The following is a 66,182-nucleotide window of genomic DNA, read 5'->3' on the forward strand; positions in this document are numbered from 1 at the left end:
AAGTAAAAGAAAAAAATGGCATAAACCTCCGTGCACGGAGGTTTATAAACTTTGTGCACAAAAGTTTTTGCAAATTATTTTGATATTCTTTTATTTTTTTATTTTTTTTAGCATATGTTTTTGTGTTCATTTTCAGGCTCATTGCGGGATATCAGACGAAGTCGAAATATTACATTCTTAATATCATTTTGAAGTAATTGCGGCATAGTGTTCCATACTTTATAAAAAACTCTAACTTCTAATCTTTTGAGCTAAATCCTACAAAATGGATAGATAAAAAAAGAGTTTGATCATATACATATATATTTAATTTTTTTCTTCGTATGATATTAATTTGTTTCGATTTAAATTTCTTTTTCATTTTATGATAAAACATAAATTTTTAAAATTTTAATTAAATTAAATTTATTTTAAATTTAAATTATTTCAATTTAAATTAAAAAAATTATTATAACTTTTTCGATTTTTTTATTTTTGTCTGCAATTCTTTTTTTTATTCTTTAATTTGTTAAATCATTTAATTTTCCTCATTTCACAGACACATAACTCGTGATTATTGAATCAAAATACATTGAGAGTTTTATTACTTTGTCAATTATTTAGCATATATATCACACTGTAGCAACTTTTCTTTCCTTTTTTTTTAATCGTGAGAGCAAAAACGACGTCATATCTTCAATCATTTTCTGTTTACTTTTTTCCCATTTTCACACGCTACAGTCATGCCTCTCTGCTTCTCCATTTCTGCATACAATCACCCATCATTTTTCACTGGGTTCTTTCTATTTCGTTGACCAAAAAATAATATCAGTCAAAATGTTTACCAACCATTTGAAAAATAATTTACTAAGGTAGTTCACTAAAATTCCCCTTAAAGTGGCTATTGCTCTCTCTCACTTCATGCGTGCTTTATCTCTCCACACCAAACGAAACCTTACCAGATTCCCTTACTCTTTCTCAAAAATTTGAGTTCTTGAAACCTTCGAAGAGGAGAGATCTTGAGAAGGCAACTACGGTATGAGGTGAGAAGGCAATCCAATCATAGACAGGTAAACAATTTCTTCTACTAGAGTTGTATAACAGTGCCTTCATATTGATTTCTCAATAATTCATACCCTTGTTCTTCAATCATTTACTATCCAATCAGTGCGCTTGTCTTTCATTTATCCTTATTTTTTTCTTTTTGGTTACATTTAATATCTGTTTTTATTTATGTTTGTGAAAGTAGCTACTTTATTGGGTAATTGCAATTGGGTTTTGAAAGTTCATGCTTTTTAAAGCTAAATTAGTTACGTTTCGAGTTTATTGCATGAATTTTATGGAAATGGCAATTGGGAATTTACATTTACATTTTTATGTTTACATTTTGGTTTTGTTTAATTAGAATGTTAATGAGGTAAAAATAAATCAAGGAGAAGCTTCCGAAATCAACACCACTTTGGATCCGAATTTTGTCGAGGTAATTACTTCAACTCTTCCGCTTTATATGTCAATGCAGTTTTTTTTCATGTTTACAATGCTGTGCAAAAGAGAAAAGTGTTGTGGTTATGCATGGTAAAGATTTTTAATGTGCAAGACAGTCTATGCTTGATTCTAAATGTTTTAATATCTTGCACCTTTACATGTGATGCTGATTCTGATCAATATTTTTGAATTGACTTTCTTTCTTTGGAAGAAAATGAAGTGTTCTGTACTAAGTTCAATCGTGAGACCTCTCAAACCTTAAGAAGATGTACACGGACGGTGTAAAATGAAATTTCACTTGAAAGGGCAAGAGGGAAGAAAACATCAATTTCAAATTCATTACTTCTTTTGTGTTCAAATAGTAGTAATTTGTTGTTTCTTCTATGTTCTGATGTTTGGGGTTTGCCACATATGGTCCCAGAAGAAGCAGATGATTTGTGGATGACTTATAATCTGATCGCTGAAGGTAATACCGTCTTAGCTGTCCAGGTACCTTTTAGTTTCAATTTCAGATTTTTCCTTCTAATTCTTGTATGCATTGGTTTATTCCATGTTTTTGCTATTTCTAGAATATATAGCTTTGCATGAATCATAGTACACTTTTTATGTTGTATTTCGAAATTAGATAAGAATGCCCTATTAGTACTGATTGTTATTACATGTGGGAAATTTCTGGCTAAACTTCAACTTCATCTTGTAAAGGAAGCATCCAATCGTAGGACCTTAATATATTATCTTCGTAATTCGTTGTAGGAAGTTTTGAGAAAATTTGCTTCCGGAGGAAGAGATGCAGAAACTAAAATTTGAAATCAAAGTAGAGGTCAAATATTTTTCACAAATAAAAAAATTCAATTCAAAATCTTGAATTATTAATAAAAACACTAAACCTTTGCAGATAGCAATCTTCAATAATCACTCAATATACCTTCTAATCCACGAGTCTATTCGACTAAAAAAGAATAAAGATTGAACACAACAAATGAGATCACCAATGCAAAATTTAGGACTACGTAATTTATACTAATTCTTAGCTTTTTGCATCTTGTGTGTGTATCATGTTAAGCAACTTTATATTCATTTTATCATAAAACGGCATGCCCGATCATCCTCAGGAGCGTGAATATATTTATTTTATCTTCGTATATAGCAGCAAAATACTACAGCATTGAGAATCATATTTATTTTCACTTTTATTTTAGGTCCCTACTATAGTATAAGAGCCTTAATCTCCGGGTGAAGATCTTTTGACTATTTTTTTTTGTTTTCAATTTTCAGATGTTGAAAGAGCATCTATAGCCTCTACAACCTTCTATTCAGGTTAGAAGAACATTTAGGAGGACTTGAGCAGTTGAAACAATATAATGTGTTAAAACAATATGATGTTTTATTTATTTTTCTTGTCTATAAAACTAAACATTGATGCAAATATTTTTCATGAGTGGAAAATTTTATTTTGATCGTATTAATGGAAATGGCAAAATGCAGCTAATATGGCACTAAATTTTCTTCGTTTAACTTTAAAATTTTGTTTAAATATTTAATTTTCTTATCTTATAATAGGATTATCAATATGTGTTGATCGTTGTTTTTATTTCTTTTATTTCTTTTTATTTCAATTTTTAAGTTCCACAATATAATGGATAACATTGGAGCAGCATGGGAAGGTGCTAATGATGCTTGCATTTCCATTTCTACAAAATGACCGAGACCAATTGTTTTTCCAACCATTGACAATGTTGAATTTATGCCCTAAGTTTGCTAAATATAATCTAGGATGGAAACATACTAAATCTTGTAAAAATTTTGCTCAAGTTTGAAGACTTTTAATAAATGATATTGTAGCAATTTTTGGCATGGAAATAAGGTCTTGAGAAGGATAGCGGATTTCTTTCCAGATCATCGCAATAATATATTTATCTTGTTGAATATCTCTATTTTATAATGTTCCGAAAATTTAAATATTGGTTGATACAGTTAGGACAGAAGTTCTCACAACCACCAATTAAATATGTGAACTATTTGAAAACAAGATCTATGCTGAGCATCATTGACCTACAGAATTATGAGAAGAATTCTAAGAAAGGATTGTATTATACATATCATCTATAGAATATGTCAATCTTTAATTTTTGCTTTATCTATCTGTCTATGGTTTTATATCTTACTATTTTGATCCAGTTGAATTTCTCTACATCAGTTTGCTTTCTTATTACAAATTCAATTATTTAGAGATAGATGGTTGAAAATCCTTTCAAACAATTATTAGTTCAAAATGTAATTAATGAGAATTCAACATATTTAATACACTAATATTACCTTGAAAATAACACAGCCCGTGCATTGCACGGGCATGTGACTAGTGCTATTATAAAGTGCTTTAAAAAATTACATATCATTTTTTTATTGTCATGGTTTTAGTATTTATAGTATTCTTTTCATGCAATCTATTTTAATTTGATAGTATTCTTTTGTCATACTTTTAGCTTAAGTAGCATCTTTTAATTGTCATGTTACATCTTTTATAACATTCTTTTTCATTATAATTTTTAATAATTATAGCATTTTTTAATATAATGTATTATTTTTAATAGCATTTTTTTATTGTAATGTCTACATATTACATAGTATTCCTAATTCCTTAATTATCAAATGTAAATATTCAATATCATTATTTTTTTGGACAAAAAATATGAACAACAATAACAAGACCAATAATACATTCAAAACATTCTACAATATTGAAATTCATTGAGAAATCTAATTATATTTCATCTTCATATCAAACACTGGCGGCAATATATGCTTGAAAAGACAATAAACAAAATCAAATTAGAATAATCTCATTCTATTTCTCCCTTGAACTCTTGCAACAAGTCTGGAGAAGACATCCGTCAATCCAATAAAGCATTTAAATCTAAAAATTAACAAGTGATACAACTTATTAGATTGTAAAATAATTTAAAGTAAAAACATTCAAAATTCTAATTAGTGCTCGAAGATGTTAGCGTATAAAATTTGACCTTTTAGTCTATGCTATTTACTCGATGACAACTTTGTCAATTGGCCATGCAACTGTGGTACCAACACATTCTTCAATATAAGTCATATCAGAAGTAGGCCTCCACAAGAATGCATTAGGTTTCAAAGCTATATCAACCTAAACTCTCACAGCTTTAGGTCCTAAAGGAATGTGATGAACCAATATTTTTGGATCATTTGAAGACCAACGTCCTTTTGTTACCTCTTCTCCTGTTCCGATCCAATCTAGTAACGCACACTTATTGTTGAGTGTATTAGTGTTTACACTCTTTAATAGCACAAATTTAGGAACCAGGTTATAGTCAATTTTAAAAATAACACAAATTTAGGAGCCAGGACAACTTATGTTGTTCCACCAACAAAGGAACTGAGAGCTGCTTCAAGCTTTGAATCGAACCAAAGGGTTAGAGCAGCAACAATCACTCCCGAAATTTTTTGGAATTGTTACGCCGGTCTTTCTTGAAGTTAATAGCACCAATGAAAGTTTTGAAACCTCTATCTATCCCCAAGAATTCCCTGGAGCAAAATTTACTTGTCATTTTTAAATGCTGTCCAAATTTCTCTATTTAAGTATTGTCCTGTCTAATTCATTCAATGCGTGGTATACAAATTTATCAAGCCATGTATAAGGATCCTTCATTTCTCCAACATAATAACAGATAAAACAATTATGGTGAGTTAAATGTGTACTTTTAAATACGATTGTTCAAAACATATCCAAGATGAGCAGAAATGAATCTACTTGATTTTGGGCAAATTTACAAAATGTTTTTAGTGCTTAAAAATTTACTTAAATCTCTGTATGTAATGAGAAAGGAACGAAATTTGTAAATCTAGAAAGATAAGTTCATACACCACAACATATTATAACGGATGATTCTGGTTTGACATACCCTCTACCAAAAAATTACATAGAAACTTTCGCTCAGATTCATGAACCGAAAAAGCAAAAAAATATATATATACCTTTTTAAGGTAGTGAAGAAGAAGCAATCTCCACCGATCTCCTGATTCACAGCTTATATGCTTCAAAATCCCTTCCACAACTAAAAAAATAAAAACTACAGACCAAAGAGAATGATAGAATCAACAGCATGGTGTGAAAATTTGATATGAATTCATTGTTATTTGGGGGATTTTCTGAACCATAATTAATCGGAACCTACCAAAACAGAGAAATGGAGAAAGCAAGGAAGATGGAGAATTGGAAGGAAATAAAATTTTAGGGTAGAAAAGTCGGGATTTTTATTTTGGCAAGATATGGAGGGAAGGATTTTAGGCTTTTTTAATTTGGTGGCCTGTTAAAAATGCTATTATATTATATTTAGATAAAGTTCATTTTTAATTTACAACATTATAAAAAAAAATGCTATGTTTAAATGTTATAAAATGTATAAATTATTGTAGTGTTCTATAATAAAGATGACACGTGGGAAAGTACTGAAAGAAGAATGAATTTCTTAATAGCATCATTTGAAGGTGATGTTAGAAATTGATAAGAAGGAATAAGTAATGATATAAAAACATTAATAAATAGAAATGTACAAACAGAAATAATAAAATCAGATAGACAAGGTCTATAAAAGTTCATAGAATATATTTCAGATAAATTTTTAGGAGAAAATTGGATAAGAAATGCCGAAGGAGAAGCAATAACAGAAAAAGACAATGCTAGGATTAAATTAATAAATTTAACAATATGGGATATGTGTAAAATTAAAGAATATACTTGTGAATTCAGAAATTATTATTACACTCAATTTTATAGTAATGAAAATCAAAAAGTATACCAAGATATGTATTATAATAAGTTGTCAGGTTTATGGGGAATATATTTTAAAATAGAATTTGAAAAATATGTCAGAGATAATATTGGAATACCTAGAACTTTAGGTTCAAGAATAAAATTTTTATTTGAAAGATTTGTGTATATATGTCAACAAAGATAATTATTGAAAAAATCAGGAAGATTAAATAGAATATGTTGTGAAGATATGGAAAACCCTATATAATGGGAATGTAATCCTAAAACAAGGGTTAACAAAAAAATATAAAAATAAAAAGTTTAAAAATTTTAATAAAAAAATATATAAAATCTAGAAGAAGATATTATAAAAGAAAAAATATCTCATATGTTCAACAGAAAAATAAAAGTTATAAAAAAAATAAAAGTCAATGTAAACGTTGGAATTGTGGGGAAATAGAACTTATAAGCTCTGATTATGATAAAAAAAAAGTTAAAATATTACCAAAAGAATATTTGAAAATAAAAGATGAATAAAGTGAAATATCAGATATTGAACAATATTATAATCACGAAGTATATATAAATGAAACAGATGAATCGAAATCTGAATAACGAAATACAGAAAATAAAAAATAATAATATAAATATACAAAAATATGAAGGAATAGAAGGTTATGGATTAAAAGTTACATTTGATAATGATAAATCTAAGAAAATACAAAAATCATCTTTAGATTTAAAAATAGAAAAATGACATAATTTGAAAAAGAGAAAGGATAGCAATAAATGAATATCATAAGATTGAGAAAACTATAGATGTAAAAACAACATATGGAAATCATAAATTAAATCTTTTAACAAAAAATACAGTTGAAGAACTATTAACAAATGTCAGTGAAAAAATTCAATATGTTTATCTAGCAGGAATATAAATAATATTTAAATAATTATTCAGAGAAGGGATAGACTCACCCTTAATTATAACCTTACATGATGGAAGAATAATAAATCTAAAAGATAGTCATTTAGGAACATTAGAAGGAAATTTAGCATATCAAAAAATAATGTTTACATGCTACCCAAAATATTGTGTGTCATTGAAAGATAGAAACTTTAATAAAGTTTTAGGATAGCATTTTAAGCTATACAGAGATGATATCATGCAATCAGATGATCAAATTATAACTATAGAATATAGAGCTTTATATACATTTGCCAATTCTAATTATGAAAATATTTATTCCAATAAACTATATATTGAAGTACATAAAGAATGTAAGGATATTAGTAAAATAATAGAACCAAATAAACAAATAAGTTTAATTCCGAAAGAATATGAATTTAGTATTACAAGAAATAAACCTGAAATAACAGAATTAAATGAATGAGAATATTCTAATAATATAACATTTAAGGATGGAAAATTAATTAAAAGATCAAAAAGTTTTAGAATACCTAATAAAAACCAATTAGAAGAATTTAATATTTACATGCTACCCAAAATATTGTCTGTCATTGAAAGATAGAAACTTTAATAAAGTTTTAGGATAGCATTTTAAGCTATACAGAGATGATATCATGCAATCAGATGATCAAATTATAACTATAGAATATAGAGCTTTATATACATTTGCCAATTCTAATTATGAAAATATTTATTCCAATAAACTATATATTGAAGTACATAAAGAATGTAAGGATATTAGTAAAATAATAGAACCAAATAAACAAATAAGTTTAATTCCGAAAGAATATGAATTTAGTATTACAAGAAATAAACCTGAAATAACAGAATTAAATGAATGAGAATATTCTAATAATATAACATTTAAGGATGGAAAATTAATTAAAAGATCAAAAAGTTTTAGAATACCTAATAAAAACCAATTAGAAGAATTTAGTAATATAAAAGAAATAAAATTTTATAGAAATGCTAAAAATATGAAAATAGAAGAAGAATAGTATAATGGAAGAAAATATATAAATTGACCAAATATACTAATAGATATAGGAGCTAGTGAATGTCATATAACTTCAATAAAAAATAAAGATGTAATAACTCATAAAACTAATCCATATAGATATGTAAATTTTGATGGAAAAATACATATTTCAGAATTAGAAGTTAAAGTAAAAATAAAAATATGAGGAATAAACATTTTAGTGCCATGTTATATAGATAAAAGTATGGATAAAAACCCTCATATGCTTTTAGGAATGAGTTTTCTGAATGATTTAGAAGATTTTAGTATAAAAAAAGAAGAATTATACATAGTCCATAATGGACAAACTATAAAAAGAATTAAATGAATAATCAGATAAGTTTTTCATTCGTTGTATATATACAAGTTACTATTGTAGAAACAAACACAACAACTTGTGCTTTAATAAATGCAGGAAGTGATATAACAATATTTAAATTTTTTTGATAAAATCATCGAATAGTAATAGTAATATAAAAATAACTGAAATCACAGGAGAAATCACTCGAATAATTAATAGTGCTGATAAAGTTAATATAATTCTTAGAAATAAACAAATTACAGTAAATAAAATATATAAATATGATAAATTAGAATGTGATATATTATTAAGAAATGATTTTATATAACAATTTCAATATTATAAACAAAATAATTATATGATAATATTACAAACACCTTGCTCACACTTATTAAAAATTCCAAAAGAATTTAGACCTTATAGAGTTCAGCCAGCCCAGTGTGATGATAAATGAGAGAAAAACCAATCATATTTAATGAAATAAAAATAAAAGAATATTTTATAAAAAAGTTCTAAAAACGGGAATTAAAAAAAGTTTATAGAGAAAATTCATTATTATTTTGGAAACTACATCACCCTAAAGCCAAGATAGAATTAACAGAAAATGTTATAATAAGAGTTAGACCTATGATGTATACTATAGAAGATACACAAAACTTTACAAATGATGTTTAAAACTTTACAAACATTCAGAATAAGTTAGAGGAAAAGCTAGGATTGTTATAAATTATAAAGAATTAAATAAATATACTAAATTTGATGGATATTTTTTACCAAATGAAGAAACTTTAATAAACCTTGCAAAAGAAAAATAATATTATTCTAAATTTGATTGCAAATCAGGATTTTGGCAAGTAAAAATGGAAGAAAGTAGTATACAATATAATGCATTTAGTACACCTCAAGGAAAATATGAATGCTTAATAATACTATTTGGATTAAAAAATGCACCAAAAATATATCAAAGAAAAATGGATAATATATTTGAAAAGTTTAATGAATTTCTAATTGTTTATATAGATGACATATTAATATGTTTCAATAGTAAAGAAGAACATATAAATCATTTATTCTAATTTATAAATGAATGTAAAAAAAAGAATGAATTGTACTTTCTAAAAAGAAATTTATAATAGAAAATTAGAAATAGACTTTCTTGAATTATCAATAGATAAAAGGAACATATATTGCAGAATCATATATCTAAAAAAATAGAAAGCTTTTCAGATAAATTAGAATCCAAAAAATGAATGTAAAAATCCTTAAGATGTTTAAATTATATAGAAGGGTTTATTGAAAATCTTTCTAAAAAAAGCCATAAAATACGAATTTATTTTGAAAAACAAATACTAAAGGATTGAATGAAGAACATACAAAAATAGTTAAATCATTAAAAGAAGAATGTAAAAATTTACCAAAATTAAGATTACCATATAAAAAAGATAATTTAATTTTTAACACTGATGCCTCAGATAAATATTGGGCAGCAATATTAAAAACATATTTAAATAAGATTTGTAGATATTCAAGTAGAACTTTTAATCAAGCAGAAATAAATTATACTACTCATGAAAAAGAATTACTAGTAATTATTAGACGAATAAAAAAGTTCTCATTATTTTTGTTATTTAAAAAATTCTTTGCTGAAACCGATAATTTTCAAGTTGCAGGATTGGTCAAGAATAAACTACCATCAGAACTTCAATACAGAAGACTCCATAGATGGTAAACTTATTTAGCATTTCATAATTTTGATATAGTTCATATTAAAAGAGTTAAAAAGATTTTTGTAGATTTTCTTAGTAGAAATATAGAATTTGCTGATGGATAGAGCCAAGGTCATGGATTTATACCAATCTATCTTACATATACAAAAATTGATAGATTTTCTTAAGAATCTAAAGACATAAATACCGGAACAATACAGATCTCCGAGTCTGTGAAACAATACTTCTTTCTCATGACATCGAATGGTCAAATGATTAAGATAAGCCCACTTGTAATATTTTTCCCGTCAATCTCTAACTTCATAGCCTTAGTCATCCAATTTGTACAAAAGAGTTCTTCTTAAAGGGATACTAACCTCTAATTTATTATTCATTTTCACACATGCAAAGTTTGACCTAGCGACGAAGGATGTAGAGATAAAAGATTTGTAGCCACGGAGTCAAAAAGTACGTAAGCATGTACATTAGACAATAACAGAATACATGTTTTTATAATTATAATGTTAGATTAGCAACCAAAGGACAGAGATACAACAATGTGTGGTCTTAGGTAAAAAGAAAATAAGCAGGTACGTTAAAAATTTAAAATAATAATAATAATAATAATAAAATATCTCCTATCACGTTCGGATCCTGCTCTACCTAGTGCTGATTCAGTGCAAAAACTCGACCTTTCCTTTCTTGTTCTTGTCTTGATTATCATCCTTCTTCTTTTGAAGCTCTGTACAATTGACAGCAATGTGTCCCGGCTTACCACACCTAAGACACATGTTCTTCCCGAGTAAGCATTCACCCTTGTGGAGTTTATTACATTTAGGACAAGGTGTAATATTCCCACTCGTCCCACCAATAGGAACTCCGGTGCTTGGCCTTTTATTATGCTAGTTATGTCTGTTCTTGCTATGATCAATCCACTTAATGACTCCTTACTTTGTTGGGTCTACTGTTCGAATGTGGTCCTCTGCTATGAAATAGCATGAGCCCTCTCCAACATTTCACGATATGAGATGAAAAGATAGGACATAATGATCATGCCAATCTGAGGGCGTAGTCCATTTTCTAACCTCCTAATCTTCTTAACTTCAATATCCACCAAATGTGGGGCATATTTTGAGAGCTGCTTAAACTGCCTCTCATAATCAGTAAGCGATAGATCTCCCTGCTTGAGCTGCAGAAACTTTGATTCTTTGAAGTCTTTCAAAGCCTGTGGAAAATATTTTGCCATCACTTCATCCTTAAATTGCTCCCAAGTCAAGTTACGTTGCTGCTATTACGTTCTAGTACGTGAGACAGATTCCCACTAGTGACTAACTGCTCCAACAAACATGAATTCTGCGCATAGCACTTTCCGTGCATCCGTACAAGCGATGTGTTGAAAGATGCACTTCATACGTCTAATCCACTCCTCAACAGCTAATGGGTCAGAACTACATCAAAAGTCGGAGGCTTGTACCTACGAAATGAGATGGCTCCCGGGACAATTGGAGGTGCGTTTTGTTGTGACGGTATATTTTGTGGCGGTGATGCTTGGCTCTGTCTACTCAATTCTTGTACCGGTTGTAGTAAATCGTGCATCAAGTTTGTGTGACTAGGTGGTGTCATTTCCTAAAATTTAATATAAAGTTACTGGTCACATTCTAGTACTAAGTCTAACAAGTTATACTTATTTTATCTTAATACATATAATAATTTTAGTGGGGAAACAAACATGTATGTCTAAAAAACAAATTTAAAGATATGAAATTTTAAATATTTAAATTATGCAAAAATGTCTAAGCATATTCATCTTCTTACCCCTTTACATACCTTAGGGTCATCGGAGGGTGGCCGATTGGCGGTCGTTGAGTGTCAAAGATCATTCACATATTTAATAAATTTAAATTGACCTTATCGTTAAATTCATAAACCTTTAAAAAAATATTAACCTTTAGCAAATATTACGCAAGGAAATGGGTAAACAAATAAACATTTTATTATACATAACATTTAAAACATGTAAAATCCAATGTTTATATATATATATATATATATAAGGGCATATCTAAAAGTTATATATGTGCATATATACATACACACACAAAACTAAAGGACTATTTTACAATTTCGCAATTTAAAGGTTCCATATAACGGAGGCTGGAAAAATTTCACATACTTTACTCATTTCATTTTTATTTATTTATTTATTAAACTATTCAGATTTTTTTAATTATTCACGCGAATTAAAACCACATACGATTTTTTTTAAAATGTCAATTATATTTTAAACCACATACGATTTATAAATTTAAATTTCCAACTGGTACAATTTTAGGAAGTCAAATAAAGTTGGATTGTTAGCAAGTAAATTTGTAAATTTCATACCATTAGAATATTTCCCCTTAAAATAATCAATTACTTAATTATTATGAAAAGCTCTACAGATAGGATAAAAATACTATGCACAAAATGTTAACTGACCATATGTATGTATGTATGTATGTATTTTATCTCTTACTCTTATTAAAATAATGATAGTAAATTACATTTTATTTATTCTTATGCAGTGAGTAGAAATGTGACATCAACTTCACCAATTTAATACCATTATTGTGGGTTTCATTAATTAGACATGCATGGAAATGCTATTCAACCACCAATGTCTAAATCTCCAATTTTACATGTGGGGCACCCAAGACAAACAAATGGAAAGTGATGTGACAATTGTTTTGACCATGTGTCATAAATTCTCGAAAAATTGCATATATTGCTGGCTAATGATACTACAGAAAGGTACAAAAATCTTTGACATGAATATGATAGTAAAATCATAATCAATGCTTTCAAACAGGAAATTTGATAAAATGAATAACATTTAAGTCAAATTTTATTTAAAATGCAACCCGCAAATATTCCTATGCAAATAAACACGCACAAGAATTTAATAATAAATAAATGTCTGTTGCAATAAATTTAAAAGAAATAAAATTACGCATTGAAATTCTAGATTTTTGTCCAGTGGAATGAGGCACAACCCACTCAATTGAACCACCACGCTCTGACACGACCCAATCTAACTTGTGAGGAGTAGGGAAAAGAGTGAGTACATGGAAATAATCAGTAGAATATAAAATTAATGGTGTGATCCTGTATAAAATTTTTAAAACATGTATCAGAAAATCATACCGTCTCATATCTTTAAATCCGGTAAGAGCTCATATCATATCATATTATTGTGCCGAAATGGCCATATCATTTATATCATATCATTTCATACATAACTTTAACTCTCATGAGTATAAAATTCATCAACATGAAAAAAAAAAGGGTACTTAAATGGGGTAGTAAAATATTGCATTTCAATATCCTACCTTGTTAACTTGCTTTAATTTCGGAAGACAAAACAAAAGAATTCACGTTCCAACAATTCCTTTCTCTGCCCTTGCTTACGTGCTGTGCATGTATATGTATATATTTTATTTTTTGTGTCCTTTCTGTCATGTGAAATAGATTTCATATAGATAGGTAATTGGTGTATCGTGAGGAAACGTGTGAGTGAAATGAAATTACGGTTAAGTATTGGGAAATGAAATTTTGATTAAGTTTTGTCATTCAAAAAATCAAAATCAGCACATTTCCCTACACGTGTGTTATTCCCATTTAATTCAAAGTTCTAGTTAAAGAAAAAAACCAAATTTTAAATTCATTAAATAATCAATTAAAAATATAATTTAAAGCTATATCTTTCAACCTCAATAATTTAGGTTCCACTAATCCAAATTAACTTTTTCTCAAGCCTAATATGCATATTTAATTACGACTTATCCAATGAGCCCAATATCCATATACTTATTATCGCTCCATCAATATCTACATTTTAAGCCAAATAAATTTGAAATTTACCTTATATATACTTTGGTCCCTAAACTTTCAAAACATTAATATATAGTATACAAAAAATTAAATTCTATTCTATGAAATTTTGGGACATTACATTCAATGGCTACGATTGAATCCATTACATGGTGCAATCGAACCACTCAAATTCACAGAAGTCAAAGGCAATTGAAGAAATTGATACGATCACAGATGAATATACTATGTGATCGCATCGATTTAAAAGCAACAAATATGTCATCTTTCCTGATTAGATTCAAAGTCCTTTTTGTAGCCAAATTGGATGCATTTTTTAACCTAATTTTCGATCATTGCGAATACAAAACAAGGGCACAACATTGGAAGACCTCTCTAGTTGGTAAATATATTCATATCACAAAATTTGTCAAGATAAAGGAGCAAATTCACCATATTTTGGAGAGAATATTGTTGACCTAAAAAAATGCTCCAATAGAATCCTGGCCACGTTCCTTTCATGTAAGCGTCTCTTGTATACTAAACATTCCATTAGAAAGCAAAGACTATCGGTCGAGAATTAATTTCGATGATCGTTTGCACTCCGGTGATCAAATTAACAGTCAGAAGAAAGAAAAATGAGTGCAAAAGACGGGAAAGTTGTTTGACTAGAGTTGGAATAAATGTAGCATAAGTGTGAAGTGAACCTATATATATAGAAAAATGGAAATGGGCCGAGTGGGTATAGTGAGATAGACTGATGTGATCCGGGCTACGCCAAGAGCTACCAAATATTTGATGTTTGTTGGCAAAAATTTAAGGACCCATTTGAGATTAATTGAAGTCGTCAAAGCCGGCTGTTTATATGTTAGAGCCATGGAATTCAAGTTTAGTTCGAGCCGAGTCCGGGACTTCAACAAAATTAATAAAGCCAACCAATATGATAATTGAGCTATGGGTTTCATAAGGTTGACGTTCACAAGTCAGTTGAATAGAATTATGTGTTGGGAATGAAGAACTAAGCAAGCTGGAGGAAATTTATGGAAGCAAGCTGGAGCAATGCAGAATTTAATTATCCACACTTTTATGCATGCAAAATGATGGCTGAATTTATAAAATATATAAACATATGGGCAGCTGAAGTTAGATGATTAAGAGGTTGGAAATTGGAATAAATTCGCATAAGGCAAAAGGGGGTAGAATTCCCTGTCTTCATGCAACTTGTTCGGCTTAAGGAAAATCGAAGAAGCTCTTGGCGTAGCCCGAATCACATTATCCCCTCTCTCTTCAAAAGGATTCGACCTCGAATCCAAGTCTTCAACGTCCAAATTAGAGCCTTTATTTTCGATCATGGTAAGCATATGAAATGGTCCATCGCCTCTAGGATGAAACTTGGACCGCTTTTGAATCCTTATCCGCCTTTTGCATAAATAAATCCAATCACCCTCGCAATGATCAAAATGACCGCGCCATGATTGCTTACTTCGCCCCGTTTGAGATGCTCCAATAAGAACTTCACTTGATAGATCACCTTGCACCCTCGATGTCCTCCTTTGCCTAGGTAGTAGCAACAATAACACTCCGAATGGATGCATTTTCCCCGGCATATCACTTTTGTGTTTCAGCTCCTTACCATTCAATCCAACACATAAAAATTTATTCCACGACAACTTCTTTACCTCTTCAGGGATAATAAATTCAACTTCCGGTATTATGGCGATTTCCAAACCAAGGTGCGGTTGTTGATTGATTTCTTCCACAATTTGATATCCAGTTCCTGGGTCAGGTGGTATTCCAACAAAATTAAATTTTGGAATTAAGTCTTCGTTGACCTGCAAAAGAGAAATATCAAAAGTAGGGAGGGAAATATTAGTTTTCTCCAATGCTTCCTCAACTCCATGCTTATTTTCATCCAAGCTCACTTCCATCACTTCCTTCACCTCCGAAGACCCTACTTCATTTTTCACTTCCAATTTAACCACTTCTTCATCCTCATTTTTACTCTCAATCTCCATTTTATTTTCTCGTGGCTTCTCCCTAAATTCTCGCTCACGCCGATTACTCCTATAATAATTTGGCGCATATTCTCTCCTCATAATATGCCTCAACTCATTCCAAGTTTCAATACGCCTCTCTCCATTTCTTCGCCTAGATTTTGTCAACTGATCGTACCAAGTAGTTGCATAACCCACAAAAGTGTACATAACTAACTTTAATTTTCTCTCCCCTGAGTAGTCATGGCAATCAAACACTAATCTACCCGTTCTTCCCATGTTAAGTATGCCTCGAGATCGTCCCTACCCTTAAATCGCGGAAGTGATAATTTGCCATTTTTCACATTCCTACCAACACTGCATCCAACACAATTTATATCCCGTTCGCCAAGCCTATCACCTCTATTTTTCATTCCCCACAAATCAACATCAACCAATGCATCCCCTCTACTACAATTGTCATATGCATCACAAATTTTGTCCTAGGTTCCCGTCTCCTCACATCGAACCTCTCATCACATTCATCCCAACGAATATTTTTCAACTTCACATCCAGTCTGTCTAATTTATTTCCCAACCTATTCTCCATATCCATCAACATTTTCTCCAATTGCCGCATCACCGTTTTAGACATAATTCAATTGGGTTGTGGGCGAAACTCGTGAATTTTCAAACTCAAGAATTGGATAGAAAATTTGAAATGAATTATGAAAATTCAAGAAGTGGTCTTGAATTTCTGACTGGCTGGACTAGACAATTTGAAACTTTAATATGAATTCAAGAAAGTTGTTCTTGAATTGGAATTCGACACAATAACAACTTTTTTTTTAACTCAATTTCTTTTGGAACAGTAACCCGACGTGGACAGTAACCCGGATGAACAGAATTTTTTTTAAATGACGTGAACAGTAACTCGGAACAATTATTTTTTCTTGACTCACTAGATAGAAAACTCGACTACGACGCTAACGGAACAAACGGAATAGGATTTGGACGTCAAATTAGCCCAAAAACAAGATTTAATTTTTTTTTATGATTTTTAAGGATCAAAAGACTCTAAACATTACTGGCTCGAAGAACAATTAAAAAAAAAATTAAAACTTACTCAACAAGAAAAAGGAAAAGGATATAACCTTCGATTTTCGGAGTTCAAGTTCTGATACCAACTGATGCGAACTCGTGAGCAACGAACACTCACAAACCCACAATGAGATTGCCACAGTTCCCAAGAACGCCAATGGATCGATGGTTTTGGATTTAATCCTCAAACAATGAATTAGGCAATCGTAGATATATTAAATCTACGACCTCCTAATCACAAGTCTTGCGAATCTCACCCGAAATTTGTGGATCTGACTCAATAATCATGAACCAAACAACCACCACAATCACTTGGATATGCCGACCTTTTGATTAAGAGTTAAGCCACTCAACCCACGAGAGTGACCAAGGGGATGACCGAGTCCTCATATGAGACGAGTGGGTCTCGCGTGAATTAAAAAATCTCGATCCCTATGTGTGTGTGTACGATCATTCTAGAGGTCATTCCTGCAGTTCCTGTAGCATAACCCTTTTATTGATTTCATTGCAAAGTTTGCGATACAGCTGTAATGACCACCGATTTTAATCTGAACAAGCAGCATCACTGTCCTATTTATTAACATTTAATGCAGGCACAATAGACATAGAAAGAACAATTCACTGTGGTCCATTGGTTCTATTGTCGAGTGGCGACGGTCAATGGTTGTCGGAGAACGTAATGCGCCACGGAAGGTTGCAACATTTCATCAACCAAGTTGCACATAGATTCATGGATTAAATCATTTTCATAGAAACATGAATTAAGGATTGATTAGAATTCTACAAAACTTACTGAAGTGACCCATTCATGGAATTGAGGATCTTCAGAGGCGGGAGGTCTCGGCAATACCTAAAGACCAAGAAATTCAACTTATTTCTTCTCTTCTATATCTGCTTCAACAGTTATTTTACATATCTGATTGGTGGTGGATTTTGGAGCTTTCAACCATGATGGGAGGTAGAAGATTGGTGAGATTGTTTCAAATATATTGCAGCTAGTGGAGGTAGAGCTTAGTTGCAATCAGTTGAGTGATAGAAAGTCAAATTTGGGATTTTTTTCCCTTTTTTCCTCCTATCCAAGTTGATCAACTGACATTCCTTTTTTTTTTTTTTTCTTGAGAACCAAGACCAAAAGTTCATCCTCTTAGTGTTCTGTCTTGTTGGTCGACCTCTATGTTTTATTGAAGAAATGACGATTGTTGTCCTTGTTGTTTTTGGGTAGAACAAATTACCTGAAAAAATCCATCTCAGGTTGGCCTTTTAGATGTGATGGAAACATGGTTAATCTACCAATTTTTCACGGACGACGCCAATTTGTCGACCTTAGAAAATGTGCAAACAAATCTTTGACACGTTTCCTCTATGTGGATGTCACCTACACAATGCTTTAGAAGGCAAAAGCTACCAATCAAGAAAATGTTCTATAGTAATTTGCAATCAGACGGTCAAGTCAACTGTTGGACAAAAGAAGAGTGGGTGCAAAAGACGAAAGAGGGGTTTGGCTAAGGTTAGAATGAAGATACTATAAGTGTGAAGTGAACCCATATATATAGAAAAATGGAAATGGGCCGAGTGGGTATAGTGAATTGGACCCAATTCAAATCCAAGACGAGGTTTTCGAAGATGTTTAGTTTAATAAATCAAATACCATTGAATAGTCAATGTCACATCTATATACATGGGGCCCCTCCGTCTGAGCATGTCCTATCTAAATGATATAATGATGTAGATGGTACATAAGGGGGAAAAAAATTATATATATAGAGTACTGAAATTTGTATTTAATTTGAGTACAAAAATATTAGTTGCCATCACTTATAAAAAATTTGTTTTTTCAAGGCTTTTGTGATATTATTTTTATATATTTTTGTTTTGTTTTATTTTATTTTATTTTTATGACGGGGTACTTTTGTGATAATTATTTGATAGTAACGTGAATGGTCTATTCAACTTTTTTGTCTTGTATCGCACATATAAAACTCGTGATAAATATGTGTTTTTGAAGACCTTCGTCACAAAATATTAATCAGGTAACGAGAATGGTTTCTGTCTATTCATATACAAAAATATCAGAATAGGCAGCCAACTTGTCCGCGTTCTTCAGCCACTCTGCCATCAATTTCAAATCCCAGTCCTTACAAATTCTCTTTAGAAAACAAATTAAACTATATTTTTCCTCAGTTTAATTAATTTATGGGTGTGAATATAATGAATTGGATAGGGTTGCCCGCACTTCTTCTTCTGCTACTCTTCAACAATGGAACATCACAGTCCATCATCAAAACTCTTCCAGGTTACTCGGGTACTCTGCCCTTTAAACTTGAAACCGGGTCAGTTCTTTCAATCTTTATTTCGTTATTCATTACTATTTAATTTCTTTTCATGTTTAGCAGTGTTGAGTTCATTCTGTTATCAAACATAAAGTAAATTCAAGAAACTGAATTCTTTGTAAATAGTTTTAGAATTTTTGTTTGAATGATTGAAAAGATACATTGGTGTGGGGGAAAATGATGAAGTGCAGCTATTCTACTATTTCGTTGAGTCGGAAAATAATCCTAAAACAGACCCTCTTTTATTTTGGATTACTGGTGGACCTGGTTGCTCTGGCTTATCCCCTCTCGTCTATGAAATTGGTAATCACTCTCTATAAATATGTGTGTATATGTTTTATTTGTCTATATATACGCACATAAAATAAGTGTTTATTAAATAAATAAACATATAGCGTGCTTTACAAATCCCTTTAAATTGTTCTTAAGATTGAAATTTATAAAAAATATATGACTTAATTTGAATACAAAAAAATTTCAAAAATAGAAAATGAATTTCCTTTCTTTTGATTCAAAGTTTATCTTTCCATATACACAGAGGGCACATTACCCCAAATGTGTCACATGGCAATGTGACCATCCACCACATGTGGCTGCTTGATTGATCAACTCTTGATTGATCAAAATTATTTATTAATCTCATTCTATTCACTAAAAAATGAGATTTCTAGTCTAATCTCAATTGATGAAGCAATATAATCAATAATTATATTATCTGAATTATCATCTTTACATATTTTTCGTGTTGACGACTATTTCGAATATTTAGAATAAGATTAAAATGATAAAAAATGCCACTTTCCAAATATAAATAAATCCTCAAACTTATTTTCATTTGGAAGCTCCATGTGATCACATCATAATATTAATTTAACAACCAATGTCGAATTATTGAGCTCAAATTTAATTATCAACTAGAAAATTCATTGCTGTCATGATCGTTCGTGTTGAAAAGGTGATAAATTCCATATTGTTAATATGTTCCAATTAGTTTGGTCTAATTTATCAAGGCATCGAGATAGTAACCAAAAATTTGATCTAACTCATAGAGACCTCAAAGAATTTCAAGTAAATAAATGAAGTTCATTATCGTTTCAGGCTTGAGGTCATGTGTACGATAGTGAAAGGAAATTGTATGTGTGGTCAATATCACAAATGTATTTTACCCGATCTAATCCAATATTCATCGAATAATAAATTGAATACTTCGCTACTTACAACTTAAGCACTCGATTTATAATATCAAAATAATTAGAAGAGCTACAAGCTCAAATTAATGCAACAGCTTTATCAAAAAATCAATTAACGTTTTATTTTAAATATATCATAAGTACATACAAATTTACGTAACGAGAAAAACATATCTAATAAATACGTAAAGCACTCATATTCTCAATATGCCCCTCAAGTTCTAACTAGTAAGCTCTCAGTAAAGGGATTAGCAAAATTTTCTGCAAGAGCTATCTTGCACACTACCACTTCTCTCCACTGATTGATTTCTCTAACAAGGTGATACTTTCGTTCAAATTGTCATCCACATTGATAGCTTCAGGGTTCTTTCACATTTGTCAATACTCCATTGTTATTAAAGTACAAGGTAATAAGCTGTGATGTAGAAGAAACTATTTCAAGGTCTAGCAAGATCTTCCTAAGCCATACCACTTCCTTGGCCGCTTCACTAGCTTCCATGTACTCTTCTTCCATAATGAAATTAGCAATACAATATTGCTCAATACTCCCTCAAACGATGAAACTGCCAACCAATTCTGAACATTGATCCTGATTTAGACTTTTAAGAGTCCTATTAGCTTGAAAATTAAAATCAGTATAATTCGTAAGGGCTAATTATTGAGCGGAAAAAACTATCATATGATCTCTAGTTTATTGAAGATACTTGAGTATATGCCTATGAGTTTTCCAGGGCTCCAATCCTTGATTTGACTGATATTTACTAACAATCCCAACAAATTAGCAAGTTTATTGTGTTGTGCACAACATAGTATACATGAGGCTTCCTACAAGAGAGACAAGATGAACCTTCTTCATTATAAGTTCTAAGAAAATGCTTCTATGAAATGTATATTCTATGTCTAAAAAGCATTCCATTTATTTTTATTATTATTTTTTTTTTGGGGCGGGGGGGAATGTTACCTCACCACTATCATGTATGTGTATTAAGCTCAAGAGCGAGCAACTTTCCTATTCTTCCGATCTTGAAGGATCTGGATAACTAGAACATAATTGGCATCACCCAAGTTCTTTATGTCATTTTGGCTATACCAACCAATTTGTCAGTGATATAATATCATTCCTAAATAGGATGTTATCGACTTACAACACTAAAAATATCACCTTGTTGTCCTTAATATGCTTATGAAAATGAACTATAGTTGATAAGAAGATTCTTACAGACTTAAGCATGACAACAAGTAAGAATGTCTCCGATAATCTAGAGCTCCTAATTGGATAAAACCCTTGGTCAATAGTCTTGCTTTAAATGGCATTACCATTCTATCGTTCCCTCTTTTCCTCTTGTAGACCCATTTTCTCCCTATGAGTTTTAACCTAATGAGGAGATTTACAAGTTTCTAGACATGAGTTAGTGTATATGAACTTTAATTTGAACCTTTGGGACTCTTCTAATGGTAAGTGTGTAATCCTCCTTAGATTCTTCATACAAAATGAGATCCTTCTTTTGTACAATGGGGACTGCCTCCAAAGACTCTCCATATAGCAACTATGTAGAAGGAGGTCGAATGGTTCTCCCACTACATCAAACGTGGGATTTTCTTGGTTGATTGAAAGTTCCAATTGTTCATTCAATGCTTCTCCTATATTATGTCCCTCCACTTTAGTCTCAATACCACGCAGTGATTAAATAGTTGTAACTTAATCCTCTGTCACCTTCGAGATTGTGAAGTCAATGGGCTTGGCCAATGAAACCTCCATTTGTCTTCCATTTCGTGTGGGCACCATGGGTGATAGAGGCATGACTTCTTCTTGAGTAGGTTTAGTGCAGTTATCTGGAGCATATGAGCTGAAAATGTTTCACCTAATTTCATCCAAAAGAACCAAAAGAACGTTATTCTTGGATTCACGTTCTTCTATGTGTGTGTCCTCTAGAAAGTGTCAATACCACGCGGTGATTAAACAGTTTGAAAAACTATTCATCAATATCTCCACTTCTAGATTACTTATTTAGATTTTTCTGGATTCTGAATTTTTAACTTAGTTAGAGCTTGTTTGAGCACCATTTTGTCTAAGAATACATTTTGAAATAGTAGATTGATAGAGAATGTGTGGTTAAAAAATAAGGAAAAATTTTTATTTTGTGTGCAATATTATTTTATTGAAGAATGTGTGGTTGAAAAAAGAGAAAAATGTATTTTGGAAATAATGGAAATCAATCAAGGGCTTAATTTATGTCACTTGTTAATCAATTAAGGACCTAAGTTGCCTTAGGTTGATAGATTTTAATGAACAACCATATTAACTAATCATCTAAAAAATATATGTGGTTAGATACTGAAAAATCATTTTAAATTTGAATTAGCTAAATAAATAAATTATTTAATAGACAGACTTGGCCGGTGATACAAACTCTCTCCTATGAATTTCATCCTTGAAATTCGTATAAATAGTAGATATGATTCCCTCATCTCATATTCTCAAATCTAGATATCATAGAATAACTTAAAGGATTGGATCCATGAAGCAATGCAATAGAATGAAAATTAAAGCATAATAGTCCGTCTATGGTCGACTATTCAATTACTTGACAACAGGTCTATATCCTTTACTAATGATGAATTCTCCTTACAATTTAAATACCTGACATTGTCAGTATCCTTTACTCCTGATTAATCTTCAGCGACAATATATACATTGATGGATTATGGATGGTTGGTTTAACGGGCAATTCACTTTTTATATGTTTTGGTTTCATGTAGACATAGCATATTTTCTAACTGAATTGACATCTACCACAATGTGCTCTATTGCATTTATTGAAGTTTGGGATTATTGCAAAAGATAAGTTAGTGATCGGGCGAAAGGTTGGAATTGATAGAGAAGGGCTTGAGGTCCTATTCCCATTCTTGGATGATCTGATAACTAACTGAGTACTTACCCAATTGGCCATGGTTTGTTGTGGCCAAGTAAGCAACCCACTCTACTCTATCATTCTATTGTGACAGCCTACCTTTCTACAAAGATCGCTTTTGGATAGACATCAACTTTTTCCATGGATCTTGGGGTAAAGGGATTGTTTGATTTTATTATTTGGAATTTCCAGTTCAGAGATTGGCAAATCCTTCGTGAACAAAATTGAAAATTCCAAGATTAATGGTTCACATTGAACCAATCTCGCCAACCTTTTTCTCTGGAGCAATCTATGCCCATTTCTTGTCCTAATTTTTTGGTGACAATGAAGGAATAGCCATAGAGAGTTTGATGGTAACTCAGCTATAAATCTCGTATTGGTCCCCAAGCTCAACACACCCCGAAATACAGTTAACACCATCAAATATAGTGAGTTGAGAGCTTAGAAGAATCATTACCTGGAGCAAGAAGCTTTTTGGAACACATCAATGGCCAGAGGTACGATTTTCGATCCACAATATTTTTTATTTCTCGATCCAATTGTTTCCGCATAAGTGTTTAGGATCGAGTTTCAATCTTACATTTGGTATCAGATCTTCAGATTACCTTTGCCTTGGTGTTTTGCCATTAATTTGTTAAAAACTGTCTTCTCTAACCAATTTATTTTTTGAAAAATAAATTCTAATCTCTCCATAAAATCGATCTTAGAGCCTCTATGTGGTTTTAAACTTGAGTTTTGATGGAGAGAATGTTTAACTTGAGGAATTTCAGAAACGGGAGATTGAAGACGTTCTCTGGTTTTGATTCACGTACAGAGATGAATTTTATGTGTAGGAGCCAATTGAATAAGATGCCCTTTAATGGGCCATTAATTCTTGGCCCATTTGAAAATCATTAGTTTTAGTTTAGTGGAAATTGCCTAATTCTAGATCTTTAAAGTTCACAGTTCAAAAATCAGTGACCAAGTTTCATTGTTCAAAAATCAGGTTTTGAGATAATAATTAAATATTAAATATTTAAATTTAATTCCCCAACCCTAATATTTTCATCACGCTTCTAGTCTTCATTCTCTCACTAATCTCTTCTCTCTCTCTCTCTCTAACTCCATGGCCTCCAATCGTCATTCATCGTCGGTCGCCACAGTGGCTAGTAAAACCTCCTCTTCGGTGCGGTTGCCTTTTTCTCTTGGACTCGCGAATGTGAGTTCTGTGGTAATTTTTCCATTGCTGTGTTTCAGTAGTGGCGGCGTCGGGTGCAGTGGTTTAGGGCTTTGTGGTGGCAGCGCCTGCTGTTGATTCGATGACTACTGCTAGGGCGATCGGTGCAAATGAAGGTAGATGGTGATTGGTGTCGTCGTGGGGAGTGGATTAGGGGTTTTTTTTGGTGTTAATGTGTTATTTCTTTCTCTTTTCCAATCCGCAATTAATGATTTGCCATAGCGGTGGCTGCTTGTTGTTGGTTTTGGGTGATGGTGGTTGTGATGTTGGTTGGCAGTGGTAAGGTGGTAGTAATGGTCGTGGAAGTGGTGGCGGTGGTTGTGGATGGATTAGCGTGGGATATGGGTGGTGTTGATCTGATCTTATTGGTGGTGGTGTTAAATATACACAATTTGAATTGGTGGTGGTGGTTTTTTTTGCTGAATTGGTCTTCGTTTTGTTGACGGTGTTGATACAGTGCAATCGATGGTGTGGTGGAAGCGCAATTACTTGGTGGTGATTTGTGACCAAGATTAGTGCTAGATAATGATTGATGGTGGGGATATTTGGTGCATGTGACAAACTATTTAGAATATGTGACCAATAAATTTGAACATATATGACCCTGTGACTTGTAATTTTTTTGATCTGTGACCAATGAAATACTTTGTGACATGTAAATTCGTGATTTGTGACGTGCAAAAATTTTAATTTGTGACATATAAATAATCTGTAACCAATTAATTCGATGATATGTGACCATTAATCATGTAACTGTAACTTTACTATATTTAATTAATAAATATTTTCAATTAATTATACAGAAACCTGAATTTTAAATTTTTAAACTTTTGTACCTGATTTGTGAATTGGTGTAAACAATACACATGACATATGAATTTTTCCCTTTAGTTTACTCACTAGGCCAATTGGAAGGATGTTTTAATTGGATTATTTGGGTAATACAAAAGGCATCTAATCTGTTATTGGGCCTTTGAAATACATATGAGGATTTTTCAGTTTTCTAAACAAATTCACTTACAATTAGTTATTGGGTCAGTGTATATGGACCCATTTTAAAGGATAACCATTTCTTTTGGGCCATTTTTCAGAATCAATTATTGGGCCATTATGAGGTTGTTTGAAAACTATAAACATTTGTATTGGGCCATTTTGCTAGGCAATTAAAATTGTTTATTGATTGTTCGTTGGGCCATTGGAAAAGATATGTAATTGAATATTGGTCCATTTTTTAGAACTAATTGTTGGGCATTTATTTCAATTTTGTATATTTCAATTATTTATAATATATGGAATTTATGTTGTATTAATTGTGAATTGTGCTCATATTTAGTTTGCATATATTTATTATATTTAAATTTTTTATGCAATTTATAATGATTATGAGAAGGTTTTATTCAATTAGACTTATTCTCATTTTAAGTTAATCGTTTATTCATAATTTTTTTTTAACATCTATTGATCTATATAATTTTGATTAATTAGGGAGTAGCTTTGTTTAGGATCACATAAAGAGTTGAAAATAGTAATTAATTATACTTAATATGATAAATTTTATCCCATAGGAATTTTTATTATATTTATATAATTAATTAGGATAAGATGCCATGTTATCTTTTTTCATAATATACCAACAGGAATTATGGATTAGGATATAATTTGATAGTCTTATCATGGAGTTTAGGGTAGAATATCAAATTATGATCATAATATACCCACCAATTATGAATTAAGTACATAATTTGATAATTCTATCAATTAATATTAAAAAAATCTACATGAATTAAAAATTTAGCCCACAGACAATTTTTATATCAATGGATTCGAATTTAAACATGATTTACATTGATAAAGCATGAAATTTAAAAGTCTCAGTCTTACATAAGTAAATTAAATTTATGCAGCTAGTCAACCTGCAAATTTTCCTGATATCCGTTGTGATATTCCCGAACGTAAGGGTAATAATTATAAAGTATGGAAGGAGAGAATTTTGCTCAGTCTAGGGTGAATGGACATTGACTATAAAATAAGGAAAGACGAACCACTTGCAATTACTACGACTAGCACTCCAAATGAAGTTGCTCTTTATGAACGATATGATGAAGTTGCAAAATAACACCACTTATAATGCTATGCATGTTCACACTGGTATTAAATGATATGAATGAGGATTCCTCTAAGTTATGACATCGGAGATTGTGACATATCTCCATAGAGTGGATTAAGAGATTAATGAATGATGGGGTACTTAATGCTCTTGATTTTACTGATTTTAAAACTTGTGTAGACTGCATTAAGTGAAAGCAGACCAACAAGTCAAAGAAAGGTGCCAATGTAGTTTGAACATATTAGAGATCATATATACTGATATATGTAGTCCAGACATGGATTGACATGGTTAGAGATGCTTCATCTTTTTTATAGATGACTACTCAAGATACATTTATTTCTACTTGCTTCATAACAAGAGCGAAGCATTAGATGTATTTAAGATTTTTAAGGCTAAAGTAAAGAAACAATGCGGAAAGTAGATTAAGATCGTGAGATCAAATAGAGGTGGAGAATATTATAATAGATACACAGAAGATGGACAAGGCTATGGTCTGTTTGCAAAATTTCTTCAAGAAAATGGGATAGTTTTGTAATACACCATGCCTGGTTCACAAGGCCAGAATGATGTAGCAGAAAGAAGAAATTGAACATTATTGGACATGGTGCGGAGCATGCTTAGTAGCTCTAATCTTCCTAGATCCTTGTGGGCTAAAGCACTTCAGATGGCTATGTATATATTAAACTGAGTTCCTGTCCCAAAGACTGGATCTAACCTTGCCCAAATGTAGTTTAAATTGGGGGAACCACATAAATACTTGGGTCCATTTTTAGCTACAATTTCTCAATTTCATTTTGTTGTAAAGCCAAACTCGACCCACGTTTTTCCTAATACACCAGACATACGAATTCAAATATATATATATATAGACACACACACACATTATTTATCTCAATGTTATTACTTTAATACCTCGAATCAAATCTTGAACTAAAAGGAATAATTTTTACTACGTTTCATAGGGGGAAAAACCACAAACAGAAGAAGGGGGAAAAAAAGAATGAAAGAAAATTATAGAACAAAACCCTTTTATGTTTGATTTGGAGCACAAGAGAGACGACTTGGTTGGCTTCAAGAGAGAGGCCTCTGGTAGAATAGAGCATAGATAACTCTAGGAAGATGATGCACTACTGATCATCTTTGAGAGAGGATGAATATCTGTCATTATTATTCGAAGGCGATAACCTTTTTAGGTTTTTTGGTCCTTTTGTTTGGGTGAGGGCATGGAAGATTTGGGATTGTAGGTGGTACATATAAAAAAAATTGAATTTAATTTACAAAAAAATAAAAAGTTTAGGTATTGAAATTGCAATTATTCTTTTTTAATTTTGTCATTTTTTACTTTTTTAATAGTGATCTTGATTGCCGGGGGGTTTTCACACAAAAGGTTTCAAACAGGGGATTTATGTTATTTTCAATAGTTAGGAGGTATATCGAATATAAAAATGTTTATAAATAAGTGTTTCATTTGGAAACATAAATCCTTTAGAAATCCATTGTGTAAGTTAACAGAAAACAAAGAATAAGTTGAGTATTAGCAAGCAATTTGCTGAAGGTAACAAAGCTATAAGCTTTTCTATAACTTGATTGGGTAAAAATAGTAGAAACGCTCCACGGTACAATGAGAATCAACCAGGGCACATGTTACGAGCTTCGGGTGAGACTATGTCAGTACAAACATGTGATATACATGTACAAAATTAAAATTCATGCTTGGAAAAAAAAAATTAGGCTAGGAAACGCAATGGGAAGTTTTCCTAAATTCATTTTAATACCGAGAGTTTAGCAAAAATAGTACAAAGATAGTAGGAATCCTCTGCATAACATACAGAACATGAAATCCCGATATTTGATCAATACTGGAGGCAGTTGTGTTGGCCCCCGCACGCTAAAACTCTCTCTCTCTCTCTCTAAATGATATTTAACCCTAATTGTTGATATATAGGATAGTTCTTGGTCACTAGGGATTTCTAATGGATAATTAGTATGAAATATGGATGAGCTAGACCTTTAATATGTACTTTAATGTGGCATCTATTACTTGATATTTTGTGTTACTTAATACTACATGACTTTGATAATTTGATACCAGTGGTACTAGGTACTTTAGTATAGAGTATATTTGTCGAGTCACTTGGTGATATCGGGATATGCGATATTGTGCTACATGTCATGATTAAATGTCATTGCATGCAAACAAGATTATATGTCATGCATAAATTTGTAGAGCATTCTATGTGCACTGAGATATATGTGCAAAATATCTAATTGAGATGTCTAAACGTTGACTTTTTTGGTGCTATTAGTCAAATTGCGAACACTTTCATTATCATACCCCGTTTTGCAATTATGAATATTGATATTGCCTTTGGGAGGCAATATCAATAATGTGTGCTATCCTTTAATGCGTGGACAAATAGACGCGTTTGGAAGACATCCATTGACATTCGTTTACGGTTATTGACTTTACATATTTCCAAGAATCCCTATTTATGATTGTATGGATTTTCAAATAGTTTAAGGATTTTGGAATATATTGATGACATCTGGTCGAAGATGAAAATATTCTTGTTAGAAGTCAGGGTAACTGATACTTATCAATTGGTTGTTGGAACGGGGATCAAATAGTCCCCAACCCACGTGTCGTCTTCATTGACAACCTCTATAACTAGTGGTATAGTTGGAATCTCATTGTTGGCCACCTGGCCACCTCTAATTCTCTCTCTCTTTCCATTGCCAACCTCTGTTCTATTATGCTTTGCCTATAGGTTCTTTAGATCTAACATTAGATGCACGAGTTCATCATAATCTTGCAAATACTGTAGAGAAATACCTAAAAAGAGTGCATGAACCAAGTTATAAATCAGGTGTATGCTCGGCAACCAAAAGAATTAATAAATTATTGAATATAGTTATGAATCTATAAATTCAGTTTAAAAACTTTATTCCCTCATAATGATGCCAAAAACTTATCCGGTGAAATTTCACAAGTGTGTGGGTAAAAGTGTCTTCCCACGATGAATACTTTCAATTGAATCATATTTACCCGTCACAAAATTCGAATGTAACTGTAACAAATTGTTTAATTGTTTATTTCTAATTATCCTAGTAATTATCTAAAAAGTTATGAACTAAATATAAGATTGAATTGTTGGAATTCCGAATTAATCTATTATTATCCTATTTTCAATTCTCGAAATATGTTATCTAGTATAATCTGTATATCCTTCATAGTCGATAGTTTAATTATATTCAACTACTTATTCCACATGGTGAGTCAATCATTTTCTAAGCAAGACCCTATCCCGAATTCATATGCAAAGTAATGCATTTAATTACACGATTACCTGTATAGTTGCACAAGCCATAATTATCTAACATCAATTAATTTGTATGTTTACAATGTAATGTTCTAGATTTATTAGGAACCCCTGGAAACACAAGCAACTAATTACATAGATGATGCTCTAGCATTCAAGTAATTCAATAATGCATGCAACAACAGATCAAGAACACGAATTCACTAAATAAATGGTTATTGAATTGAAAATACTCAAATAATAGTTTTCATCTTCATCCCAAGGCAATGAAGCCTAGCATGTTTATAATAGAATTACAAGAAGTGTTATGAAATCACTCAACATGTATAAATACAAGAGAAAGATGGAAAATCTATTTTTTGCTTTTGATCTTTGACTCCAAGGCTCGAATCTTCAAAATTTTTATGTTAATTGCCTTCAATAGTTGCAAGAGTTGTTCTCAAAGTAAAAGTATGATGGAATCCTTATTTGAGGCTTTAAGTAGGTTAAATTTTGGCCAAAGTCACTTTCGAAGATTACACAGAAGCAGAAATTGGAAAAAAAATAAAAAATAAAAAATTCCAAATTTTAGTATCATGATATCGTTCTAAGCGATGGCATTCTAAGCTTTGCAATCGCATAGAACAATCATTGCTCTTGACTTTTCTTCTAACATGCTTTGTAATCTTTATGGTGACTGATCGTACACCTTCAATTTTTGACCGAGTGCATTTTAGTCCCTGTTTTCTATCCCTTGTGTAGCTCTCGTCCCTTATAATTGTAACTAAGTTCCTCGATCTTCCATTCAAAATACAACTGATCCTCAATCTCTGAATTATGTATTGAATCCATCCTTTTAGCTCGATTTTCATTCCTTATGTCATAATCACTTCTAATATCAAGTTTTACCTGAACAAATAATACATAGACAAGATTAAACCATAATCTTCCTTGTTTAGTGACTTAGATAAGTGCATAAAATACACTTGTCTGATCTTATTAAACCCTCATCTCTAGTTCTTCACTAAAACATGCTATAATGTGATGAAGGTACATGATAGAAATCACACATTTATCTCCATTACTAACCTCTCCCAATTGACTAATCCAACAGTTACTAATGTTGTACACTATTACTCAGAGAAAAAATAGTAGTAAAAATTATATGCCTTATTTTCTGAAGCGGAATACATCAATCAATAAAGCTGTTTGTACTAATTAATGTTCCTTAAACCGACAATACTAATTTTCATATAATGTCTTTGAATAATCTACAATTTTTAGTTACTAAGGCCCAACTTTTGATATATCCGTTTAATGTCATCTTGTTCATCAACTGGCTGTTCACATGTTTGCTTTCACGGCAGAAGGTTGATGTTACATTTTGATATATACGTTTATTTCATCGAAGACTGAATTACTCTTTAAATTATTTAATTTGTCCAACGGTTTACACACTATTCTCAAAAAAATAATTTCCCTACTAGAAATTGGTATATACAACGAGCAAAATATCCAGAGATCGAAAAAAAAATATTATTCTTTTGATTTTTAGTTTATAATAAAACTTTAATTATTCTCACACCTACTAGTGTGCTTGTGCACAGGTCCAATTTATTTTGATGTTGCAGATTTTGATGGAAGCTTACCATCAATTCTCCCAAATCCACATTCATGGACCAAGGTATAAATACCTCTCTATTCTTGCACGATTCAAGTCATGTATGTATGTCTTCAATAGCTTTCTATCTTTATAATATAGTTATATGGTTTTCAGGTTGCCAGTATCATATTCATTGATTGGCCTGTTGGTACCGGATTTTCATATGCAAACATATCAAAAGGTTACTCTTCCTCAGACAAAAAATCAGCAAAAGATAATTACACATTTCTTAGGAAGGTAGGTCAACATTATCTATCATACATGATCTTGCTAAGCTAAAATTGAAGTAAATAGAAATAAAGTTTGATGTGGAACTTAGTAGTCCACACACATTCCTAACTGCATGGACTTTGCCACCGTTTTTTTGTTTGATTAGTGAACTAACAGTATATTGATAATACTATAGTGGTTAGCAAAAATCGTCTATATGTTGCGGGTGAATCCTATGGAGGCAAACTTGTTCCCATGGTTGCCATGGAAATACTACTAGGTAGTATTCAAGAAAAAAAGAAGCTTACAAGATTTCATTCAATTTCTTCTTGTGATCCAACAAAGCTTGATTAAGTTGTTACTGATGCAGGTAACGAAGCAGGATTGCAGTCACGAATGTCCTTCCAAGTATTGTTTAGCCCTCACTAACTCATTTATTTTTCAATACTATAACATTTTTTGTGTTGACGGTAGAGTACTTTGAAATCAAAATAGGGATACATTGTTGGAAATGGATTAACGGATCCGAACATTGATTATAATGAATGAGTTCCAATTGCTCACCGCATGGCACTTATATCCGATGAATATTTTGAGGTAATCTTTTTTATTTAATTATTTTGGTGATCAAATGTAGCATTTTGCATATTATTTTCGTGTAATTACATGGCGAAATTTCAGCTAGCAAAAGTTAGCTGTGGTGGGAAATATGACAATCCTGATCCAAATAATGTGCAATGCCTTTTAGCCCTTCAACCTATCAAAGAGGTAGCATTTTATCTTATTTTGTTTTTCTTTTCCTTTGAAATTAATTATATATGTCATATCACTAAAAAATTCATGATCTATCGCAGTGCTTAAACTAATAAATGAAGGTCAGATATTGGAACCAAAATGTAAATCCACAGCACCAAGAACAGATAATCTTGGATGGGATCTAACATTTCGGAAGACGGTTCAGTTGATCACCTCGCCCCCAAAGTATCCAAACAAGATCGACTGCGGTGTCGCGTAACTTAATTAATCCTCTCTCACTCTATATACAAGTTGGCTTAAAATTTATTTTTCTAGAAAATAAGTTAATACTTAATTTTTCAGTAAAGAGAGAAATTTTAACTACCTTTGGTAGAAAAGAAGCTTATAGCAATATTTACCATTTTTTCTAAATCTCTGGCAAGCATGCTTCTCAAGAACAGATTTCTTTTCTACAGAGTCAAGTTTATGAATCATGTTATGTTTGGGCAAATGATTTGACTGTCCAAGAAGCCCTTCATATTAGAAAGGTATGTTAAATAAAAAAAATTAAGGATTCAGTATGCTTTACCATGTGCTAGCTTTCAACTAAAACAAGATCATATATTTTATGAAAAAAATTTAGGGTAATCACGTTTTTTTGATCATCAGGGGACAATTGGAGACTGGACGAGATGTAACCACAGCATATCTTATGAAGTGAATCAAGAAAGTATTCTTCATTATCATGAAAATTTCAGCAATAAAGGATATAATGTTTTAATATACAAGCAAGTCATATAAGTTTATGACTCAAATTGTTATAAATTTAGTCTTATCCATCAGCTAAAATATATTTACTGGCTTATATTTCATGGTAGATCATTAAACGACAAACGTAACTAAACAAAATTGTAAATTTATCTATGTTTTCTAATTATGCTTATTTTCTTTTAGTGGTGATCATGACCTGGTTGTACCTTACATGGGTCCTTTAAAATGGATTCGCAATCTCAATCTGATTGTTGATGATGACTGGAGACCTTGGCATGTGTTGGAAACGTAATTTGCAATTATTATCTAGATTCATGAATTATAATTATACATGCATTTGTCCATTAATGTACTAGAGGAGGAGAAACGTATCTATTCAATGTTGGTTCATGAGTTAGGCTAGATACATGTTAAATCTTATCTATAAATACCAATGTAACTCAAGCCATTAAAAGTATCGAAGTCACAAAAAATTACAATATAATATCTTCTCTTCTACAATCATAAAAAAGTGCAGTAGCACTATATTACGTATAATTTCGAGCATTCGATATTCCTTCTTTTTCATTCGGTTTTTAATCAATCCCCAACAAATTTTTGGTATTAGAGCTTAGTTCTCTATACGTATCTCAAATTTTATTTCCCCTCTTCAAAGCATGGCAGCAAATCATGTTTCTACATCCATGTTTTCCTATACTCCTAAACAAGTTCCCATATTTGAAGGAGATCATTTTGATTATTGGAGTAGTCAAATGGAGACACTCTTCATTTCGCAAGATTTGTGGGAAGTTGTTGAAGATGGATTTCCGGAACCTAATGATAATGAAGAAGAAGAAGAAGAATGAACGGAGGCTCAACAAAAAGATTACAAGAAAAATTTACGGAGAGATGCAAGTGCTCTTAGATTATACAACAAGGATTAAGCAAAACCATATATCCTCGAATTCACGGTGTCAAAAGAGCCAAGCAAGCTTGGAATATCTTAAATGAGGGATTTCATGGCAATGACAAGGTGACATCTCTAAAGCTTCAATCTCTTTGGAGGGAGTTCGACAATTTATCAAAAAAAGATAATGAAGTTATGCAATTCTATCTAACTCGAGTTTCCGAAATAGTAAATCAAATCAGAAGCCTTGGCGACACAATTGAAGAAAAAAAAGTTGTTCAAAAGGTCCTTCGAAGCCTTCCCCCGAAATATGATTATATTGTCGCCGCTATTGAAGAATCAAAAGATTTGTCTAAATATACTTTTAACGATTTGATGAGTTCCCTGCAAGTACATGAAGAAAGAATTGGCAGGTTCTCAAATCAGCCACTTCAGCAAGCATTTGAGTCCAAAATGAAATTTTATAATTCAAATTCTAAACAGCGGCAAGAAGGCAGAGGAGTATCTTCCCAAGGAAGAGGAGGTTCTTTCCAAGGAAGAGGAAAATCATCACGAGGACGAGGAGGATCATTTCGAGGAAGAGGAAAAGGAAGAGCACAAGGCAACCAATCAAAAAATTATGACGGAAATCCAAATCGTCAAGCTGGAAATGCAAATATTTTTCACAAAATTTGCAGAAAATCAAATCAGGAAACAAATAATTGCTTCTACAAATGCAAGAGATGTAGAAATCCTAACCACTCTCAAAGAGATTGTTATTACCAGAACAAAGATGAGAAGGATGAAGCAAACTTTTCCAAAGATGAAGATGAACAGCTTTTCTCTTGTATGACGGCTCAACAATAATCAAAAAATATGTGGTACCTAGACAGTGGCTGCAGCAGTCACATGACTGGAAATAAAAGAATTTTCATTGATCTTGATGAGAATTTCAATTCAGAAGTGAAGCTTGGTGATGGAAAGTTACATTGCACTGAAGGAAAGGGAACTATCGCTGTTCAAACTAAAGGAGGTAACAAAAAGCTCATTGGTGATGTTCTTTATGTGCCTAATTTGACTAGTAACCTCCTTAGTATTGGACAACTGCTACGCAAAGGATATTCTGTTTTTTTAATGATGAAAATGTAGAATATTTGACAAGAAAAGCAATTCCACCATCGCCACAGTTCCTATGAGCTCCAATAAGGTGTTTCCCATGAATATGCCTCTTCAAGAAAAGGTGGCCTTCACAAGTGAAAATTTTGATCAATCTCAACTTTGGCATTTGAGATACGGACATCTTAATATCAAAGGGCTACAACTTCTCAAGCAAAAGAATATAGTGATTGGACTCCCAGAAATTGAAGCAAAAACTCAAGTTTGTGAAGGATGCATATATGGCAAAATGCATCGACTTCCCTTTCCGAAAACATCTTGGAGAGCTAGAGAACCTTTGGAGGTTATTCATACGGATATTTGGGGTCCTTCGAGGACTCTCTCTCTTGGAAACAAAAGGTATTTTATTTTATTTGTCGATGACTATACAAGGATGATGTGGGTTTATTTTCTAAATGAAAAGTCTGAGGCTTTTTCCGCATTTCTCAAATTCAAAGCTCTAGCGGAAAAACAATCTAGTCATCAAATCAAAACCCTTCGGACAGATCATGGAGGAGAGTTTATTTACACTCCATTTATAGAGTATTGCAAAGATAATGGTATTCAGAAGCAGCTCACTATTCGGAGGAGCCCCCAACAAAACGGGGTAGCCGAGCGAAAAAATCGCATCATTGTTGAAATGGCTAGAAGCATGATGATCGGCAAAAGTCTACCCAAAATATTTTGGGCGGAAGCGATACACACAACTATTTATATTCTGAATCGATGCCCAATAAAGGCCGTTCAAAACCGAACACCGTTTGAAGCTTGGCACAAGAAAAAGCCCGTAGTTGATCACTTGAAGATTTTTGGCAGCATTGCATATTCTCATATCTCTACTCCAAATAGAGATAAATTTGATGAAAAAAGTGAGAAGCTTATTTTCATTGGCTATAGTGATGAGTCAAAAGGTTATCGCCTTTACAATCCTATAACTTGCAAGCTTGTGGTTTCAAGAGATGTTATTTTTGATGAAATGGGATCATGGAGTTGAGAAGGAAATTCGTCCAAATTGATATCTCAAGAGGAGTTCTACAATGCATCAAATTTTGAGGATGAACTCGGTCATGTTAGTCCACCTCAAAGTCCAAATCCTCGCCCACCAAGATCGCCGGTTGGAGATGAAAGTTCAAGTTCCGATTCACCGATTAAAAAGACTCGATCCTTAAGAGAAATTCTTGAGACATCTGAATTTGCTCTCTTTACCTGTGAACCTCAAAGTTTTGAAGTCATAGTGAAGGAAGAAACATGGAGAAAAGCTATGCAAGAGGAGATTGCCATGATAGAAAAAAATAAAACTTGGGAATTGGTAGATATGCCGAAACACAAAGATGTTATAGGACTGAAATGGATTTTCAAAACAAAGTATAATGAAGATGGAAGCATACAAAACCACAAGGCTAGGCTTGTAGTTAAGGGATATTCTCAACAACCGAGAATTGATTTCAATGAGACGTTCTCACCGGTTGTTAGAATGGAAACTATCAGGGTTGTTCTTGCTCTTGTAGCGCAGTTGGAGCTTCAGGCATTCCAACTTGATGTCAAATCAGCTTCCCTTAATGGAGAGCTTGAAGAAGAAGTTTATGTACAACAACCTAAAGGATTTGGAGTGAAAGGGAAAGAAGATAAAGTGTATCGCTTCAAGAAAGCACTTTACGGACTTAAGCAAGCTCCAAGAACTTGGAATAGCAAGATTGATGGCTATTTTCTCAAGAATGGATTTCATCGAAGTCCTAATGAGCCCTCTCTCTATGTGAAGAAGCAAGATCATGATTTCTTGATTGTGTGCATCTACGTAGATGATCTTATCTACACTAGCACCAATATAAGGTTAGTTGAGAATTTCAAGCGAAAAATGATGAATAAATTTGAGATGACTGATTTAGGGGTCATGAAGTATTTTCTTGGAATACAAGTGAAGCAGTCCAAAGGAGAAATCTTTATTTCTCAAGAGAAATACACAAAAGATCTTCTGAAGAAATTTCATATGGAGAATTGCAAATCAATTTCAACTCCTATGGCAGCGAACGATAAGTTGAGAAAAGATGACGGAGCAAAAAAAATAGATGCAAACTATTTAGGAGTCTTGTTGGTTCACTGATTTATCTCACAAACACAAGGCCGGATATTGTTCAAGCCGTGAGCATGATCTCAAGGTTCATGAATGAACCAAGTCAACTTCATTTTGCAGCAGCTAAAAGAGTCGTGAGATACTTGCAAGGAACAAAGAAAATAGGCATCAAATATGTAAAAGAAAATGAGAGCAAGTTGATTGGATATAGAGACAGTGATTGGGGAGGTTCGTTGGATGATAGAAAAAGCACTTCAGGTTATTTATTTTGTCTCGGAACTAATATTGTTTCATGGAGTTCAAAGAAGCAAAAAACAATAGCGTTATCATCCACGGAAGCTGAGTATATTACTGTTACAGATGCAACTTACGAAGCTATTTGGTTGAGACGATTACTAGCAGATTTGAAACAAGTTCAAAAACAGCCCACAGTAATTTATTGTGACAATATGTCTACGATAGTCATGACAAAAAATCCGGTGTTTCATTCGAGAACAAAACACATTGAATTGCGACATCATTTCATCTGAGATATGGTGAGTAATGGTAAAATCAGCTTGGAATTCATTGAAACAAATGAGCAACCCGCAGACTTTCTAACTAAGGCAATCTATGTCGAGAAATTTCAAAAGGCAAGAGACATTCTCAAAATTGCAAATTAAGAGGGGGTGTTGGAAACGTAATTTGCAATTATTATCTAGATTCATGAATTATAATTATACATGCATTTGTCCATTAATGTACTAGAGGAGGAGAAACGTATCTATTCAATGTTGGTTCATGAGTTAGGCTAGATACATGTTAAATCTTATCTATAAATACCTATGTAACTCAAGCCATTAAAAGTATCGAAGTCACAAAAATTTACAATATAATATCTTCTTTTCTACAATCATAAAAAAGTGCAGCAGCACTATATTACGTATAATTTCGAGCATTCGATATTCCTTCTTTTTCATTCGGTTTTTAATCAATCCCCAACAGCATGTTAATGGCCAAGTTGCGGGGTTGGTTTCCATTTTCCAATGTGTGTGTGTTGTATCATATTTTCATAATTTTAATAAACTTTAAACCTTGTAGATACACAATGAAGAATAAGAAGAGTGAATTCAACCTCACATTTGTAACAGTGAAGGCAAGAAATGTTTGACTATTCTCTTTTCTACAAAAACTTGTAAAAAATAAAAAAAAAAAAAAATTCAAGAAATGAATGTGCGATTTTATTTTGCAGGGTGCAGGTCATACAGCACCAGAGTACAAGCCTAAAGAATGTCTTGCGATGATACACCAGTGGCTCTCGACACGTCCCTTATAGGTATTGATAGACAAGCATGTTTTAGGGGTTCATTTGTAGGTGCAGGTCATATGGCGTTACTTTTAAGTTTGTTGGCCAACAGGCCCCAACCTATATCTCATAGAAGCATGGCTTCCTAATGACGTTGAAACATCATAACATGTTGATTCTCTTGAATATGTCAACCATTTCCAACGACTTGATAAAATTATTTTTCTCTTTGAGATCTTCTTAATGTTATTCCTTATGGTTCTACTATTGTTGATCCATGAGGGACATTTTCATTACTGTGTGTTTGATCTTTTAATTGTTATCCTTAAGCATTATTAGGTTGTAAAACTATCTTGAAAACAACAAAGCTAGAAGTTGTAGGCAAAAGAACCTGTACCCTTACTTTTTGAATAACTACTTTATGTGACTATTCACTCCCGCTAATTTCATCTTTTTCAATAAACCTAGGATTTCTAGATTCAATAATTTAAGAACGCTTACCAGGGTAACAAAAACTATACATTTAGAATTGTAGATAACCAATGAAAAATACACTTATCATTCTAAAGTCTTTTCATGTGAATTTAGATTCTAACTTCCCTCGAGAAACCCCAAATGTGCAGATGTCATAAACTAGTGGTCAACAGTTCAAATGGAGTTTTTGGAACTACCTTACAAGGGATGTACATGGTGTTCTTTAATACATGCAGACAAACAACTTAACATACTTTTAAATGTACAATTAAGCCTTTTTGTTACACTATTTTATTGTGGCATATCTTGTTAGTAAATTGAGCAGATATACCATGATTCTTAAGGAATCTATAAAATGGACGTGGACATTGTCATTATTCATCGTACTTTCCCTAATATTTCCACATCTAAGTGATCTGTCAGTTTCACTTTTTTATCTAATTGCTTTTGAACTTAGGTAAGAATATCTCTAGGACATCTCCGAATGAGATTTTGGCTAATAGATTAATATAATCATAACGTGTAAAATCATTGATAAAGGTGATAAGTATTTTTTTCCTCCACCAATAGATGAAACACCAAATGGTCTATCATTAGTGTACATAATCTCAGGAAGATGAGTACCACTTGTGGCTCCCTTCTTAGTGTATTTTGTTTGTTTTCCTTTAATACAATCAGTAACCATTGTTGATGATAGAAGTATGATCAACAAATCCTACTCAACTAGCTATGATTTTTACCTTCTAAACTCACTAGTTTTAGCACTCAAATAGGAGCAAGAGGGAAAATAACTATTTAAGATGGAGATATTTGAATTGCATCCATTTCTTTTCAAATAAGGGGTTATTTATGGATTTCCTTCCAAGTGTCAGGGTAATTGAGTCATTTTGAGATAACAACAAATGGTAGCTCCTTATCGGTTCTTATAGTAATTGATTCAATTAAGAATCAAGCTTTATTCATTGCCTCATTTGCTTTTTTTTTTTTTTTTTGACAGGCTGTAGCCAGCATGTATTAGAGAGATGGTTCGTAAGTTTGTGCGAGCCTTTTGTATTTTAGTCCTCTCACCTCCGCGTTATACTCCATGAGTTACTGATTGGGTTCACAGATTGTATTTTGAGGTTCAACAAGTCTTCCCCCCCAAGTACAATTCTATTAGTTATATTCAATCTAAAGCTTTAATTAGGTTATGTTTGTGCTCTACAAACCTATTTGAAATCTTTCACCTGAAGTTACTTTTTTTCGATTTGTTCGAGAAGAATCGGGAAAAGTATTTTTCAACCATTATTAGTTTTTGTACGATAATAGATTTTTACTTGCATTTTTTCAGACAAGTGGCCCATCACTTTCCTTGCATGTGGGGAGTACGAGCACTTTTTTGGCGTCTTGGGATCTGATCAACCACCCATTGATTTTTAAATTGTTATGATTAATATTATCATATTTTAATGAATTATACGTCATATCAAAATCTATAAATATATCATTATTCCAGTTGCCAACCTTTACTTTGCCACCTTAATTCTTTCAAGAATTTTTTTTGTCCAAGTGCATATTATTTCCTCATCCTCGTTCAACATCTTTTCAGCAACGTCTTCCTATACCGATTCTTAGAGTATATCTAGTGACTATGATTATGGGAGCTCTAGTCTGAAAGATGATATTTCTAGCACCTTTTCTACTTCTATAGAAGTTTTGTATATTGATGTGCTTCTTTTTAGGGCTGTTATCCCATTATGGTATGAGTATAACCAAGAGGTTTTTTGTCAAGCAACAAGTTTTCGACCAAGGGTACGGATACATAACAAGGTAGGCAAACCCTCTAATATGCTAGTTGACCTAATTGAGGATGGTGGAAATGATTTTGAGGTTTCACGAACTTTCAGCGATCTTTCTGAACAAGAATTGGTCAACATTAGGAACTATTTTGATGTTCTTAATGATATAAAGCTATTACTTCTTGGACAATTTCAATTAGCAGATCACTGGTCACAGGCTTTATAACTATTCATAAACATTCAATAAATACGGAGCTCAGAGCCTCCTTTCAAAATTTATTTAGAGATGCCCTTTTGTCATTAGTTATATCTCATTCTTAGCTTGCTCGAATTGGGTGGGCCCAGTTGGCCAATTCTTATTTTTGATATAAGGATCCACGGACCTACAGAAAGGATTTTTATTGGATATATTTCGTTCTATGTACCATCTCGTGCCATTGAGGAATACAATGAACCCTCTAAGGGGGTTACTATTCCATTTCTCCTGTCCAAAAATAGTAATCACCCCTGCCTAGGTGTATAATTGGAAAGAGAGATTTTTCTTAGTTTAGATTGGAGAAATCTATGCATACTCTATAATTGCCGTTATTTTTCTTCACTAGAACTAGATAGGAAACGCATTTTGGATATACGGCCTCTTTGATGAACCCATTAGCGATCAGCTTCTCTACTTTCCCTTTCGATGTCTCATATCTTTCTGAGTTGAAGGCTTTCCTTTTCTGTTTGTATGGGACAAATTTTGGACCGATTTTAAGATGATAGAAGATAACCTTGTGGTCGATGTCCACCATGTCCTCCTGCCTTCAAGGAAAGACATCCAAGTTTCTACGTAGAAAGTTTTTAAGCTTTTCCTTAGCCTCTAGGGTTAGACCATTTCCTACCTGAAGCATCTTAGAAGGATCTTGAGGGTCTACTAAGAAGTTTTCCAATTCTTCAATTGGAGATGTTTGAGAGTTAGACTCTCTGATACGAGGATCCAATTCATCATCAACATCCTTTTCTAGAGTAGTCATCCATTCTTCAGGGATCATTCCATTTTCAAGGGCTAGCCTTTCTTTAGGAACATCTACCATACGATGTCGTCACCTTGTTCAGGAGTCCATCCTCTACGAGAGCATCAATCATTTTAGTATCTAATGATACCATATTAAAAATACGTGGTTCGGCCTTCCTCGAAGAATTAAGGCAGCATGAACCTCTCATACAGTTGCAACGCCATGTTCCATATAAAAAAGAAATATACAGACTTCGAAAGACATTCTATGACTTGTGTGCTATAGTTTAATGAAAATTGGGATAATTGTCTATATTTAGTGGAATTTGCTTATAATAGTTATCATTCAAGTATAGAAATAGCTCATTTCAAAGCAGTGTATAGAAGGAAATGTAGAAGTCAAATTTGTAGGGATGAAGTAGCAGAAAGTAAAGAAAATTCTTGGGTCCCTCAATTTATTCATATTACTACAAGGAAGTGAAACTAATTAAAGAAAAGCTAAAGATAATTTAAGACGTACATAAAAACTACGGGCAAATATAAAAGAAACTTTGAATTTGAAGTTGGGAATAGATCTAGGATTATAATGAATTAGAACCAGGACAAATCCGCAAAGTAAGACCGTATAGTTGGTGAATGTTTTATAGAGGAATCATAAGATAGAAGAAGTGACCTAGGAAAAGATAAATTAGACGTGTTTTCAATATTCATCTCTTTAGTATTTAGCTGGCTGAATTTGAAGGCAAAATTCTTTGAAGAGGCGAGGTTTTATAATATTCTAGGTCAATGAAAAAAAATTGACTCACCAGTCAAGAAACTGGTTGTGCAATCAAATTTTAGGAATTGCATTGTTAGTTTATTTAGTTATGATTACAACACCAAATACACTATGCAATCTCATAGAGTATAAATATCTACATCAAAAGGAGTATATCCCTTTTTCACTGCAAGGGTAATCTTTCCCCGCGGTATAATGCTTTCGATAGTAAATCCATACAAAGGCGAAGTCATTGGTGTGAGTTCATGGTTCACCACTATTTTTTCAAATGTGATGCCTAATAAAATGTTGACGAAGCTTCCATTAACAACTAGCATTTGCTTCAACCCATTTCAAATAACAATGGCTTTCACTGCCAGAGCATCACAATTGTTAACTATATAGCTGGTCATTAGGGGATCCATAGCTTCTCTAGCATAATTTCTTGAAGAGTTTCTAGATTTTTATCCAACAGGTGGACCACCAATGATATTATCTATTTCTATAATAGGTTCATTATCCACGTGTGGTGTAGGATCTATTCTTTACTATTGCCTGCTTCTGAGTTTTTCTCTTTCTTCATTTTTTCCTTTGTCTAGGTGAATCTTCCCTAGTGCCGCCTCGCTTCGTCCCATCTAAGTTGTTGATCATGCATAGGAAAAGTTGAACCCCTTTGTAGGCCATAGTAATATTCATTGGGGTACGAGGATAAGTTCATCATATTTGTTGAGGCATAGTCATCCAATCGCTTATACTATGGCTAAAGGCCAAAGATAAGTACAACATAGCTTATTTCTAAGCTCATTGCTTCGGCCTTTGCCACTACTTCTTGAGTGTGTTGCTTGCCTTAGCACACTAGATTCAACTTTTTTCGTAAGCCAATGAAAGTGTAGTGTTAAGATGGCAATAACTAGTGCTTACCTTAATGTAGGGAGAATGATATACCTTGTTTTGGGTTTGTTGCTGATTCACCAAATGAGACACAAGGCCTCGTCTCTATTTTTCTAAGAGGAAAAGCCCCATAGAGGTTTTGTTGCAGTGATTAATTAGTTCTTCATTGTAAATTTTACTTTTCGTCAATTCCACCAATACATCATAAGTAATGTGATCCCAATTTTGCACACCTCTCCAAAAAAGGGTATTCGTGTTGAGACCTCCTCTTAAGGCGGACAAGGCTTCCCTATCAGTGATTTGTTCACAATAGGTTATTTCATCAATGAAACAAGTTAAGAAAATATTTAAGGTTTTGCGTACTTTTTGTCTCATATCCTGCAAGCATTGAATATAAGTATCTCCCTCCTTACTGAATAGGTATTGATTCAAGAAGGCTTTTCTGAGATCAAGCCAACTTTTGATTCTCTTTGTAGGTATCCAGCTATGCCAAATTCTGGCTGCTTCAACAAGAATAATGTGGAAAGCTGCAGATGCTGGCGAGGCTCGTTTCAGCTCATATGAGTCTTATAATTGTTAAGATATTTTGCTAGATTACATTTTCCTTCATACTTAGGAATCTTAGATGGTACTAAGTGACTAGGCACATGGGCATTCCTCAATTCTTGCGAAAAATGAAAGACTATCATCATCACCATCATCTATTTTATTGGACCTGCATGGCCCATCTAAATCCTCGTCCTTAACTTATTATTTGGGCAGTTGAGAATGTCCTTCTTGATTTCTTTCTAGGCTAAGGGACTTGTTGTAGCCCATGGTCCTATACATCGTCGTGTTGTATTGATGTAAGAGGTCATTTTTAGGGCGTATTTCTAAACTTTGATGGACCTACCCTATCAAATCCACTTGTGGACCTTTGGGATCTTTACTCTTGCTATTGCTCTTACTCATAACCAGGAGAGAAATTATCCTCTGTTGATGGCATCTCATTCACAAGTCAACTGGTTTATAATTGGTGGATGTATCCATTTTTACTTCTATTTCGGGGAGACTTGTTTCTCTCTTTTGCCTATGCGAATGCTCCTTTTGACTTTGAAAATGTGTCGTTCAGCTGTGCACGTCTTCCTCATGTTGTTAGGTAGCTTCTTACTGTGGCATGTCATGGGAATTTTGATAGCCTTCATGTCCATGCGTTTGCCTTAGAAGTTGTTGCATCGAAACACTGCGCCATGCTCCTCATGTTTACCTCTATTGTTTCCATATGCCTCTCTATCATTGCATTTGTCTTACCACTTCATCAATGTTGATGATGGGGTCTATGGTAGGTAACATTAGCCCAGACCATCTCTTCTTCTGAGATATCCATTTCCCTTTGAGTGCCATCATTGCTAAAACTCATGATGAATAGGGTTTTCTCTTCAAAATAGAATATTTACAAGGTGTATATGAGTCCTAAAATGCTCCTATCTCCAATTATTGCCACTTGAGTTACAATATGGTATACAAGGTGTATATGAGTCTTCCACTTGTTCTTTGCTCAAGAACGAAACATTTTCTTTTTCAAGAGGAAAGTCAAAAAACTTTTTCGGTAGCATTTTTCTATAAGGATATTCGTGGTTATAGTGTGGTTTCCTACTGACAACGTCAATTTGTTGATCTCAAGTTTTATACCTCCCATGTAGCTAACAGATCCCAAGGCTTCCCGCATCTACATAAGCAGAATCTTGCATACTAAAACAAACCATTAGCCACATGTAGCTTCCTACGATGGTGATGGAGTTGGTCACGTGCACTCCGACGTTCAAGTGAGTTGATGATAAAAGTGTTTGAATGTGGGAGCTGCTCTAGACACGAGCCTAACTAAGAGATAACAAAGTTATAGTTTGAGAGTCTAAACATGCATTAACTTTGGAATGACACAATGTTGAGCTTTTATAGTAAAAGTCGATGAATAACAACCGTTGGATGAAAATATACATGGCCTCATTCAGATGGCAAAGGCCTATTGTCATAGGTTTCAATCAATAATAAGCTTTAATATTAATACCATTTTGTTGCTCAAAATATGATACGAGAGTTAGACGTGACCTGTTTATCTAGGTGAGGCGCTGTGGCCATGAATTGTCACATCAATCATTTACCAAAGATTATGGAAGATCTTCCACTAACCCACAACAGTTTCACTCCTCCAATTGGGATTCAGTTCCCCAAAATAAGATCGGTTCTAGCAACTGGGTTTGGCCCTTCATAGGGGTTTAGCTGAAGTTACCTTATGCAATGGCGGACCTAGCACCCGGCAAACACTTGTGGTCGTGCCTGCTAGATCCGCCAGCAACATTTTCTTTGTTGACAAGAGCTAAAAGTTTTAGGTTATGTAACTGGTATTTTACTTTATTTTCAAAAGCTCTTTGTGGTTTAGTTGGTTTGAGCATACACTTACAAACTAGAGGTCTAGGGATCGAATTTCTATCCAACCATTTTTATTGCGCATTTTTTCTAGCTTTTCAATTTTTACCGAAACAAATGCTATTGGGAGAGGATTCGAACTTGCGATCTCTCACCAAGGTTATTGAAAGCTTAACCATCATGAAACTTGATGAATTATGAAACCAAATGTAGCATATTTTATTTTAGTGGTTTTAATGCAATTTAAAGGATTTGAACACATGCTCCTTCCTTTGGGTTATGGAAACCTTGCCACTATTTTATTTTAGTGGTTTTAATGCAATTTAACAAAATTATTTATGTTCAATGTTTAGCAAAATAATTATTATATTTAATTTTAATACTTTATTATGATCGATGGTCAACGGTTAACGTCCACCCATGTTCACTCAAAATTCTAAATCAGCAACTGGCCTTGTGAGCAGAATGACGTGGACTGTAGGCCTACGTTTGGCTACCACATGACCATGCTTGAAATCTCGTTGGTGGAGGCGTAACAAACCCAATGAGCCTTTTGATTCTCCTATCTCATCTCTACTTAAACGAACCTATTGGCTAATTTATTGACGTTTGACTTATCCTTTATCGCTAGTGTATGTTATTCATTTGAAATTATACATATTGCTCACGAGGGGGTTAAAATCCCACAATATTTTTATTAAGCGATCAGGGCATTAAATCTCAAGTATGATTGTAAATCTAGCCTCGAACCTCTTCTTCCATGGTGGCAATCCATCCATGGTGCTTAGCTTTGGATTTGAACCTTTTGGGCTCATGGATAGTGAGCAAGGACAAAATAAGAATGGAATTTAGAGCAATGAGGTATGAAGTGCCCGAGTGTTGATTTGGCCCGTGTTTGCATCATGTAAGATCCAAGAGGATTAGTTCTAGGTAGGGCTAGAGAGAGATTAGAAGCTAATCCTTCAGACGAGAAGTATACAATAGGGGAATACAACCTATAAACATCTATTACATGCAAAACTGAAGAGAGCATAATACTACAAAATAGATCAGGCCACACAAAGCTTATAGAGGTAATAGTGATAACTAAGTAGTTGAAAAAAAAAGGAGGAACCACGACCACATACTTACCAATGAAGCTTGTCAAGGTCATCAACCGGGCATCCCATTATAGCAAGTTGATTGCAGATAGCCTTGAAATCTTGTGAAAACTCAGTAAGTACTTTGTTACTCTTTTTCATGGCCTGCAGATCGTCTTTCAAATAAAGTTCACAAGATTCTAAACGAGTTGAAAGTGTTCTCCAACCAAAGCTAAGTATCCTAAGAGGTGGTTGATCCAACCACAATAGGCAAAGCTTTCTCTGTTAAGGAAAAGAGCAGCAAATTGAGCATAAGTTGGTTAACTTGTTATGAATTGATCACAAGATAATGATAGTAATGAAATAAACAATAACAGAATAAGAACACCGAGATTTTTGTAGAAACTGAAGATGAAAAAAAATGCTGGCGGAGGAAGATAAATTCACTATGATCAATAGTAATTGTGTTTAACACATCAAAATCTCAATATTTTCAGTTAAAATCTAAGCTATCAAACTCTTAAGATATTATTGAATGTTATGGGAATAATACAAGCCACGGCTTATCTATATAAACCCTAAAAAACAAGTTGTAAATAAATAAAAGTCCAAAAAATGAGTCAAAACGTGAAATAGGGGTCGGATAACCCCATCGCTCAAGCAACGGGCTAGTGGTTAGCGAGTGACAACTTCACCACTCCAGTGCAAAGTGAACGACAAGTCTTGAGAGAAATTATGCAGGCCCTGGTTGAGTGGCCAACTAGTAGCGGGCTAGCAAAAATGTGGCGACCTTTCTTCTTGGTTCATAATTTTGATCTCTTAAGACCAATTCAACCAAAACTGCAATGCCTATTAGAATTTGGAACAAACTACAATAATTTTCCACCTTAAACCAAATTCCAACATAAGGAATTACAAAACACATCTCCAAAGTAAACACCACTCCAATCTTCCAAACAAGCCCTAATGGGCTAAATTAATGACAAACACCAACTAAGTTCCAGCAATGCTCAAACTTAGCAATAGAAAGTGATTTTGTCATCATATTAGCATGATTGTCTTTGTATCAACCTTACTTACTACAATATCACCACGTGTAATGCCCCGACCCGCTTGGATCGAAAAGTCACTAGATTAACTATACTTTAGCTATAAATTAATTAACTACATTTTTTTGGAAGGTCTAAAGATTAAATTTTAGAATTTAATTCAAGAATATTTTTTTTAAAAAAAATAATTCAATACTAAAAGAAAAAAATTTTAAAAATGTTTTTAGAATGGGTTCCATGGATGTAACGACTATTGACATGAAATTTTTTGGTAAAACTTTAAAAGTAATGTTGTTGTTTTAGTTTTTATCTCAAATGGTAATTGTCAAAATAAATTCGTTTATATAACTATTGACCTCGAAACTTTATCAAATTTTAATGTAAAGTAGAAAACTCTTTATAATATGACATAGTAAAAAATTAGCTTCCATCGGCATCATATGAGATATTAAAATATTTTTCAAAATCCAGCAGCTATCCGACTAAAAGGTAAACCGGTGCAGTTCACTTAAAATGACATATAAAGTTTCATAGACATCAAAACCATATGATTTCAAATTTATTTAGTAGCTAATCCATGAGACTATCAAATCGAATTGGTTTCATTCAGAAATTTCAAGTAACAGTCGAGTTATGAATTTTGAAATCAAGGCAAAAGCAGGAAAACAGCAACACTAACCAGTGCAGTTTACCTTAAGTGACATATAAAATTCTATCAACATCGAATTGACATGATTCCAAGTTTATTCAGTAGCTAACCTTTGTGATTATCCAGCACCATTGGTTTTGTCTAAAAATTCTAATTAACGAGTGAGCTATGAATTTTTTAAAGTCAAGACAGAAACGAAAATTTTTAAAAGACAACAATACTTTAATTTGCTAACACTTCTTCTTCTTTTTCTATTATTTTTTTTATTTATTTTTTTTCCTTCTTTTTGTAAACGATGTTTTGTAAATTAACTTCTATAACATATATATACTTTTAAACATAACTTATTCATGAAGAAATATTCTTAGAATAGTTCCATATATGACGTCCATAAAAATCCATATAAAAAGAAACAAATATAAACATTTCATGTTCTAATTAAAATTATTAAATCACTGGCTTCCTCCATAGCATGTTGCATCATCCTCTACCATCATCCATGCTCCAAGAAAATCCATTCAACCTGTAGGAAGGAAATTAACCCATAAGTTTTAAACTCAATAGATATCATCGGTGCATTTCATTATCAAATTAGAAATTTCAAACTACAGATTTATACCGTCACATGTAAATGGATTTTTGACAAAATCCAATTACTATAGCATTATTATAGCACGTAGAACTAGAGAATGATCATTCAAACTGTTGTAGTGCCGAAACACCGTACCGAGAGATACAATTTCATTCAAACATTTATCGAAAAATCATAATTTGAAAATGAAATAAACACCTGTACCTCTACCTACCTTGAATTTTTTTTGGATATAAAAGAACAAAACATGTAGAAAGTCTTTTTTCTTCTCACCCTTGTTTCCTTTAAGCTTAACTTAACATGAAATATATTTTTTTGAGAGAAAATAAGAGTAAATTCAGATTTGAGGAGGGGTGTAGTGAAAAAGTGACGTTCCTCATCTTGTAACCTTCCTTTTTAATGAAATATTAAATGGTGGAGTTGTATTATCATGAAATTTGTTAAATTTGATCTTTAACTAAGAATTTGAAGAGTTTCTAAACCATAAAAAAATTCATATAAAAAGTTTTATAAAAACATCTACATGATGATTCGAATCTGGATTGCCTAAATGAAATACCAGGTAGATGACCATTAAGGCAACTCAGTTATTCATTAAATTTTTGTAATCAAATTTACTTAAACTTAATCTCTTAAATTATCGGGCTTTTAATTAAGTTATGGCTTGGGCTTTCATAATCTCAAATGGGTTGAATTTCCATAACTCGTTTCTTAAATGAGCAAGGCTCGTGGTGCTAAATCATCACAAAATAATAACCTAATTTCATTTTATTTCTCGGGCTTCTAAACCATGAACGATCACATCACACACAAAATGATACTTAACATCAATATGCTTAGTCCTCTCACGGAATATCTGATCCTTAGTCAGAAAAATAACACTCTGACTATCACAATATAATGTAGAAATTTGCAGTTTTTAACTGATTTCAGCAATCTATCCCCTCAATCACATACCTCCTTGTATGCCACTGTAATGGTCATGTACTCTACCTCTATTGGAGACAACACTATTGTACTTTGCAAAGTAACTTTTTAGCTGATAGCATAGCCTCCAAGGGTAAAACACTTACATTCTAAATAATCTTCTCTTATCAAAATTCCTTACATAATCTGAATCTACATATCCAATGGCTCTATCTATATTTCTACCGAAATACAAGTAAGCATTAATAGAGTTCTCAAGTATCTGAATATCCATTATATTGCTTTCAAATGTTTCTTGCTAGGTTTACCATGTACTACATGTGCAAAATTTGGTCTTATACAAACCATAGTATACATAAGTGAACCAACTGCACTAGAATAAAGAACTTGAGACATATAATCAATGACTTCATCTGATTGATGGCACAATTCAAATGATAATATGAAGTGGACAGCCAAGGGACTACTGACAGCATTAACATTTAGCATATTGAACCTTTGAAACACCTTCTTAATGTACCCCTTCTGACTCAAATACAATATGCTAGCCTATCTATCCCTAAAAATTTTCATACCAAGAATTTTCTTTGTTGCACCCAAATCTTTCATCTCAAACTCCTCACTAAGTTGGGATTTCACATTTTTGACATCTGTTTTATCTTTGGCTGCTATGAGCATATTATCAACAAATAATAACAAGTATGTGATCGATCTACCTTCTTCCTTTCTGAAGTACACACAATTATTCGAATTACTTCTAATAAAATTATGAATAGCCATGAATGAATCGAACATTTTATACCACTGTCTTGGTGATTGCTGTAGTCCATACAATGACTTCTTTAACACGTACATAAATTTTCCTTTCCTGAAACTATGAAACCCTTTGGTTATTACATGTAAATGTTCTCCTCAAGTTCTCTATGTAAGAATGCTATCTTGACATCCATCTGCTCAAACTTTAAATCATTCTTTACCACTATCCCATGTAAAGCATGAATTGAAATATGCTCGACAACTGGTGAGAACACATCTATGAAAGTAACACAATGAATCTGACTGCAGTCCTTTGCTACCAATCTAATCTTATACCTAGTATCTTCAATCCCTAATGTCCATTTCTTCTTTTAAACACCCATTTGCAATAAAGAACCCTTTTATCCTTAGGTAATTTCACCAAGTCCCATGTACTGTTTTTATTCAATGACTCCATCTCTTCTTGCATGACAATCAACCATATGATAATATGTAGCAGGCTTTTTAGTGGAATCAATAATTTCAACCACACTAAGTACATAAGCTACCAAGCTACTTCTCCATACTTCTGTAGATGTCTAATTGGTCTGCGAGTTCCATCCTTAGCAATTGATACTATGGTAGTGTAGGCAAAGTATTATTGTCTGTCAGCTCTGAACTAAATTGATCTAAAGTAATTTGTTCATTAACCTATGCTTGTTCTCCTAGACCAATTTCTAACTACACCTGAGTTGGATGATTTCATTCCCTAGTTTTTCCAGAAATCCTATGACGTGATCATGGACAATGGCAAGTTCTTCAAATACTACATCTCTACTAACCACCACCTTTTTTATCTCAAGACAGCACAATTTATAACCCTTTGCACCTGATATATACCCAAGAAAAATACATTTTCTTGACCTAAGTTCCAACTTTCCATTATCCACACGAACATAAGTAGGACACTCAAATATTTTCAAATTAGAATAACAAGAAAGTTTACTAGACCATACAGTTTAGTTTCTTTTTCTCAATGGTGACTGAGGGTGAGTGATTGATCAAAAAACAAGTTATAGTTCAAAGAAAAAGTAAAAATTCCTGCATCCCTAGTTACTATAGAACGCTGCAAAATATATAACTATGTAGAGTTTTTCTCTCTCTTCATGACAACAAGAGCACCTCGACTCACCTTCAAAACTTAACCTTTACCAGTATATTCCTTTTTAGTCAGGTGTAATTAAAGACATGAGATTTCAATCTTCAATTCTAGAATGTGCCTTACTTTTATAAGTGTTATAATAGTACCATCGAACACTCTAATTCTAATTGTACCAATTTCGACAATTTTGCAAGGCACATTATTTTCCATAATCACTGCACCTCTTAAAACTCCTTCATATATTTTAAGCCAGTCTTTGTTGGGACACATATGGGAAGTACAGGCCAAGTCAAAGACCCATTTCTCACAAGGTTTGGAATTCATGTTAGAAATCACAAGAAGCACTCCTTCAATTTGCCCATCTTCTACAACATTAGCCTCTACTGTGTTAATAGGTCGCTTTCCTTTATTAGTGGCACTGGTAGTTTTATTTTTGTTTTTCAATGAATAGAAATCAGTTCTTATATGTCGCTTCTTCTTGCAATAACAACATACTTTCTCTACATGCTTGGATTTAGATATATCTCTCATATTCTTTCCTATCTTGATTTTTCCACAAACATCCTAGCCTTCAGCCTGACTCCCCGATCCACTTACACGATACCTCATCTTCTTCTTCGACAGTAAAGCATCATAGATCTCATCCTTATTGAAAGTATCCCGATTACAAAAAATAGTATTCCTAAAAGTCACATATGATGCAGCAGTGAGCACAATAACATCAATGACAAGTCCTCCTTGTCATACTTAACCTGCAATGTCTCCAAAGCGGCCACGATTTCTTTGGATATAGTTAAGTGATTGTTCAATGGCATACCTTCGGACACCCGATGAGAATATATGCATTTTTTATGTGTAACTTGTTTGTTAAGCTCTTTTTTCATACAGAGTTACTCCAATTTCAACCATAACATAGTGATACTTTTCTCCTTTAGAGTATCTTGAAGAATTTGATTTGATAGATGTAAGTGAACTTGAGATTGGGCTTTCCAATCCCTACGCTGCCTCTCATTCAACGTCCAAGTTGAAGGCATCTTATCGAAGATAAGCAAAACTTTATTCAAATCCATTGGTGCGAGAACTGCTCGTATCTTCACTTGCCATAAAGTAAATTTCATGGTTTGATTCAATAATGGGATATTATATTTCATCGTTTCCATGCGAAATAATCAACTTTACTTTAATACCACTTATTATGAATTGATTACAAGATAATGACAATAATAAAATGAATAAGAACAAAATAAGAACACTAGGATTTATATGAACCCAAAATGGGAAAAGAACCATAGGCAAAGAAGGAGAAATTCAATATAATCAATAGTAATTATATTTACAATATCAAGATCTCGATATTCTCCATTAAAATCTAAGCTCCATAGCTCTCAAGATCTTATTGAATGTTATGGAAACAGTACAAGCCATGACCTATATATATATAACCCTAGAGATCAAGTTGTAGATGAATGAGAGTCTAAAAAATGTGTCAAAACCTGAAACAGGCCTAGGCTGGATAAAACTGTCGCTTGAATGATAGGCTAGTAGTAAGCGACCAAAAGCTCTGCCGCTCGAGTGAAAGGAGAGCAATAGGATAGGAACAAACCTTGAGAAAAATATGCAGGCATTGCTCGAGCAGCGGGCCAGCAAAAATACTGTGACCTTTCTTCTTGGTCCATAAGTTTGATCTCTTTAAAACTACTTCAACCAAAACTCCAATGCCCACTAGAATTCAGATCAAACTACAACATAATTTATCTCCACTTAGCCAACTTAGGATTGCAGAGGCAAAGGCAACAAATCTAAACGAGATAGTTTAAATAAGATAATTTGATGGTGAGAAAGTGGATCATGGTGTTGAAGGGTAGAGTATTGGGATTGTTAGCGGCCATAGGATCAAAGGAATTTAATCCGAAAAATGGCTCTGTGACACCATGAAAAGGGTTTGTAAGACACCGTATTTCACCCATTGGTGAAAGTCTTGTATTCATAATAAGGTTTTGTACATTGCTTACAGATAAGAATAATTCAAAATTTGAATACAAATCTACTCAAATCTCCTATATACTATATATTTACAATCTAGAGATTTTATCTTTGGAAAAGATCTCTCCAGCATGATTTGATAGATATTATCGAGATTCTTCAATAACTATAATAAATTAATAGTAGAAAACAACTGAAGATCACTAAAGAAACGAAGCTTCACTGTGCATTAGTCAATAACACTGGTTTCACAGAGAGAATTTTACTTGCTTTCAGAGACTAGCAGATGCACGTCCTCTACTGCTAACCAGCCATTATCAGCTAGTTTTGCCCTAACACCTCAAAGCTGTAAGACAAGGAAGTAGTCTTTAAAGATGTTAAAGTGGAGAGTTGAATCTTTATACCATAACCCTTTTGGGATAACCACAATGGAAAATGAAGTAAAAATATCGTATATAAAATATTGACTTCATTCATAATCCCAATAACAAACCCCATTACCTCGTGTTTCCTGTTCTTACCTCTTGGTTACTTCTAGCTCTACGGGTGTATTTCTTATCATCACTATGTAAGTGCCTATTCACGAAAATATATTTCAATCTAAAACTTCACAAGTGTACGGTTTGTCGACAAGTACTATAGTGGATTTTGAGTCCAAGTTTCGTTCCCACAGGGATTGCACTAGTTCAAGTTTGAATTATTTTGTGATTTTTTTTATACGTTAAATAATCTACATTTGAATGCAAAATCTAATCTAACTAAAAAAAATGCAAAACCTAAATTATATGTAAATGTTATAAAAAAATATGATGATGAAACGTGTACTAGGATCCCGAATTCTTTTATATCAATCCTCTTTAACCCTAAACTTATAAATTTGATAACACTATTCAATTATAAAGACCAATATTTCTAATTTGTTTAACAATCTCTTTCGAGTAGAGTTAAACCTATTTTTATATAAGGCCCGACTATATTTTTATGACGGATGTGAACATATAAAAATGCATTAATGAATTTGTGAATACTTAAAGATCACGTAAAGCGTAGCGGTATATTTCTATTCTCTAGCGGACTCTTTGACAATTGACACTATGTCTAACTTATTTTCCATCTCTCGAGTGTAAAACAAGCCACAATATTCATACAACTGGTGATCAAGTAATTGTAGCGAAAATTAAATCAATGTCAATTATTCAAATTGAAATCGTGTTTTAACGTCAAAATAAATAAAATTCAAAAGTTAAAAGTTTATAATACAGTGTTCATTGCAAATTTTAGAACAAAATAATTTTGTCAAACATAATGTCGAAATTAAACGAAGAAAATATAAAAGACATTACCAAAAATCAACGGAACGTGATTAATGTATTCAATTTTCATCCCTTTTTCAGTTGGCTCTGCGTGCATATATTCCTATGTTATTTTCTCCAACAGCCAGCCGCTGACTTTGCTTTCTTTCCTGTGCGTGTATGCTGTCCCCTTGTGTCTCTTCTTTTGTGTGTGTGTGGATATATATATCAACACGCTACTACTTTTTTATTTCCAGCAGCATGTATGCTCATTTTCTCTGTTTTTAATTGCCCTAGGTTTTCCAATTGCAAGTGAATTTCAGCCCAAGTAAAAGTCATGCTAGGCCCATTTAATGTACAATCTTCTTCAAGTCCTAATTCTTTCAAAATTTTGGTGGAGAATGGTCGGATATATGAGATTACAACGACCATTACATCATACTCAATTCGATGGAATTGTTTGATCTTAAAGGAGACCTTCTATAATTTCGCACGTGAGGGGAAAGGCCCTCTCAATGCTCTAACGCCCACACCAGATATGGACCGAATTATCTCACGACGTTTTGAACCCAGCTCACGTACCCCCGGATTTGGTGAAATAGGATGAATTGAGGTAGTATTTTGTAAATACGTAATTATCTTGAATATATTAACCATTTCAAATGAGCCTATAAAATCAATTAGACTATGATTTTAAGGTGTGGAATATTATCTACAAACTTCCATCCAATGACCAATTTATCATTCTTTATTTTCCAATTGCTTCAAACAAGTCCATCACTAAAAACAAAAGAAAATTAACTCAAATTAAGTAGAAATTAATAATTTGACGACATAAAAGTTTAGTAATATGGCATAAATAAGTGCACAAAATGCACTTAAACTACCCACCAGTGTCCACACGGCGAAGCCTCACCCTCTGATCTTGCCACCATGTTTTCCAACTTCCTTCGATATCAAGTCTGCCATACCATAAAGTATATAAGAGGTAAATACAAGATCTGTTTCTGACTATAAACATCTGATAAAATTTAGAAGAATCAAGACAAAAGGTGATACCTCCAGTAATTCCCAATGTCAGATTCACCATCACCTCCAAATCAACTCACCTGCACATGCATTTGATTTTATCAATTTATGGTTGGATTTTTATTCAAGAAGTATTCAAGGAACTTTGTTAAAAAACTACTCATCTCAATTTAAGTAACAAGAGATAAAAACAAATACTAAATTAAAATCAAGGAATCTGGAAAGCAGGGAAATCGGCGTGTGAGTTTACACACTGCCACTGAAGTAATCAATCCAAATATCAGCATCACCTGTTTCTTCAATATCAATCTGTTCTCTTACGAGCTTCGACTTTGTGATTAAATTCCTCATCTTCTATGATGGTGGCCAAAGTCAATCACAGAATAAAGAGAAAGAGAGGAAGAAAAATAGATGAGGATAAACAGAAAAACATTTATATCTTTATGAGGAAGCGGGAGACACTGTGATTTAGGGTGCTCTACCTTGATCAGACAAATTTACCATTAAAAACTTGCCAGTGTTTTACTAAAGAGACTACAAACGATCCAAAGTCTCTTCATAAACTGATGCAGGAGGATCCGAGTCAAGTGATGCTGATTTATCAGATAGCACGATAATGGCGTTGAGATACCATGAGATGGCGGATCGGCGCAAAGATGGAAAGTGAATCACCATTATTTCCATAATTGGGGGAATTTGACGTGTCTTTAGTAATTTGGCCATAACTTTGGCTACGGTTATCAGAATCGCTATTATGACCCCAATTCAGAAAGCTCTCTTCGGCGCGCACGTCGTGGCCACCAGCTAAATCCACTGTTTTCCTTTCCAAAATTCAATTTTAAGTTATTTTTCACTATTTATGGTAATATTTTGTTTCCTTTTTTCCATATGTTAGAAAACTCGATTGAGCCAAAATTTTGGCAACTTACTTCTTTTAATTAATATTTTATTTTGGTATAATTTTTGGATTTTGCCATTTTTGGTAATTTTCCATAATTTCGTATTTCGCAGCTATTTAACCCAGCTTGTAGGTTAGTTTTCATGATTCTGCGTTATTAATAATATTGAGTTGAATTCAGAGTATTTTCTCTGGTTTTTTGGGCATTTTCTGTTGTTCTTTTCTTGCGAATCATCAGCTACAACAAGCCAATAGGATAATCACTATCCTACTCGACGTCAGTAGGTATCAGAGCATCAGCATCTTCTTGGGAGATAAATTCCATCAGTTATAATGGTTGGTGGACGTGGTCGTGGTCTTCGAGGACAGGTTCCGATTGAGGAAGTCCAACACCGTGATCGTAATATTCAGGATGTGACGATTGAAGATTTGCAAAGACAACTTGTGGAGTTAACCCAACGTTTGGCGGAGCAGGAGTTCGGTAATCATGATGTAGAAGGTCACGATTCCGATACCAGTTTCAAAAACTCGTATCACCATCGTGCTCGAGTTTGGGAGCATCGTGGACGGGAGGATCGTCATGTGGATCTCGGTTTCAGAGTGGATCTGCCCGAGTTTTCTGGTACGTTGCAGGCTGAAGGATTTATTGATTGGTTGAATGAAGTGGAGCAGATTTTTGAATATAAGGAGATTCCGGATCGTGTCAAAGTGAAACTGGTCGCCATCAAACTCAAAGGTAGGGCATCTGCATGGTAGGAACAGTTGAAGCGTTCACGGGAGCGATAGGGAAAATCCAAAATTACTAACTGGGAGAAGATGAAGAAGAAGATGAAAGGGCACTTCCTCCCTTTCGGCTATACTCAAACCTTGTTCTAGAGGCTTCATTCACTAAGGCAAGGCACAAGATCAATGAATGATTATACTGAAGAATTCTATCGGTTGGTGGCTCGAAATGATTTATCTGAGACGGAGGAGCAGATGGTAGTACGGTATTTGGGGGGATTAAGGCATCCCCTGCAGGATGTTCTCAGCCTCATTCATTGTGGACAGTTTCTGAGGCATATCAGCGAGCACTTGCAGTAGAGAAACAGCAAAGTAGGAGGCATATCAGAGGTGAATGAAGTCAGCCAGTTCGCCCTCAAGAATCTCGTCCTGCTTATCAGCCACAGCGGGATAGTTCCAGCTCAAGTATTAAGTGCTTTAGGTGTGGTGTACATGGGCATAGGGCAACTGATTGTAAGAAGCCTGCTGGTCAGAAGAATAAAAATCTTCTGACTGAGGAGGATATGATAGAGGAGTTTGAGGAAGTTGGGGAACCCGTGTATGATGAGGGTGAAGATGAGGACGTGCTATATGGAGATGGTCAGGAGACCCTGGTCGTTCGAAAGAGCCTGCTGACTCCCAAGGGCGACTCAGGGGATGATTGGTTGAGGACCAACGTTTTCCACACAACCTGCACAGTTGCTGATAAAGTTTGTAAGCTGATAATTGATAGTGGCAGTTGTGAGAATGTAGTGTCTGAGGAGGCTATCGAGAAACTGCAACTGAAGATGGATCATCATCCCAAACCATACAAATTGTCTTGGCTGAATAAAGGTAGTGAGGTAACGGGAGAAAAACGATGCTTAGTGTCTTTCTCGATTGGAAAAAAATATTTTGATAATGCTTGGTGTGATGTGGTATCAATGGACGCGTGTCATGTTTTGTTGGAACGACCTTGGCAGTATGATCGCAGTGTTATCCATGATGGGCGGAAGAATACTTATTCTCTTAGCATCAAAGGAAAGAGAATTGTTTTGGTGCCTCGTAGGGAAGGAAACACCCCTGCCCCGGTAGTTAAAAACCCCAATCTACTTTTGATGTCCAGGTTTTTGGTTGAGGTTGGGCGTGAAAAAATAGTTTATGCTTTAATGCCTCGTGAAAATAGTACAGCGAATATGGATTCAGAATTTCCAGCAGAAGTACAGCAACTACTAATGGAGTTTTCTGACTTGATGCCGGAGGATCTTCCTCCAGGACTACCACCTATGAGGGACATTCAACATCAGATCGACCTCATTCCGAGGTCGAGTCTACCAAACCGACCAGCATATCGCCTCAGCCCCAAGGAAGCTGAAGAGTTGCAGCGACAGGTGGTAGAATTATTGGAAAGGGGCTATATTCGTGAGAGTATGAGTCCTTGTGCATCTCCTGCTCTCCTAGTGCCGAAGAAAGATGGGTCATGGCGTATGTGTGCTGACAGCAGGGCCATTAACATGATTACAGTGAAGTACAGGTTTCCAATTCCCCGTCTGGACGACATGTTGGATCAATTGTCCGGTTCTATGGTCTTCTCAATAATTGACCTTAAAAGTGGATACCACCAGATCAGAATCAGACCTGGAGATGAGTGGAAGACCGCGTTCAAGACATAGCATGGGTTGTACAAGTGGATGGTCATGCCCTTTGGACTATCCAACGCACCCAGCACTTTTATGAGGTTTATGCATCAGGTTTTACAGCCTTTCATGGGAAAGTTTGTGGTAGTTTATTTTGATGACATACTTATTTATAGTCTGACATGGGAGTCACATTTTAATCATCTTCCTGCTGTCTTTGATGTAATGAGGACGGAGCGCTTATTCATCAATCAGAATAAGTGTTCTTTCTTCACAACTTCTGTAACTTTTTTGGGTTTTGTTGTGTCTACTGATGGTGTTCATGTAGATCAATCCAAAATTGAGGCAGTTTTGAATTGGCCGAAACCAAAAACTTTGCACGATGTTAGGAGTTTCCATGGATTGGCATCCTTGTATCGTCGATTCATCAGAAACTTTAGTACCTTGATTGCTCCTATCACAGAGTGCCTTAAAGGGCGTGATTTTCACTAGACTGAGGAGGCAGAGGCTAGCTTTCAGTTGGTTAAGCAGAAGATGACGGAGGCCCCAGTTTTGGCACTTTCGAATTTTAAAAAGGTGTTCGAGGTAAACTGTGATGCGTCTGGAGTTGGTATTGGTAGTGTTCTGAGTCAGGAGGGACGTCCAGTAGCTTTTTTTAGTGAGAAGCTATCGGGATTGAAGAAAAATTATTCCACTTATGACCTGGAGTTCTATGCCATAGTTCAGACTCTGAAGCATTGGCGCCATTACCTAGTACAGAGGGAGTTCATCCTTGTTACTGATCATGAGACTTTGAGGTACATCAATGGTCAGCACAAGCTGAGTAAGCGACATGCAAAGTGGGTGGCGTACTTGCAGGAGTTTACTTTCACACTCAAGCATCAAGCAGGGAGTTTGAATCGAGTAGCAGGTGCATTGAGCCGTCGCACATTACTCCTCACCACCATGAGCACCAAGATTGTCGGATTTGAGGCATTTCCTGATATGTATGCTGCAGATCCTTCATTTGGGAAGATAATTCGGGAGGTAACTGATAATCACCGACATGATTTTGTTTTATATAATGGTTACCTATTTCATGGATTGCAGTTATGCATTCCGGATTGTTCACTAAGGCAGCAGATTATTAGTGAACTTCACAACGAAGGACATTTTGGGCGAGACAAGACATTGGCATTGGTCTCTTCTGATTATTACTGGCCCAAGTTGAGTAGTGATGTGGCGCATTATGTGAAGCGGTGTTATGTATGTCAGCGGCCTAAAGGGGCTCTTACTAATGCTGGATTGTACACACCATTACTCGTACCTGAAGCTCCTTGGTTTGATGTCAGTATGGATTTTGTCTTGGGCTTACCTCGTAAACAGCGGGCGATGGATTCCATTCTTATTGTGGTTGACAAATTTTCAAAGATGGCTCATTTTGTGGCTTGCCGGAAGACAATGGATGCTACTTAGATTGCTCATCTTTATTTCAGAGAGATTGTACGTTTACATGGTGTTCCATAGTCAATTACTTCTGATCGTGACACTAAGTTTATGAGTCATTTCTAGATGAGTTTGTGGGAGAAACTTGGAACAAAATTGAATTTTAGCAGCGCATACCATCCCCAAACAGATGGTCAGACTGAAGTAGTGAATCGGAGTTTGGGAAATCTTTTGAGAAGCTTAGCCGAGACTAAACCGAAGCAGTGGGATTTGGCATTACCTCAAGCAGAGTTTGCTTATAACCGGTCGAGGAATAGAACCACCGGACTGAGTCCTTTTGAAATTGTCTATGGTTGAAACCCATCCGGAGTACTTGATTTGGCTCCAATTCCACGTGTGAGTAGCTTCAATAACAAAGCTGATGAGATGGCTGAACATCTTCGAGGTATCCATGAGCAGGTGAAGCTGTCCATACAGAAAAGTAATACTAAGTACAAAGTTCAGGCAGATAGTCATCGACGCCAGGTGTTGTTTGATGTTGGTGATTTTGTTTGGGCAGTATTAACTCGTGATCGTTTTCCAGCTGGGGAATACAATAAGCTAAAGGAGCGGAAGATTGGACCTTATGAAGTGCTACAGAAGATCAATGATAATGCTTACAGATTGCGCCTCCCGAGCCATTTGAAGACCTCTGACTTCTTCAATGTAAAACACCTAAGCCCTTGTTTTATGGAGTCCGATGAAGTTACTGTGAACTCGAGGGCGAGTTCTTTCCAACCCGGGGCGACTGATGCAGGAGGATCCGAGTCAAGTGATGCTGATTTATCAGATAGCACGATGATGGCGCTGAGATACCATGAGATGGTGGATCGCCGCAAAAATGGAAAGTGAATCACCATTATTTCCACAATGGGGGGAATTTGACGCGTCTTTAGTAATTTGGCCATAACTTTGGCTACGGTTATCGGAATCGCTATTATGACCCCAATTCGGAAAGCTCTCTTCATCGCGCACGTCATGGCCACCCAGGTGTGCTCAGTGGACATCAATTTTGAGCCCAAAATCCACTGTTTTCCTTTCCAAAATTCAGTTTTAAGTTATTTTTTACTATTTATGGTAATATTTCGTTTCCTTTTTTCCATATGTTAGAAAACTCGAATTGAACCAAATTTTTGGCAACTTACTTATTTTACTTAATATTTTATTTTGGTATAATTTTTGGATTTTGCCATTTTTGGTAATTTTCCCATAATTTCGTATTTCACAGCTATTTAACTCGGCTTGTGGGTTAGTTTTTATGATTCTGCGTTATTAATAATATTGAGTTGAATTCAGAGTATTTTCTCTAGTTTTTTGGGCATTTTCTATCGTTCTTTTCTTGCGAATCATCTGCTACAACAAGCCAATAGGATAATCACTATCCTACCCGGCGTCATAAACCCTAGTTTTGGTTTTTTTTATTATTGACTAGCAACAGTTATAATTGATTGATTTATTTATTTATTTATTTTCATTGAAAGGGGGAATGTTTAAAATTGTAAGAGCATCTCCAAGAAACTCTACTTTTGAAGAGCGTATTTTACAATTTATAGAAAATATATAAATTTAGAGAGTGAAACTGCTTAAGTACTCTAACAGGCTTAGTGATGGCAACGGGGTGGATTCGGGGCGGGTGCTGCCCCATTTGGCTAAAACCCCACCCCGTCCCAGGGCTAGGTGGGGACGGGGCAACTTTTTGCCCCGTTTAATTTTTTTTTATTATTATTTTTTATATTTTGAAAGTTTCGAATTATGTTATTATTAAAGAATAAAATACAAATTTAAAATAGGTTTTTAACGGATGAATTGTTTAGAAATAAAATTATTTTTAATTTTTTTTTTTTTTACTTTTTCTTTACGGGGTGGGTTCGGGACTGGGTGCCCACCCCGCGACGGGGCGACCATTTACGCCTCACCCCGCCCCACGCTTCGCGGCAGGGCAGGGCAAATTGCCATCACTAAACAGGCTTCTAAAAATATATTTATTTTTCCCTCTTTTTTTTTTTTAACTAGATTCTCTTCAAATTATTATATTATTTTCCTTCGTTGAAAATTGGAAAAGGAAATGGATTTAAACTCACTCTCTAAATTAAATGTTAATTTAAAGAGTTTTTTAGAGTATAATTTTAAAGTTAAATTTTTAAAATAAACAGAATTTTATGTTTAAAAAGAGTCTCATGTTAGATATCCACTTTTGTTGACACCACTAAAATATTTCATATGGAAATTAATCGTACAACATATTATTTCCCATGTTCTTCCTCTTCAATCAAACTTCAGAAGTACTCCTCTTCAATCAAACTTCACAAGTACATATAAACTAATAAATACATTTACTAATTATTTTCCGTAACCTCTTGAAACATTCAACTATTTCCTTTCTAATAAAAAATACCCATAATTAAACTGAATTTTCAAATCATTTCTCAGACCTCAAGTATCCACATACCAATTAAATAACCAATCAACCTGTATGATGAATCAAATAAAGAGTGATCAATTACCTGAACACTCTCAGAAGTAGCAGAAACGGGAGTCGAATTAAAATCGGAGTCGAGGGTCAGCAACAGAAGAATTGCAAGTGTGAAAAAACATAGCGCCATGACTAGCAATAGCAGTATGAACCAAGTCTTTTGCTGAAATGGTAAATCCGAATTAGAATTCAATGACGATGTCCTGGTAAGGTTGTTGTGATGTTGTTGGCAGGAATAAGCCACGGTTGGAGCTCTGAATTGAAATTCGATTTCGCATTTCTTGATGAGTATAGGATTTTGTTTTAGAACCATTTTATTTCAATATGTGAGTTATGATTTTGATATTTGATTTAGGATTCAATCAATTAAACTGGGATTGGTGTACAAGTCTTCAAGGAAAAAGGAAATTCGCCACATCAGTAACACCCACTACAACAAATAATCGATTTCGCGACAAAAAGATGTCGCAAAAAATGAGATTTTGTCGCAAAAGTAATTTAGCGACGATAATACGTTTGTTGCAGGTTTTGTCGCTCTATATGAGTCACGCAATGTGTTCTGCGACACCTTTCGATAGTTCATCGCATTAACAAAATCACTACACTATTTGTGTGACGCAGAAAATACGAAATGGCGACACAATATTTGTAGCCATATTGTCGTCGCAATGTATATATGTCGCAAAAAATTTAAAGGGCGACAAGTTAGTTTGTCGCAACGAATATTCCAATAAAATTTTTACGAGAATTATATTTGTTGCGAATGTTGAGTCACCGAATATATTTTGAGACAACTTTCGATCATTCATCGCATTAACAAAATCGCAACATTACTTATTTGCCGCCAAAAATATGAAACAGCAACACGATAGTTATAATTATAATGTTGTCGCAATGCGTATATGTCGCGAAAAAATAAAAGGGCAACATGATAATTCGTTGCGAAGATTATTCCAATAAAGTTTTTACGAGAAAAATATTTGTTGCAAATATTCTTTTAAATGTGTCACTTTTGCTACCTATTTTGTTTTGCAACACCACTTGCACGCAGTAATATATTTTCAATAACAAGTAATATTTGTCGTGAAATATGTTTTACAACGTATTTGATATGTCGCAAAATGTATTTTAATATATTCAATATTTGTAGTACAATATTTTATGCAACAAGTGATTTATGTATTTAAATATATTTTGCAACACAAATGGTCTGTTGCACCATCATTTGTACAATGAGTATAATTGTTGCCAAACTTATTTCATAATTATTTATATTTATCACATATTTTATTTAACGACATATAATATTATTACACAAAGTATTTTGTGACAATGAACTTTTATTTATATGTCAAGTTGTGCTCGTAGTTAAATTTAGTCAGCAACACAAAGGGTTTGTCGCTTCAACGATGTACAAATGTTGCCTAATTGATTCTATTTTTATTTATGTATGTCGGACATTCTATTTTAAACACACAAGTTTCAATTTCTTTCATCACAATGGAATCGTTATTGTTGTGCACATTTATATGAAAATGTAACATAACTAGAAATAACTAGTGACTTTATGAAGAGCACGCTTCAACATACAATTATTAAAATATAATTGATATAAAAAAAAAAGAAATAAAAAAAAATCATATCACTATCAACCAAATAAATATAGATCAAGGTATTATCTACAAACTTGGTTACCTCCAAAATCAAAACAAATACAAATAAACTATAGTACTAGTAATTTGAAGGTCGAGCTACTTTGAATGATTCGACAAACTTGAAAATTAAAAAATAGAACTAGGAATGTGGAAGAAATAACAAAAAAACTCACGTGACACCCAAATAACATTCTTGACTCAATATACGCTTCCAACTCTCTTTGGTTAAATGAAAATTCCTGTAAAGAAAAGCTCCGCAAATTTAGTCTAACAGGTACATATAGAAAGTAATTAATGAAATATTAGCTTCAAGAAAATATTTCAAATATCTTACATTGAATATTAGAACAAGATCAACAACCATCACAATAAGTAGTCAATATATTTCAATAGCTGACTACGCTAACCTTAAATGTGAGTAAAATTATTTTCAACTCTCAGATGATACATTGTCAGTACTTGAATCTACAGAGGGAAGGAAAAAATGTAGATAGTCATTAAAAAAAAAAAAACGTTACGCCAAAAAAAAGGCCTCTCTCTCTC

At 33.5% G+C, this 66,182-nt stretch overlaps 1 protein-coding gene, 1 long non-coding RNA gene and 1 pseudogene across 2 annotated transcripts; 2 read left to right on the top strand and 1 right to left on the bottom strand.

Moving 5' to 3' along the window:
- Window positions 1–4,854: 4,854 nt before the first annotated feature.
- On the bottom strand, window positions 4,855–5,693 carry LOC111382608. The gene is made up of 3 exons (XR_002700567.1): window positions 5,670–5,693; window positions 5,470–5,564; window positions 4,855–5,019 (listed from the first exon to the last, which is right to left on the bottom strand). It is a non-coding gene; the product is annotated as an uncharacterized LOC111382608 (long non-coding RNA).
- A 13,480-nt stretch (window positions 5,694–19,173) lies between these two features.
- On the top strand, window positions 19,174–33,614 carry LOC111382606 (annotated as a pseudogene).
- Window positions 33,615–58,002: 24,388 nt separating this feature from the next.
- Window positions 58,003–60,083, top strand: LOC111382607. Its single transcript, XM_023006635.1, has 3 exons — window positions 58,003–58,291; window positions 58,720–58,771; window positions 58,895–60,083. The coding sequence occupies exons 1-3, from the start codon at window positions 58,003–58,005 to the stop codon at window positions 60,081–60,083; spliced, it is 1,530 nt and encodes a 509-aa protein (XP_022862403.1).
- Window positions 60,084–66,182: the final 6,099 nt, after the last annotated feature.

The sequence above is a fragment of the Olea europaea genome, unplaced genomic scaffold (assembly GCF_002742605.1).
Source record: "Olea europaea var. sylvestris unplaced genomic scaffold, O_europaea_v1 scaffold2536, whole genome shotgun sequence".
Lineage (NCBI taxonomy): Eukaryota > Viridiplantae > Streptophyta > Magnoliopsida > Lamiales > Oleaceae > Olea > Olea europaea.

What these genes read in the sequence shown, in the direction of transcription:
- LOC111382607 (XM_023006635.1), top strand. Translation starts at nt 58,003, where the DNA reads ATGGTTGGTGGACGTGGTCGTGGTCTTCGAGGACAGGTTCCGATTGAG. An exon ending in GGATCTGCCCGAGTTTTCTG is followed by an intron (nt 58,292 to 58,719) that starts GTACGTTGCAGG and finishes CATTGTGGACAG; the next exon opens with TTTCTGAGGCATATCAGCGA. An exon ending in GAGAAACAGCAAAGTAGGAG is followed by an intron (nt 58,772 to 58,894) that starts GCATATCAGAGG and finishes ACATGGGCATAG; the next exon opens with GGCAACTGATTGTAAGAAGC.